Genomic DNA, 72,089 nt, shown 5'->3' with positions numbered 1-72,089 from the left:
GTAGCACTGTTCGCCAATTCTCCATTCTCCACTTTTTTCGGAGCCCCATGAATTTATTGCCTAGCGCTTTTCATGCATCCTCTACCAACGAGTCTGGAGCCCCGCGAAGTTATTGCATAGCATTGTTCGCCAATTCTTCATTCTCCACTTTTTTTTGGAGCCCCATGAATTTATTGCCTAGCGCTGTTCATGCATCCTCCACCAACGAGTCTGGAGCCCTGCGAAGTTATTGCGTAGCGCTGTTCGCCAATTCTCCATTCTCCACTTTTATCGGAGCCCCATGAATTTATTGCCTAGCGCTGTTCATGCATCCTCCACCAACGAGTCCGGAGTCCCGCGAAGTTATTGCGTAGCACTGTTCGCCAATTCTCCATCCTCCACTTTTTTCGGAGCCCCAAGAATTTATTGCCTTGCGCTGTTCATGTGTCTTCCACCTTCGATTCTGGAGCCCCGCGAAGTTATTGCGTAGCGCGGTTCGCCAATTCTCCATTCTCCACTTTTTTCGGAGCCCCAAGAATTTATTGCCTAGCGCTAATCATGTGTCCTCCACCTTCGAGTCTGAAGCCCCGCGAAGTTATTGCATAGCGCTGTTCGCCAATTCTTCATTCTCCACTTTTTTTTTGGAGCCCCATGAATTTATTGCCTAGCGCTGTTCATGCATCCTCCACCAACGAGTCTGGGGTCCCGCGAAGTTATTGCGTAGCGCTGTTCGCCAATTCTCCATTCTCCACTTTTTTCGGAGCCCCATGAATTTATTGCCTAGCGCTTTTCATGCATCCTCCACCAACGAGTCTGGAGCCCCGCGAAGTTATTGCGTAGCGCTGTTCGCCAATTCTCCATTCTCCACTTTTTTCGGAGCCCCATGAATTTATTGCCTAGCGTTGTTCATGCATCCTCCACCAACGAGTCTGGAGTCCCGCGAAGTTATTGCGTAGCACTGTTCGCCAATTCTCCATTCTCCACTTTTTTCGGAGCCCCATGAATTTATTGCCTAGCGCTGTTCATGCATCCTCCACCAACGAGTCTGGAGTCCCGCGAAGTTATTGCGTAGCACTGTTCGCCAATTCTCCATTCTCCACTTTTTTCGGAGCCCCATGAATTTATTGCCTAGCGCTTTTCATGCATCCTCCACCAACGAGTCTGGAGCCCCGCGAAGTTATTGCGTAGCGCTGTTCGCCAATTCTCCATTCTCCACTTTTTTCGGAGCCCCATGAATTTATTGCCTAGCGCTTTTCATGCATCCTCCACCAACGAGTCTGGAGCCCCGCGAAGTTATTGCGTAGCGCTGTTCGCCAATTCTCCATTCTCCACTTTTTTCGGAGCCCCATGAATTTATTGCCTAGAGCTGTTCATGTGTCCTCCACCTTCGAGTCTGGAGCCCCGCGAAGTTATTGCGTAGCGCTGTTCGCCAATTCTCCATTCTCCACTTTTTTCGGAGCCCCATGAATTTATTGCCTAGCACTTTTCATGCATCCTCCACCAACGAGTCTGGAGCCCCGCGAAGTTATTGCGTAGCGCTGTTCGCCAATTCTCCATTCTCCACTTTTTTCGGAGCCCCATGAATTTATTGCCTAGCGCTGTTCATGCATCCTCCACGTTCGAGACTGGAGCCCCGCAAAGTTATTGCGTAGCGCTGTTCGCCAATTCTCCATTCTCCACTTTTTTCGGAGCCCCATGAATTTATTGCCTAGCGCTGTTCATGCATCCTCCACCAACGAGTCTGGAGTCCTGCGAAGTTATTGCGTAGCACTGTTCGCCAATTTTCCATTCTCCACTTTTTTCGGAGCCCCATGAATATATTGCCTAGCGCTTTTCATGCTTCCTCCACCAACGAGTCTGGAACCCCGCGAAGTTATTGCGTAGCGCTGTTCGCCAATTCTCCATTCTCCACTTTTTTCGGAGCCCCATGAATTTATTGCCTAGCGCTGTTCATGTGTCCTCCACCTTGGAGTCTGGAGCCCCGCGAAGTTATTGGGTAGTGCTATTCGCCAATTCTCCATTCTCCACTTTTTTCGGTGCCCCATGAATTGATTGCCTAGCGTTGTTCATGTGTCCTCGACCTTCGAGTCTGCAGCCCCGCGAAGTTATTGCATAGCGTTGTTCGCCAATTCTCCATTCTCCACTTTTTTTTCGGAGCCCCATGAATTCAATGCCTAGCACTGTTCATGTGTCCTCTGTTATCAAGCGCGGAGCCTCTGGTGACTAGGAAATATGTTTTTCTGTTATTTTCCGGATCGGTTTCTTCACCAAACATGTGTAAATGTTTATATGTATATTATATTCGTTGTTCTTGTTGTTGTTTGTATTTTGTTTTGTGTTGTGCAGAAAAAAAAAAAGAAGGAGTAGAGACAAGAGTCGTCGTCACAGAAAGGGCAGGACGGACGAAATCAATGTCTTATCTTTGCTTTCCTTTTATCTCCGATGAGAGGTAAGTAAAGAGGGGCAACTGTCATACCCTAATTTCGTCCGGGGATTATTATTTGATGATATACAACCTTTGATTGGCCGCTTCGAGATACTTGGATCCCTTTGTTGCACAATATGTGAAGTCCCGAGACGTGCCGAAAATCAAAAGGAAGCAGGCTTACGCGATCCGTGAAAATTCCGTAATGTGACGGAAATCGAAAGGAGGTGTTTTTCGCAATCCGTGAGTTTTCGTAACTTCTTCAAAAGCTAAAAAAGAGTAAATACATAATCTGTAAGGATTCGTAACCTTGCGGAAGGAAAATAAGTATCGTTATGAAATTCGTAAAGTTTCGTAACGTTACGGAAAAAGAGTTACCAAAAAAGGTAAAGGGGGTGAATTTAGTAAAAAGGGGGGTACAAATAGCAATCAGGCCCACTTGGGCCTTCCAGATTCTTCCTCCAGAAGGCTGTTGCTTCTGGAGGAAGCAACCTTGCTCGCCTGGGTGAGCTGGGTGGCAAGCTCCTCCCCTATTTTGCTATAAATAGGGGGAGGAATGAAGGGAGAAGGGGTTCAGCCTTCTTGGCACTTCTTATTCTCTCGAAATTGCTGAGGAAAATCGTTTCCGTGAAGAAAATCCAAGCCGAGGCGCTTCCGTAACGTTTCCGTAACGTTTCCGTGAGTAATTACACGAAGATTTTCAACCGTTCTTCGACATTCATCGTTTGTTCTTCGTTTTCTTCAGTCTTCAACTGGTAAGTACCCCAAACCGAGCTTTTCAATTCATTTTATGTACCCGTGGTGGTCCACATTTTGTTTCATGTATTTTTATTCTCGTTTTCATTCGCTTTCTATACCCCCTTTTGATGTGCTTCAGTCATTTATTTAATTCATTTCTCGCCTGATCAAAAAATAAAATAAATTTCCACCGATCATTTGAATTGTATCATCCGTTAATTTCGGTTAAAATGAATTCCGACCGTTCGGTCGTGCCGTAACCACGTTGGAAATCAAAAAAGAGGTAAAATAATAATATAATAATAAAAAATATCTTTTAGTAAAATGAAGCGAAAAAATAAATCGGACATTTTCTCTTTGGGATTTCTCATTCTTAATTGGATTGACTAATAACTAAAGTGAAACTAAGGCTAAAATCAACTCGCCTAGTCAAGCTCGTCCACAAAAAATAGGGTTTGAAAGTTTATCATTTCAGTTTCTTACCAAGTAAAAAGGATCATTTTTAAGGTCCAACGCCTTAAAAATGATCACAAATTCAAGTAAAAAGAATCGTTTGATTCACTCTTAAGAAAGAACTACATAGGTCTGATTTCCTCTCCAAAGGAGGGTACGTAGGAGCAAAAGCCCCGCTTTTGTCGACCTCAAGAAATAAAAAGAAATAAAAGTTAAGGTAATACAATTTCCACAATTCTAAAAAATAGGCAGTTGTCCTTTGAGACAAACGTGAGAGGTGCTAATACCTTCCTCAAACGTAAATACAACTCCCGAACTTAGAATTTTCATTTTGACCGGTTTCCTTCGGTTTTCCCGATGTTTTCCACAAATAAACGTTGGTGGCGACTCCGTGCATCTTTTCCCCCTTTGGAAAGCGCTCCCGTGAGCCTCGCCTCGCTCGCCCGCAAAAGGGCACGTTGCGACAAAGGGTGTTGCCCTTGCTCCTACGTATCCTCAAGTGCGATGAGGAATTCAGACCTACGTAGTTCTTTAAAAACCAGAAAGTTGTGTGTTGAATTGATTTTAAACTTTTGAAAGGTTCATTTTAACCAACAAAAACAATAGAGACCGTTAAGGCATTGGACCTTGAACGAATTCAAGCAACTTTTACAGATAAACACTCAATTACATGCTGATTTCATCTTGGTTTTACTTGTTAACTTTCAATCTCTTTGAAAGATGATTTGTGACGCAAATGATCGATCAAAATTCACTTTACAAGAAGAAAGAGATTATTGATGGTATAAGAATGAGATGAAGGTGTGCAAAGCAACAAATAGGACCCCTAACGGTGCATAGATTGTATCCAAATCCTTAAAACAAATATTAACCGGATGACGAACAAAGAACACCGAACGAAGAATAAGTTAGAAATTGATCACGGTCGCAATTCAGTAGCACCTTGGCCTCGTTTTCTTCTCTTCTTTCTTCTTTTTCTCATCAAATTTCACTGAATCCTCTCAATATTCAGATGTTGAGCCCTTCCTTCAGCCCCCTTCACGCCTATTTATAGGAAATGAGGGGGTTTGGCACTTTGGCAACTCGCCCAGGCGAGCTAGAGCTCACCCAGGTGAGCTGTTGCTTCAACTTGAAGTAACCTTGCTTGCCCAGGCGAGCTGGTTACTTCACCCCTAAGCTATCTGGGGGCCCAAGTGAGCCAGAGGCTAGCCTGGGCGAGCCAGGGTTCAAAAAAAGGCTTAAAATGACCCTTTTGCCCTCCTTTTTGGGTATTTTCTGTATTCTTTACCGAAGCGTTGAATGATCTTTCGTCTTGCACGGTAACTGGTGTCGAACATCTCAATTTGGCTAGCGAGAATCAAAATGTTAGCAAATGATAGTCCCTGGACGAAATTAGGGTCTGACAACAGGTAAGGCAAAGACATGGCTCCAATCACATCCAAACAAAAGCCTTAACACTTGGGAAGAAGTGAAGGAAAAATTCGTTGCAAGGTTCTTTCCTCCATTCAGATTGATCAGTACAAAATCAGCCATCGCTACTTTTTCCCAAGGGTCTGATGAGCCTCTCTGTCAAACATGGCAGAGATTCAAATCTTTGTTGCGGAGATGTCCAAACCATAGTTTTGATGAGGCTGCACAACTACATATTTTCTATAGTGTTTTGAAACCTTAGACAAAGATGATTTTTAATGCCTTAGCTAGAGGCACTATGACGTCTAAAAGCCCAGAGGAAGCAATTGTAATCATTGACTCCATAACAACTAGTGATTATCAGAGTCACCATGATAGAGCTTCGATACAAAAAAGGTCAGAATGCAATTCTGGCTTAAAACAAACTCCTGACTCAGCAAATAAAGGCCTTTACTAAGCAGATAAGCCAACTTCCTCAACAATATCAACAAGGTGGATCACAAAAAACACACCAAGCTCATCAAGTTCAACAAGTTATGAGATGTGACTTTTGTGGCGATAACCACCAGAATGGCCACTGTTCAACACCTGGTGATTGTCAACAAGAAGAGAAAGCCCATTATCTACAAAATCAAGCCAGACCTCAACAAAACTTCCAAGGGAACTACCAAGGCTACATAGGTGGCTCAGGTTCAAATCAGGCTTATGGCTGGAGACCACAAAATAATAATGCATATTCTGGTCCCACTAACACTTCTTTTGCAGGTCCTTCTAACAACTCTTATGCAGGTTCTTCAAATAGGGGTCCATAACAATCGCAAGCTTAGTCAGATAGAATCTCAAAGATGGAAGATACTCTAACACAGTTTATGCAGGTGTCCATCTCAAACCAGAAGAACATTGATGCTTCCATTAAAAATCTGGAAGTTCAAGTTGGACAACTAGCAAAACAATTGTCTGAGCATGGAAGTGGATCTTTCTCAGCAAACACACAGGTTAACCCAAAGAAATAATGTAATTTAATTACAACAAGGTAGGGTACTGTGGTTTGCTTAAAGGATAATGGTGAGAAAAAGAATAAAGAAGGAGTTGAAAAAGAAAAAGAGAAAAATGATGAAATGGTGACTAGTGAAAAAGTGGAAGAGAAAGTGGTAAAGTTGTAGTAAACCATCCACCAGTTGAGCATCTTCCTCATCTACATGCTCCATCAAAGAAAGATAAGGAGAGGCCGTATAAGCATTTCTTAGACATTTTCAAAAGAATGCAGATTAACATTCCTTTTTCTGAGGCATTGGAGCAAATGCCAACATATGATAAATTTGTGAGGGATTTTCTTACAAAGAATAAAAGAATTATGGATGATGAAACAATGGAGCCTAAGCCATAACAAGGACGTCCAACTCAAAAGATGCTAAAGAAGTGCTCTAGGGAGGCAACCCAATGTTTCTAAACTTTCTCTTAATTTGTGTTACTTTAATCTTATGCCCTAGATTTCTGAATTTTACTTTTGAGACTTTATTCACGAATTATGTTTTTGAATGTCTAATCTATTTTGTTGGAGCTATCATTGCATGGCCTGGGGATAGGCCTATTTTTCAGAAGGAGGATGAAGACATGGCAGATCCTGTTGATTATTTCAGTGGAGGAGACTGAGCTCCTTAACCATGATTTTCAAAAATTCATGAACTTGTCTTTATGTTCATTTATCGCTTTGTATTAAATTTTAAGTACTTTATTACCTTATTTACTATTTTTTATTTTTGTTTGGAAACTTATGCGAGTTTGTGTTTTTGACTGATTTACACGTGCTTTGATATATTTTGTTATGTTAGTATAGTTATAGGTTATATATAACTCTTTTTGGGACTTAATTTTTTTTCTTGGACATAACATGCTTTGGAAAGAATCAACAACCAGTGTTTTTGAAACTTACTTTTGATTAGATCAGAGCATAACAAAAGGATTTTTGGAAACATTGAGAATGAAAAACAATGAATGACTTTCCCAAATACCAAATGAATTTAGATGTTTTTGCATGGACTTGATAAAAGAACAACTTTCAAAACACTGATTTAATTTGAACATGGATACATGCCTTAAGCTTTAGTGACTGTGTACAACCATAGATTTTACATTGAGTGTCCTCATTGATAAGTTCTATAGTTGATTTTGCATGAATTTCTAATTATCATAACATATGATTCATGGATATGATTTAGGCCGTCTTTCTTTCTTTACATTTTAAGCCATTGGCCAAAAAGCTATCCCGATGTATATTGTTTTATCATTTGCAAACCCTTTGAGCCAAACACTTCATAATTTGTTGGAACACTAACCTAGGATAAGAATTTCCTACCTTACCTTAGGTTGAGAGCAAAGGTGTTTTGTTAAGGATTTCTATCATTTGGTGGCTAATGTGATGTAAATACTATTTTTAAATGTGGGTATTAAGGGAAATTAAATATTTAACAGAAAAAAGAAAAAAATAGAAAAGAAAAGAGAAAAGAAAAAGAAAATGGAAAACAAGTTCTTTATGGATAAATAAATGTTTGAATCATGTACATTTTATCCTAAACTATACGGAGTTGTTGTAAATATCTGAATAGAAAATAGTGATACTTTGGTTGAAAAGAAAAGGGATAGGAAGTGATCATTCATTTGAGTTGCTAGCTGATTTTTATGTCTGCTCTCCTATTCTCAAGGTATGTTTGAATATCCAGAAAAACCAAGATTTCCTTCAAAGTCAGGTCCAACCCTAAAAGTCCTAAAGATCCACGATAATTATGCAATTTATCTTTGATTTTATGGGAAATGATTAGAAAAATTGATTTATGACATATCAATGATTGGAATTGAGATGAAACACTTGTTTGTGTGAGAATTATACACTTTGAGAGGTTTTCCTCTGTTTGAGTGAATCAAGTGTTTTCTCTAATGTTCTTTAGAAAAAAATGCGAATTGATCTTAATCTCATTTGGTTCTGCAAAATTCATCTTTGTGCTTTCATTTCTCATTGTTGTGTTTTGAAAAATGTTGTTCTGATCAATTTGGAGATTAATTCTTTACAAAGCATGTTCATAGTTTTTTGAAGCATATTTATTTTATTTTTATTTGTAGTTTTCTATAGTTTTCTTGAGGACAAGCAAGATTCTAGGTTGGAGGGAGTTGATAATTGTCATATTTCAATTATTTTTGGTATTAAAATGTTAGCACTTATCTTTCTATTGTAATAGTTTTCTTATAAACTTCCCTTAAATCTATTTGTTTTATATATATTGTACATTCACTAATGTTTTTGTTTAAATATGGAAGATTCATCCATGATTCTGTAGGTTTTGATGGTTGTTTATTGGATCCAGAAACCAAGTTAAAAGGAAGGGCAAAATGACCATTTTTCCAAGATTTCAGACATCCATTCGCCCAGGCTAGCAACCAGCGCGCTTGGGCTAATCAAATTTCTTCAGGCATAAGTAATCAACTCGCTTGGGCGAGTGAGTGCCTTCAGAGCTAAGAACCAAATTTGCCAGGGCAAGTTTAGCTCACCTGGGCGAATTTGTCTGCACCTCTTGGCTCTTTTCTATAAGTAGCCATGCAAATGAAGAAGAAATATATATCAGAAAGCAGATAAAAAAAAACGTGAGAAACACCAGAAGGAAGTGGAAAGTGGAGCCCGAGCGCTGTAGAGTTGTGATCGTGGATCGCATTCTTCGTCATTTATCTTGTTGATCTTGTGCTCTATGCAATGATCGGTTAGTTTCTCCAAAGGATTGGATGTAATCTTTGTACCCTTATGTATCTCTTTTGATATTATATATGTATGAATCTTTTCTACTCATTATTGGTGATTTCATTCTGTTCGTAATGCTTGATTTTATTTTATCACTGGTTTCATGAAATTGGATTTTAAGTTTGACTGGAAAGTACTCTTAGAATTTTAACTAAATGAATTTACTCTTTACATCACATTGCTAGGAATAAAGCATAACATTTTGATTGCAAATAGCATGACATTATGATTGTAATGCTAGGGTATTTACTTCATATGTGAGGGATTGATATTCTGTAAATGTTCTTAGGATTCTCGAGTACAAGAGGTCGATTCGGGGCAATTTAATATGTGCATCAGTAATGTTAGAAAATTATTCATATATTTTAATCTTATTAGGATACTAAGGGTATGATCGATGAAATCCAATCCTACTTTTTTCTTGAATTAATTAAATTCGTTATTATTGTTTTTGTAATTTTACGTATTTCTGATACACTAAATTCTATTATTTTCGTTATTTTCACTATTCCATTACTTTAGTTATCTTTAGTTAGTTAGACAAACCCATGATATTTCGATTGAATTTGAACATAACTATTAAACTGATAACCTTTATCCGAAGGAATTGAGTAACTCAATTTCCTGTGAAGACGATCTCTTTTTATAAATTTATAACCTGCGACGACATTGGTATGCTTGTCAATAGTCTAATAGTTGTTGCAAATGAAGTTTTTGTTTCTATGGTTGTTGATAACCAAATGCTAGAGAATAAACTTACAGAATTGACATCCCTTGTGAGACAACTAGCCATTGGTCAACAATAGAATGTGATGGAAGCCAATCAACCAAAGTTATGTGGTATTTGTTGTGCACTTCATCATCCAACAGATACATGTCCCACTTTCCAAGAAATAGAACATGCTATTGATGTTTATGCCATGCAATCTAGACAGTCATTCAGACCTCAACAACAATAATATAATCCTTATTCCAACACCTATAATCCTAGTTGGAGAGATCATCTATCCTGAGGTATGGTCTTGGTCCTCAACAACAGTAGGCACAACAACAACAACCATTTAGACAACAACAATACCAACCCTCCACCAGCAAATACCAAGCTCCCTAATTCAGACAACAACAATAGTTCCAGAAGTCTACACCTATGTTAGACTATTGGCAAGCATACCAATGTCGTCGCAGGTTACAAATATATAAAAAGATATCGTCTTTACAGGGACTTGAGTTACTCAATTCCTTCGGATAAAGGTTATCAGTTTAATAGTTATGTACAAATTCAATCAAAATATCACGAGTTTGTCTAACTAACAAAAATTAACTAAAGTAATAGAATAACAGAAATAATGGAATTTAGTGCATCAGAAATACGTAAAATTACTGAAAAAATTAAAACAAATTTAATTAATTCAAGAAAAACGTAGGATTAGATTTCATTGTTCATACCCTTAGTACCCTTAATATGATTAAACATATTAATCATTTTCTAACATCACTGATGCACACATTAAATTACCCTAAATTGATCCCTCACACTCGAGAATCGTAAGAATATTTACCGAATATTGATCCCTCGCATATGAAATAAATATCCTAGCATTACAATCATAATCTCATGCTATTTGAAATCAAAATATTATGCTCTATTACTAGCAATGTAATGTAAAGAGTAAATTCATTTAGTTCAAATTCTAAGAGTACTTTCCAGTTAAACTTAGAATTCATTTTCATGAAACTAGTGATCAAATAGAATTCATTTCTTTTTTTGGATCACAATCCATATCAGCAACAAGTGAAGCATTGCAATCCTTAAGAACAATATTAGGACTTGCTTTTATAAAAAATAATAAGGACTTGGAATGATCTAAGATGACGTATGAAGTTGGCAGCAACCTGTTTGACAAATTTTAACAATTAATTCCTTACTATATCACATGTTTTAAAATAAAATTTGTGATTAACTAATTCAGATACAAATTGTAACTTGTAAGTACAATAGTTCAAAGTTAATTTCACATAATTATAAAATGGACAACCCTACATTATCTTGCTGAAGATTAGAGTCAGAAAAACATGTAGACATGTAGTACTGGCAATTGAAAAAAAAAGGCAACTTCTCTAAGCCATGTTGTCAAAAACAACATTAGACAAAGAATTAGTTTGAAAATTGCACAATAGTGATAAAAAGTTGGTTCAACATTATACTAGGCACAATCAATCATATAATGCCCTCTCTCTCCAGCCCTTCCACAAGTCATCTACAAACAGAGAAATTGCATGGACAACACAAATCTAGTACAAAAATTCTAAACAAATGACACCAAACATTTGAAATCATGATGAAATAACAAATGACTAAATAAAATGCTTAATACATTCAAAAACTTACCTCCTCCATTTCAGGTTCATAACAATACTCCATGACCTTCTTTGTCATAGGCTTCTTGTTTCTTCCTGAACTTGAAGATTTTGATGCCTTGCCATCCTCCACCTTTTCAATAGAAAATAAACTATCAATACAAGATCCACTAGAACTAATCAAAACTGCATACAGAACAATAAGAATACTTGGTCAAAATAAAAAAGTAAAATGCATACTCATGAACTTTTCCAACCTCAGTCATAAAATAATCATCCATGGAATGAATTCGAGGAGCATCACCACCATTTTCAACCTCAAGATCATGCAATATCTTTGCTAGGTAACTCTTACCACTACCTGTAAAAGACTCAAACAAGCAACAAAAATCTCAACAAAAAGGAAATAATTAAACTGCATGCAAAATTACCAACAAATTGCCCTTGCTGATGCAAACAAAAGAACTATAGAAGTCCTCTCTAGCCTATGCGCTAGTAAAAAAACATAAAACAGAGTAAACTAACACAACAAAAAACACTTAATCAGTATTCAACATAACAGACTTTCAATAATTTTGCACTAACAAAAGCACAGAACAAGAAATTAACAAAACTCGAACGAAAAGCACACCTGGGAGGCCTCAAAAGATGATGACAAAATGATCAGGTCATGAAGCTCGATGAGGATGGCGAAACACACCTTTTGATCTTCTGTCAGTTTCATAACATTTTTATCAACTTTCATTTGCTCTAAAGTAGCCATCTGAAGACAAATATTTTTTTATGCATTCTACAAAACTAATAAATGCCAACAGTGTTAAACAAGACCTCAACAAGCTTCGTAAGCAGATTATTATTTTAAATGATTTTAAAGACATAGAAAAAATAGATTATGTAAAAAAAAAAAAATTGATTTACAGTCCTTAAGCAAAATCCTTAATGAAAGTAAACAAAATCATGGCAAAACCTCTTATTTCCTTTCACTTTCGTTTTGTGAGATTACAGTTGTGACGATAACCTGGAGCTTCTCGCGAGACTTTCTCTCCATCGCGATTCTCTTTGGGCCTTTTTTCTCCTGCTTCATCGTGTGTTGGGTGGTTGTGCCGCCACTGCAGTCGGTGGTAGCGTCAGGCTCCAGGTCATCGTCGACAACGATAGTGAGGGTGATAGGGATTAGGTCTTGCATGGTAGAATCGTGATCTTGGTTAGGGTTGGGGGAATTATGATTAGGGAGGCTTAGGGTTTCAAAGAATTGGGGATCAATCTGTGGTGGCAGAAGTTCTTGTTGTGGGTAATGTTCGGTGGTGTAATTAGGGTTTACGGTTTCGTCGGGGATTTGAGTCTCAGGGATTATGTTAGTCATGGTGAGAGGGAAGACTTTTTCAAAAATATGAGAGACTGAGGTGACAGAGAACGAAGGCATGGATTTGGTATTTGGAAAAGAGAAACTCTTTGAACCTCCTTTGGAAGTTGGCAGCAACCATGGCCTTTACAAGGAAGAAGATGGACCGAGAGGGTTCATGAATGAAAATGAAGGTCAGAGTGAGAGGGAGAATAAAAAGAGTAGAGGGCACTTTCAACGAAGACGATTTTTACAAAACTACCTTATAATAATAACCTTATAAGATGGTTTTCACGAAACTGTCTTAGTCGAAAAATCTCTTATTTACAAAATTAACACTGCCTTACATACTAAGACGGTTTTCAACAACCATCATCGAAGGTGCGTCATAAAAAAAATGCTTTTCTAGTAGTAAATACAAATTGCACCACGTAACTTGTATATAGCTTCTTTCTAGAGTTTTCTGGGTAAATACTCCTATTATAAAAAGTGTGTTGTTTCTTTAAAGTAAGATGTAACTATAATTTTATTTATTGTGAAAATTAAAATCCAAGAAGAAAAGGCAGATAAATCCTCAGTTTACTAATTGCTTTTGGTGAAATTGCTATGTAGTGAGCTTTACAACTATGCTAGAAGATGATACTGTATTTGAGAAAAGAGGAATTGGTGAAACACAACCCTTGGAATTCATAATTGATGAGGGTGAGCTTATTCTTATCCTTCTTTAATTATGCTCTTTTGTATGTTTTTATTTCAAATATATGAAAATATCTTATCATAACTTGGAATGTATTAGGTTATGCTTTGGATTAATTTCTCTATTTCCTCATCATTTGTTAGTTTCAGTAACCATATTTCCTAATCTAATCATGATTTTTTTCCCTATTTAGTTACTATTATGATTAGTATAAATAACGGTTAGTGCTTTATTTTATGAACATATACTCATCAAGACATTGTAATAAATCTCAATTGATATTGATTCAGTGTTTCATTTTATTTTATCTCTCTTCCTCCATATACCCAAAACTTCATAATTCCATCATACACATTTTCCCCCTTGTTTGGTAATGAGCTGAGGATTATTGAGTATTTGTGACATCTAGGAAATAATGATAATAGTGTTTTTACTTTGTTGCCTATAGAACAAGTGATTACTAGTCTAGACCGAGCCATGGCAACAATGAAGAAGGGGGAGAGAGTGATAGTTAGCATAAATCATGATGATGCATTTGGAAATGTTAAAGTGAGAGAGCGATAGTTAGCATACAATGAAGAAGGATCCAAGTTGTTGTTGGATCATCAAATCATTGGTTCACCATAAGTTATTTTGAAGTTCACTAGTTACTTCATGTTGCATTTATTATATTAATATTATAGTGTCTTAGTTTTGTTCTTCATGGTCACGGTATTATGTTTTTTTTAAAAATGGATCAAGAAAATGGTTCTTGTGGAACAATATATATATATATATAATGTAGAAACTACATCGATTATGGCACCAACCGATATAGAAATTACCTTTACAACATTGGTTTTAGTAAAAACATTTTTTACATTGGTTCTAGTAAAAACCGATGTTGAAGCTTCTCACTATTAACATTGTTCGATTCAACATCGATTCTAAAACTATTGTTTAGAATTGATGTTAAATTCTTTTTTATCAATGAAAATGTAAAAAAATTCCAACTAATTATGTGGAAGCAAAGCTTTTCAAGTTTATTTTGATGATGCCAAAGACTCAAGTCAAGAATCAAGAGTCAAACAAGTTTCAAGAATCAAAGAGTCGTTCAATCAAGAATCAAGATTTAAGTGAAGATTCAAGAGAAGACTCAAGATATGCAAGAACTTCAAGAAAAACATCAAGATAAGTATAAAAAGATTTTTTCAAAAGAAAAGATTGAATAGCACAATTTGTCCAAAAGAATTTTTCAAAGAAAAATCTTTTACAAGAGTTTTTACTCTCTAGTAATCAATTACCAGAAGGCAGTAATCGATTACCAAAAGCCCAAACAGTTTTATAACTGTTTTACAAAGTAGTAATTGATTACCATGGGCATGTAATCAATTACCAATGTTTTTGAACATTGAGATTTCAAATTTCAAGAGTCACAACTTGTGATAAAACATTTTCAAACTTGTGTAATCGATTACACAATATATGTAATCGATTACCACTGTTTCTAAACGTTGGTTTTCAAATTTAAACATGAAGAGTCACATCTGTTGATGTGTAATCGATTACACTACAATGGTAATCGATTACCAGTGACTTATTTTGAAAATTAAATTACCAAAAGTCACAATTCTTAAAGTGACTAGTTTCTGAAGATTTTTTAAAGAGTCACAACTTTTAAAGTGACTAGTTTTAAAGAAATTGCCAAGAGTCACAAACTTTAACTTGAGTCATCAAATGACTATAAATATGTGACCATGACACGAATTTAAAAAAAAAAAGAGAATTTTCATATTCTTTTCATTCAAAGAGATATTCCTTTCATTCAAAGAGAAACTTTCTAATTCATTTCTCATCATCTTTCTAAGAGTTTTTGTTCAATACTTTCTTTGTCAAGAAAAGCTCATTGGCCAAAAACTTGTTCTATTCTTCTTCTTCTTTCCTTCTCCCTCTTGCCAAAAGAATTCAAAGAACTAACCGTCTGAGAATTCTTTTGATTCTTTCCTCCTCCCTCTATACAAAAAGATTTCAAAGGACTAACCGCCTGAGATATCTTTTGCTTTACCCTACAAAGATTTCAAAGGACTAACCGCCTGAGATATCTTTGTCTTAACTCATTGGAGCGTACATCCTTGGTGGTACAAGTAGAGTGGACATCTACTTGGGTTGTAATACTGAGAACAAGAGAGGGTACATCTCTTGTGGATTAGTTCAAGTGAAGCGTACATCCACTTGGTGTTACACTGAGCACAAAGGAGGGGACATCCTTTGGGGCTCATTGCTTGTAAAGGATTTTAAAAGGTTAAAGAAAATCTCAAGAATCGGTGGTTGCTTGGGGACTGGATGTAGGCACGGGTTGTTGCCGAACCAGTATAAAAACTTGTGTTTGTTTTCTTCTTCCCTACACTCTTTTCTTTTCCGCTATGTACTTTTTATTTCCACTTTACTTTGTCTAAGTTATTATTTTCGTTCTTTACTTTCTCATAACTTAGTAGTAAAGCCTAATTGAATCTAGTAATATTAAGAAGGATAAATTTTAATTAGTCAAGACACATTAATAATTAATTCAACCCCCCCTTCTTAATTATTCTGAGGCCACTTGATCCAACAAATTCTACCAGGTGTCGTTGTATATTTAATATGTTATTGTGCATGTCTTACAGAACATGCCCATCGGTGTTGCCCACAATTGTATCAGTTGTGGCTTGACTAAGTCAATTGATGTCAGCATTGGTATTCATTCTCTTACAACAACATTTGTATCTTTTTAAGATTTTATAATTATTCTTTATAATTGAACTTTCATGTCATGTACTTGGAGACCAAAGTGAAATGCTGCTGAAATTTTGTCAAATTTAACTTAAACTACTTAACTTGTACGTATGAATCAAGTAAAAAATTGTCTTCCCGAATGGGATAGGGCCACACTTTTTTATGAAAAAGATAGGTTTTCATGCATATTGGATAATGTACCACATATGACAGTACACCAAACATGGATCGAAGTTGGATGAAAGCAACACGCATCAGTACCAAGTATGAGAACGGGGTTGAAAAATACTTGTTATTTGTGCAACAAAATGCAGGAGAAATGGGTGGAAAGTATCTGTGTCCATGTGTTAAATGTCTGAACATGAGACTACAGTCATTGAATGACATTAGAGCACATCTTATATGTGACAGTATCAGTCCTACTTATACAAAATGGATATGGCATGGTGAGTTACCACAGACAACAACAGTCCCTCCGACTGAGGCAGTTCATGTCCAAGTGCGAGACCGTACAGAAGACATACTACGCGATCTTGGGCAAGAGGGTTTTAGACAAGCACATGCACCTTATTATGAAAAATTAGAAATTGATTCTAAGAAGCCATTGTATATGGGATGCACAACCTTCACACGATTATCGAGGGTGTTAGCTTTGGTGAACTTGAAGGCAAGATTTGGTTGTAGTGACATAAGCTTCACTAAATTGCTTTTGTTATTGAAGAATATGCTTCCTGACGATAACACGTTACCCAAGAATTATTACGAGGCGAAGAAGATATTATGTCTTGTGGGTATGGAATACCAAAAAATACATGCATGCCCTAATGATTGTATTTTGTATAGAAATCAGTTTGTCGAAATTCGCAACTACCCTACATGTGGGCTCTCAAGCTACAAGGTCAAGTATGACGAATGCAGTGATGATGCTGCCACTAACAACCATTGTCCAAAAAAAGTGTGTTGGTATCTTCCAATAATACCAAGGTTTAAGTGATTGTTTGCTAATGCAGATGACACAAAAAAACCTAACATGGCATGCAGATGGTAAGAAAAATGATGGATTTCTCCGTCATCCTGCTGATTCTCCTCAATGGAAGACAATTGATCAGTTGTATCTGGATTTTGGATAGGATCCTATAAACCTAAGGCTTGGTCTTGCTTCCAACGGAATGAATCCTTTTGGTAACTTGAGCTTTAGCCATAGTTCATTGCCTATTTTGCTAATGATTTACAACCTTCCTCCTTGGTTGTGCATCAAGCAAAAATACATTCTGTTGTGTATGATGATAGCCAATCCAAGACAGCCAGGAAATGACATTGATGTGTATCTTGCTCCCTTGATTGAAGACCTGACCAAATTATGGGTAGAAGGGGTTGATGTGTACGATGCGAATCTTCATCACAGCTTCAGGTTGCGTGCAATGATATTTTGCACCATTAACGACTTTCCAACTTATGGGAATTTGAGTGGATATAGTGTCAAAGGACACCACACATGTCCTATATGTGAGAAAGACACAAGTTACATCCAACTAAAGCATGGAAAGAAGACTGTGTATACAAGGCATCGAAGATTTCTAAAACCTTATCACCCGTATCGGCGAATGAAGAAGGCATTTAATGGGACATTAAAGATTGACAATGCACCGAAACTGCTGTCTGGACATGAAGTTTTTGATCAAGTGAAGGATATCATAACTATTTTTGTGAAGACACAAAAAAAGGATGGGACCGAGAAGAACATTTGGAAAAAAAGATCAATATTCTTTTATCTTCCTCACTGGTGCGATCTACATGTGCGACATTCTGTAGATGTAATGCATGTCGAGAAAAATGTGTGTGATAATTTAATTGGCACCCTTCTGAACATTAAAGGCAAGACAAAAGATGGTTTGAAATGCCATCAAGATTTGGTAGACATGGGTATACGACAACAATTGCATCCAGTATCACAAGGTCATTGAACGTATTTGCCCCCATCAAGTCACACCATGTCGACGAAAGAGAAAAAAAGTTTTTTTCATTTTCTAAAAAATGTTAAAGTCCCACAAGGATACTCTTCAAATATCAAGAGCCTTGTATCCGTTAAAGATCTGAGGTTGGTTGGGTTGAAGTCTCATGATTGTCAGTTTTAATGCAACAATTGTTGCCTGTAGCCATTCGCGGTATTTTGCCTGACAAAGTTAGGGTTGCCATAACTCGATTGTGTTTTTTCTTCAATGCGATTTGTAGCAAAGTCATTGACCCTCAACAATTGGATGATTTGGAAAATGAGGCTTCCATTATCATCTATCAGTCGGAGATGTATTTTTCACTATCATTTTTTGACATTATGATTCACTTAGTTGTGCATCTTGTACGAGAGATACGGTTGTGTGGGCCCGTCTTTCTACGGTGGATGTATCCGATTGAGTGGTACATGAAGGTCTTGAAAATTTATACGAAGAATCAATATCGACCCGAAGCAAGCATTGTCGAAAGGTACGTTGCAGAAGAAGCCATTAAGTTTTGTTCTAACTATATAGAAACTGGTACACATGTCGGCCTTCCTCAAAGTCGTCATGAGTGCACACCGCAAGGTAGGGGAACACGGGGATTTAATGTTGTAACCATAGATTGACAACAGGTATCACAAGCCCATCTATATGTACTAAACAACACATCAGAGGTAATCCCGTACATAGATGCTCACAAACAAAATGTGGCAGCTACTCACCCAAAGATGAACATGATGAGGGTGTTGCAAGAGCACAACAGGACTTTCATTAACTGGTTTAGAAAAACTATCTTCACCGATGACAGTGCTTCTAAAACATTAAGACTGTTAGCTGTTGGGCCAAATCTCAATGTCCTCACTTGGCAGCTACTCACCCAAAGATGAACATGATGAGGGTGCTGCAAGAGCACAACGGGACTTTCATTAACTGGTTTAGAAAACTATCTTTGCTAATGACAGTGCTTCTAAAACATTAAGACTGTTAGCTGTTGGGCCAAATCTCAATGTCCTCACTTGGAAAGGATATGATATCAACAACTATTCTTTCTACATAGAGTCACAAGATGATAAAAGTACCGTGCAGAACAGTGGGGTGACCGTTGATGCTCATTCAAATCACTTTAGCAGTGCATCAGATAACAATCCAATGTGAGCGTCCATGCCTTATTTTGGAGTGATTCAAGAAATGTGGGAGCTTGACTATGGTGAATTTAGAGTCCCTGTCTTCAAGTGCAAGTGGGTTAATGGAAATATGGGTGTCTGTCAAGACAAAATGGGGTTTACTTTGGTTAACCTTCAAAAGGTTGGTTACATGGATGAGCCTTTCATCATGGCAACACAAGCTAGACAGGTGTTTTATGTCCAAGATCCAAGTGACCCAAGATGGTCAGTTTTTCTACAGGGGGAAACAAGTGGTATCCCTTACCATATGTATGCTTCAACACTTGATGTTAACGATATGCCCACCTTCTCCCCACACATGCCTTCCATAAATGCTAAAAGTGAGGAGGATGATATACATGCAAGTCATAATGATCATGATGAAGGTTTATGGGAGAATATGGCTATTTAACTGCGGTATATACCCAAATAATGTTTAACTCAAAATATTAACTATTTTACATTTTACAATTCTGCTTATTTACAATTTGATACTTACATGTTGTTGCAATTACTTTGTGTTTCCTAATTCTTATTTTAATTTTGGACAAGACCCATGGCAACACCCCCATCAAGTTCCCCTCCACCTTCAGATGCTCCTTCGGGAACTACGTCAAGGAAGACTAGACAAAGTACCCTGCTTAAAAGATTGACTGGCAGAAGCTTGGACTAGCCACGACCTATTGTCAATGTGAACCCTACAGCTGGTAGAGGATCAGGCCCCCATAAAGAAAAGTTCCATAGTTACCTGGCGGTAGTAGCGCGGGAAAAAATCCCAATTGTACATTCCAGTTGGAAAGTTGTCCCGGAATCTCTAAAGAACCTAATATGGGATGACATTATGGTAAGTGCAGTTAACTAACCCTTTCAGTTTCTTTTTGTTTGATTAAGTTGCATATGTTGTCAACGCAGCAGAGGTTTGAATACTATTTTTTTTTGTAGGGTAAATTTGACATCCCTGAAGGATCAACTTCCAAGAAGAAGGTGATGTCAATGGTTGCCATATGATGGAGGCAATTTAAGTCTTCCCTCACCACTAAATATGTATATGTTGACAATGAGGGTAAAGATAAACTTCATCCTTCTGTTAAGTATGGGCTGGATCCAGAAACTTGGGAACAATTTGCGAAGAGTCGGCAAACTTCTAATTTGAAGGTTTGATGTAACTCGTTTATAATTATTACATCTGATTTATGTTAACTTTGTTAAAGTAATTATTTAGTGGATACTGTTTATACTTGATGACAGGGAATACAGAAAAAAGCACAAGAAATTCAAAAATTCAATGACTGCCCCCACTTACTGTCTCGTGGGGGTTACGATCTTCTAGAAAAAAAAACTGATAGACTAGAAAATGAAGACAAAATTGCAGCAAGCTAAGTTTACGGAAAATTCAGCAATGATTGATGACCCTCCATCCCCGATTGCAAGACATGTCAAGTGGAAAATGGCCCGTACAAAGCGATATGGGCAGACAACATCTACAGCGGCACAACAAATCTCTGACAAAATTGTGAGTTCATGTTATGAGTTCATTTGAATTAATAGTAATGTAATGGAAACCATTTACTGATTTCATAGTATAACATATCTTTTGTGGTTGTCACAGGATGATTTACAGGAACAAACCACGCAGGGAAGCTTTATTCCTGATGGTCGTGAGGACATATTGAATACTGCGCTTGGCTGACCGGAGCATCCTGGTCATGTTCATGTAGCTGGCCATGGTGCGACCATCAGTCAGTACTTTGGATAGACATTGTGTGCCTCCAACACTTCTTCAGCCATAATAACCCTAGATCAATTGGCAGAAATCATAGGAAATATTAAGGAAGAGTGGAAGAGAGAGGTGGAAGAGGAAAATAGATGCAGTTTGGAGATAATGAAAAAGGAGTTGAAGGAGGCTGTCGCAAACTACCCTTCGGCGAGAGGGCGATGCGGGGCTCACGGGTGCGTCTTCCAAAGGAGGAAGGCGCGCGGAGTCGCCACCAACGTTTATTTGAGGAAAACGTCGAAAAAACCGGAAAGGTGTGGTCTACGAACTTTAATCGTGAAAGGTTCAGGAGTTGTTTTTACGCACGGGGAAGATATTAGCACCGCACGCGTCCATCACAAGGGACAACAGCCTTTAATCAAGTGTGTAAATATGACTTCAAAATGTTTTATTTTCCCTTTTTATGTCTTTTTGTGTTTTTATGCTTTTTATGTTTTTAATTTTGGTGTGATCGACAAGGGTGTTTCCCTCGCTCCTACGTATCCTCATTTGCGATAAGGAAATCAGACCTACGTAGTTCTTCCAGAACTAAACGTTGGTTAAGTTGTTTTTATCTTTTTCCGCAAGATCAATTTTAACTGAACAAAGGTCATTTAAGGCGTTGGACCATTAAACGATCTTTTGATTTTGAAAGGGGAGAAACGTTAAGGCGTTGGACCATTAACAATCTCTTGTTTTTGAAAAGAGAGAAACGTTAAGGCGTTGAACCATTAACGATCTCTTGTTTTTGAAAGGAGTGAAACGTTAAGGCATTGGACCATTAACGATCTCTTGGGGTGGTCGACAAAAGCGGAGCTTTTGCTCCTACGCATCCTCAATTGCGATGAGTAAATCAGACCTACGTAGTTCTTGCAAAAGCGGTAAAGTTACATGTTGATTTTATGATTTTTAAAGGTTCATGTTAACCGATAAAAGCAAAGAGGAACGTTTAAGGCGTTGAACCTTAAAATGGTTTTTAGTGATTTTTGCGAACAAAGCTTAATTTGTGAGTTGATTTTAGCTTTAGTTTCACTTTGATTATTAATCTATTCATTCAAGGAAACTTCCAAAGAAAAACGTCCGATTAATTTTTTTGATTATTTTATTCAAAGATATTTTGATTATTTTATTATTATTTTTCAAGATACTTTGATTATTTTATTATTATTTTATCTTTTTTGGTTTAACCATGGTTATAGTGTGAACGATCGGTTAGATTTTGCTTTAACAGTGATTAAATGAGATTACAACGCAAATGATCGGTTGAAATTCATTTTATCATTTATTAGACGAGATAACGGCTTACATGATTGGTTAAAACTCGTTAAAAACGGAAGAAAAGAAAATCGAAAGTGAACGAAATGAAGATGAAAGCTAACAAAACAAGAAATGAATTGAAAGTCTCATATTCGAAAACTTACCGGTTGAAGAACGAAAAACGGATGAAGAACGGCAAAAAACCTTCACAGATTTGCTCACGGAAACGTCTCGAAAGCGTTACGGAAGCACCTCGGCTTGGATTTTCTTAACGGAAACAATTTTTCTCACCTAAAATAGCTGAAATGCATAGCCAAGGGGGTTCGAGACCCCTTGGAACAGCCTTCCTTTGCCTATTTATAGGAAAAAGGGGGAGGAGGTTGCTGCCCAACTCGTCCAGGCGAGCTGGGTTACTTCCTCCTTAAGTAACACAGCTTCCAAAATGTCTGGAAAGTCGAAAATTTGAAAATTTCTATTTGCACCCCCATCTTGATAAGTACACCCCCCTTTTTCGTAATTTACATAACAGTTATGGAAGCATATAGGACATGATTTTCTTCTTTTTCCTCTTCCCTTTCACCAATATCAAGTGAAATACGCTTACCCAAGGTTTTCAGAAATTTTACGGAAGCATTACGAAAGTCCTGGAAGCCCCGGAAGCCATTTTTAACAAAACGGGGGAGGTGGTTGCCTCCCAACTCGCCCAGGCGAGCTAGGTTGCTTCCACCTTAAGCAAGGAAATGCCTAAGATCCTCTAGAAGGACCCAGATTTGATCATTGCTATTTGCATCCCCCCATTTTACGAAATACACCCCTTTTGTGTTTTTATATCGATTTCTTTCTGAAACATTACGGAACTTCATGGATTATGCAACGATACTCTTTTTGCCCTCCGGAATGTTGCGGGACTTTACAGATTACGCAACAATGCTCTTTTTGACTTTCGGAATGTTGCGGAACTTTACGGATTGCGCAACAATGCTTGTTTTGACTTCCGGAATGTTGCGAGACTTTACAGATTACACAACGATGGGTGTTAAACATTTTGAGGTGGTCAAGCGAAGGTCGCATGCCAAAAAATAATGGTCCCCAGACGAAATTAGGGTATGGCAGAGGCGATTAAAATAGAGTTATCCCAAATAGCCTCGCCACACTCACCCCCGATAGACGTGCCGGACCCTCAGGTATTAGGTGCACATGTTAGCACCAAAGGAAGCTGTGTTGAAGCTGCTGCAAATGCTCTTCCTGAAGAGCCTCCTGCTATTGATGTGACAACTATGGGCTTGTACATAGTTGGTAAGGACTGTACACGGCTAGTGGCCTTGGGTAAGGAGTTTTATAATGCCGCCACAATACACAATGTCCCTTACACAGATGATGTCGTAAGGGTCAGTGTTGTAACAGTTTACGACACTGATGCTCGAGTCCCATTTTGAACGTCAGAGATTCAATATGTGAAGGAGGCGGTTAACACATTCATTGGATGGTCGACGCATCTTGTCAAATTATATCTGATGTAAGTAAATTGATTTTCCCTATGCTTGTTTTCATTAAAATTCATATTGTTAATACCTATAGCCTAATAACTGTAGTTGTCATATGTCATTAACCATATAGGATTCACACAATAATGTGTCGAAATCGGTTGGACGTGTTGAGAGGTGCAATATAGGTGATGGAGAGGATCCATTGGGAGAATTGATGAAGATCTTGTATGCCATTTACCAAAAGCCAGTTCAACTACCATAGGATGGGACGAAATATGGGCTTCCAAATGTGGAAGCATCCTTTTTCATCACACATGCAAATCTAACTAAAATAATATCAAGTGACAAGTGTTTGAACATATTTGTACTACAGCTGTGGATGACGTAAGTAAATTGAATTACAAGGCTTCATTTTTAATACCTCATAATGAATTTTATTTCAATGTAATCGGTTTAACAATAGTTATGTCAAATGTTCACAATAGGTTTATGGATGACTACAGTACAAGCAAATGTAATGGTTCAGTGTATGGTTTCCTTGAGCCTCAGTGTATACACAATTCTAAGGATAAACATCAACAATGTCAACATTATATTGAAACATGGGTGAAGGAGTCGCAAAGACAACTGTACTTAGGGGCTTACTTGAATCAGTAAGTTAAATTGTTGTAGTACATTCTAAAAATATTTGCATTATCAAGTACCTAATTATAATTGTCTGCTTTAGGGCACATTGGCAACTCTTTCTTCTATGTCTAAGGGATAACATTGTTGTTTGGTTTTGTTCCTTGCAGAAGAAGCCTGATGTTAACATAAAAGTTGCAATTAACAGGTTTTCTTAAAATATTTAATTGATTTAGTGTATAATTGTTGTACAATATATGAAAAGGATTTTAATGTTGTATATGTTTTTATTATTTTTGTAACAAGTTCAATGAAGACAATAACCAATACTTTCGAAGGTATGTCTGATCAACCTGCACCTCAGTGGATTGAACCAAAGGTTAGTAATTATTTAATCAATAGGTGTTTGCAATGAAGACATTTCTAACTTTGTATTATTTGAGTGTTAAATATATTTTGTATGTTGAATTTAGAGTCATGTTCAAATCGAAGGCTACGAGTGTGGATATTATGTGATGCATTGGATGTGGTGCATAGTTACTACCGGTTTGAAGGATGAATGAAACAGGGTATATTTACTAACACAAATTTTAATTGTTATTATGGTTAATATTTGTTAATTAATGTTAGCGGTCGTTACTAATAATGTCATGGCTTGTCAATTTTGTAGTGGTTTTCTGATGCAACAGCGTTAGATGTGGAGGCCATCAAAACACTTCGCATTAAATGGGCAGCATATTTTTTAGCTTGTAAAAACATGTGATGTTAAATATTATTTACATGATATAGGACAAATTGTCATTGAGATGATATATGAACAACTTTGGTTAACAATTTACTTTGATTTCAGCAGTAATTTGTATTGAGACTGTCATTTGTAATTGCTACATTTGTGGACTTTAAATTGGCAGATGATTTTTATATTTCAAATGTTTTACGTTTGTAACGATATAGGCAGGAATGTTATCAAAGACAAGTTCGGCAGGTGACAGTGTTTGTTTGGACAACCTACTTGATCGTTTCGTAAGCATAAAATAGCTGAAAGCCAAAAGATTTATTACATTTGTTTATGCTGAAATTTGTTTTTGTTCCAGGCACAACAATGAATTAACCTACTACTGGCAACGTCAACCCTGACCAATGGTGTTATTGCTAACCGAGACTTAGTTTTGATTTCTTAGACTCTGTCTTTAGGTTTTAACAGAAACCTTGTGTTATTTATGATAACATTTGTTGGTCATTTTTTGTTTTATTATCCTCACGGGCATTTCATGGTCTACAAAGGACAACATTCAACAACCCAATTACTTTGAGTCCTTTACGCAAGCCTAAGCTATCCGAGTTGGATCGTTCCAGGGAGACGAAATCTATGCCCTATTCAACAGGCTGCTTCCAATGGTATCATCATTATTGCAGAAATTTATCATCTTTTATCATATTCATTACTGTCGATTGAATTTTTTGATACATGCCTAGAAATAAATATGTTGGCAGTGACTTAGGTTTTGTATCTTCAACCCACAAGCCTAGCCTTGTTGATTGAAGATACTTTTGACCTATCATGGTCTAATCATCCCAAAAGCTTAATCCAATGGGGGAAATTATGTGATAGGTTTTGTATCTAAACATCCCTAGACATGAGAAGCTGTTGGACTTAAGGCGAGGACAATATAAATGCCTATATCACCGTATGCTGAAATTTAACTTTTAATTTGAACAATCTGCAAGAAGGATTAAACTCTAAAACTCATTTCCGTAGAGGCTCTAATACCATGTCTGGAATCAACTACCCCAAAAACTTAAGCTATAGGGTGAAAGCACATGAACGGTTATATCTAAAATGTCAGTGTAATATGTTCTTGAATAATGGCATGCTTCATCTAGGGCTAGGTACTGGGGGTGCTTCTCTTCTTCATATGAAAGGGAACCAACAACATTTCAGAATCATTTGTGAGGAATGATGGGGTTTATTTTCCCAGTGAGAAGTAAGGAGACTTCATGTAGTTGCATTAAGTGTTAGAATTATACTTTTTTCTAGCTTGATAGCTATAGAAAATTAGAAATTGACTTCTGTATTGAGTTTAAAACCACTCATAACTATTGTTTCTTGTTTGTTATCATAAGTATGAGCTCTTTCATTGGAAATGGGAGGGGCGGGAAATAAGAATTAAGGTTCAGAGGGTCTGTGTGAGAGTATGGGAGATTTGCAGATAAAATGAGTGTCAAATAAGGAGCAGTGAACATTATCTGTGGTTAGTTTTCTAATTTTAATGGGTTTTAGGGAAGCTTAAGGAAAGGAACTATTGTTTGATGAGTTGGATTTTTACTGCTGTCTACCATAGAAAATGTTAGTGTTGTAGAGAAAATTAAAGAAATCATAAAATAGCAGAAATCTAGGCTTCATTCCTTGGGTCTATTGTGTATCAAGATTGGGTTTCATTGCATGACGAAGAAGACCATAATTCATAAACCTAATGTTCTCCCTAAATAAATGTTACAACTTACAACCATTTAAATAGACCTTCAAACTTCCATTTCTCTCTACTACTTGTATACCGATTAGGGAAATTTGGACAATAGAACAAAACCCATTTCAATAGACCATCAAACTTATATTTCTCTCTACTATTGTTGTTGCTGGATGTTAAAGCTTTCTGGTACTGAAAGTTTTGTTTTGCAAGTGAGAAATTCTGTTGTTAGGACACTGTTCCAAACTTTAGGAATGCATGGACAAAAGCTTTCAAAGAGCATGTGGGAAGATTGCCTTTGTAATTACGTATTTCCTACATTGGATCGTGCTTCTCATATGGTATGGATGAAACTACTAGAAGTTGAAATGAGATATTATTTTCATCATAAGCTGATGTAGTTTGAATTTGATTTTTGATAAGTAGGTTGCTACATCATCAAAAGATGAATGGCAAGGGAAAGAACTTGGAACTCGAGGAGGAAAAGCAGTTCACATGCTCATATTGACATTGAGCCTGTATTATGTATTTTGTTTATTTGTAGCCTCAGTGATGTGATATATTTGTTTGAGAAAATGGGGAGAATGAAAGGTGGAGAAAAAAATAAGCTTTAGCAACTACATGAAGTTCCTAATCTAGAAAAAATATGGTGGAAAAAATATTAACTAAAAATAGTCTCGAACAGTGTGCATAATGTTGATCCCTGAAGTTCCTAATCTTGTATTTTCTAATTATACCACACTTCTTGTTTTCCATAATGAAATTGAAAAGAAATAAATTATACTGATGATGATATAATAATATGACTAAATTATGGCACTTGTACCCCATGGCCCATAGTTTGGGTGCACGGAAGACTATTTAGTAGTTGTAGTAGAATTTTCATTAGGTCACTGGTGGGGCACGATTTTTGTTATTCCTATGTCAAGATCTAGATACCATGTTAAAATAGGAGAAAACAGAGAAATTGAGTAAAAACCGTCTATCAGAGTACACGGTGGATCGTGTTTATCTAGGTTAATAGAGGATACTCTGTTTCCTCCAAATTAAAGATAATGTTCCTATAAACCGCTATTATTATAATATTAATTCTGGTTTTCAGCAATAAGCTTTCAGCTTCTTTGGAATAAAGTCAATAAACCGAACCTGACAAATTAAAGATTTAAACTCTGCCCAAAACAAAGAATCATGACTTGCAATTAACAAATCTACTTGTTGGAGCTTCAAGAACAATTAGCAATAAACTAACAAACGTAGCAAAGAACTTGTAGAGATCAAAGAATGTCAACTTAACAGTCCACAAATTGCAATGAAATCAATGGATAATGGTTCATGTGTTAAATCATGAGAATGTGAATATGTAATATGATTTTTTGATCCACAAAACCAGCATAGAAACTGAGGGAGGAGGGTAAATAGTTCTAATAAAATGTTGAGGTATAGGGAGACTGAAAAGTTAGGGTAGGATTGAAAAACTCAGAAATAGTGTGTATAATACTGACTTCTAGCTTGTGTCTATGCTGATACCATGACTGCATAAACCTTTTACTATAGGTGCACTGTAGTTAACTACTTCAGTAATCTCATAACATTTTCCAAAATCACTTGATATATGTGTGCATTCTAATGAATTTTGCAGTCGTAACATGGCTCAGAAGCAGTGGGATGAAACTCTTGTGCTTGTTTTGGGTGGAATTGCACGTATATTACGGTTGTTCTTTCCTTTTTTCTCGAGCTTAAGTAACTTCTGGTCTGATGGGTTCACTATTAAAAGATCATGTATCTGGTATTTTTATTTGGTGTAATTTATAAGTAGTCCTGATTTAATTTTGTTCTGTGTAGGCTGGGAATCATTGCTTCAATTTGTTGAGAATAGCATTTTAAATGGTAGTAAAGAGGTAGCACTTGCAGCAATACATTGTTTGCAGACAACTGTTAACTCTCATTCGTCTAAGGTAGGGATAATGGTCTGAATTGGAGCTGATCTTCTGTTTGTAGATGAAGAATAGATAGCTGAATTGATTTCTCGGCCATCTTTGACAATAGCCATGTTGGCTTTTAATCAATTAACAAATATAGGAATCAAGAAAGCAGAACTGGTTGAAATATACTCATTTAAGTACTGACAGAAGTTTTGGAATTAGGGAAATATGCCAATGCCTTATCTTAAATCTTGAATTTATGTTTACGAGCTTGTTCTGAGAAAGCCTTCTAGTTACCGTGCCAATGCTGCTGATAAAGTGATGCAGGAGATTTTGCATGGTCTTGGTAATATATTGATTTTCATTTAATTAAGATTTTATTTTTCTGTATAGATTGCTTATGGATTAACAATTGTTCCTTTGTTTGTACCTTATGACCATAGTCAAGTAGCTTTAGATAGTGTTATTTAAATTTCATGAGATTGATTTACTTAATATTTTGATCATCTATCAGGAGAGCTTTACGTGCAGGCTCAAGGATTGTTCAATGATGTTGTATACACACAACTGATAGCAATCATAGATTTGGCTGTGAAGCAAGCCATGTTAACTAATGATAACTTTGAAATGGAATTTGTAAGTCCACTTTCTAATAACTTTATCAATATTTCTTAATTATTTTTTTCTTATTCTCTTGTAAATTGGAACTTCAAACCGTTATTATTATGTTCATTAGTTTTTCCAACAATACCGGGGAATAAGAAGCAAGCAAATATTCTTTACATAACATGAAAAAATATATATTAATCCACAACACATTACAAATATCACATATATGCTTTACAGAGTACATGCTATTTCAACTTTGTGAACCAAACCTATTATGTGCTTGGAAAATAAATTAAATTAACTATGCAATCAAATGTTTTTGTCACTAAATTGTAACTGTTATGGTATTCATACAGATTAAAATTTTATACATAGTTACCAATAAGTTGTGAACTTATCCTATTATGTACTTGTGATTTCTTAGTTGTACATTCAAAAAAAAATTCCTTTAACTTTATTGGCATCCTTAATAATTCTTTATACTAACTTAGCCACAGTTTTTTTTTATTGGCAAATTTTAGTTGTTAGTTTTTTTTTTTTGGTAATAATCAAATTAGTAAAAAAATTAAAAAAAATCCTTATTCATTAGGTGAATATTCCTTCTCAATTTTATCCTTATTATTTTATTTGCAATTTTTTTACCCTTTTATTCAATTTAAAAACCCTTTTATCTTTTTTTTGTTGTCTGGAAAAACCCTTGTATCTAATTTTACATTCTTACACGAACATGACACACACGAGTATCAATTTGTTAATTATCTTCATTACACCATTCCTTAAGATTGAAAATTCTTTGAATTAAATCAACTGAATTGTTTTTGTTTTTTTTTAAATTATATGTCCTAATTTGTTTCCTTGCTTGATTTTATTTTATCGATTCAATTTGTAAAAGCAAAAATATGTCTTATTTTTTAAGATGGTAAGTTATTAAAAACATAAATATTAAACATGTCATTTTATGTCATTTGACATTTATCAGCTAGTTTTACCAAATACTTTTAATAAAATTGACTAGCTTATAAGTTTTTAATTTTTCAACTCCTAACTTATAGTTTATTAGGGGTGAGAATAGGTTTGGCCACCCGATAGGAATCTATGGTCTGACCTATTTAAAACCTGGTCTAGTCTGGCTCATTTAATTAAAAGACTAGACTTTGACTTTTAAAAAAGCATATTTAGTTAAATAGGCTAAGGTTGGACTTGTGAAAAAGTCTATTAAGCTTGATAGATCGGTCTGTTTATTCATTTAAAATATAATAATAAATTAATATACTCAATACACATGTATATTTAATTTAATATTTTGATAAGTTAATAATCTCATCATAAATAAAAAAAATCTTGAAAATGAAAAACTAATTATTATTCAAAACTAATACTTTGAATTTTCTGTTTGATATATTTAAAATTAGACATGATGTCCTTTTTAACATGTCGGCTTATTAATGTTTGGTTTAAAATATAATAAGTGGGGTTATTTAATATTTATAAATCTTAATATAAAATAGGTTAATAGGTGAAGTTAGACTTTTAGAAAGATGAGATCAGATTTAAAAAAAAAATCTTTTGATAAATAATTCGTCAAACTTAGACCTTAATTTTATAAAATAAATTAAGCTTATAAACTTTCAACTAACTTATAAGTGAATTTTACTAAACATAACTGACAAATAAGTCAACAAGGGTACATGCATTCTAGAAATCAAATCTTTACTTTTCCTCCTACATCCTATGGGTGTATAGAGAATGGAGAAATGAAGAAACGATGGATAAGTAAAGAGAGACAGAAGTTGGAGAGGATTCAAATAAACGATGATAAGTAGAGACAGAAGTTGGAGAGGATTCAAATCCTACATCCTGTGGAAGTAAAGAAAACTCTATTCTTAGAGTGATTCTCTTTTTAATTCTGTTAGATGATTGTATCTCATTTAGGATTTAGGCAACTAGCTCCTGTGTATTTTAGGCTACCATCCTTCTCGTTGGGATTACAATTTTTTAATATTATTATATTATTTTTTATTTGCACAACCGTATCCTTCGTATCAAGTATTGAGTATGTGGTTACACAAAATCAACAAATTATGGATGATATGTGGTTAAGTAACAATGTAAAAATCTTGACACTATCACAAATCTAATTGAATTAAAACAATTGGTTTACATATCATTCTATCTATTTTATTCGTTCTCAAACATGTTACCTTCTTTTCTACATGATTCTCTTTGACAATTTGACTCTCCCTCGATTCCTCCCATTCTTCACATTTTTTCTTCTTCACTCTGTCAAATCTCGATTCCTCTCTGTTTTGCGTAGTATGGATCTCTTGTGCCGCTAAACTATAGTTTTGTCATTCGATTATATTAAGTTACTTTTAATTAAAGTGAATAAAAATTCAAAATGAATTCCCCACTTTCATTCTTTTAAATTTTACTCAAATATGTTTTTTATTCTTAATAAATATTTAAATTTTGTATTTGTTCATTAATAAATTTTTATTTTACATTAAATTTCTAATAAAATTATATTTTTTTTTATCTTTGACACTTTTTTTAGTCATTGATAAATTAATAAATATTTTATTTGCTCTCTGTTTTTTTTATATTTGTTATTAGTCGAGATTAAAATAAAATTTACTAATTTGTCAGGGAATAAACATAAAATTTTTTAATTTTTTAATTTATGAAGAACTAAAACAAAATATTAAGAAAAATAAAATAAAATTAGTATTTTATTAAGAAATCAATGAAAACAAAAATGTATGAGTGAACAAACGTAAAAGTCACGTATATATGAAGGATAAAAACATATTAAGCCTTTAAGTTTTGACCAAAAAATATATAATACAAAGCAAGTAAAACCCAACATGAATAAAATCAAGAAAAAATTGCAAACTCTTAAACAAATTGTACTGGTTGGTTTAAAAGCTTTAATAGACGTAGTTGAGAAACAATGATAAATTTAAATGGTGATGTAGTCACATGGTATTGCGAGTACCTTTTGTACTGAATCCAATTATATATATTTTTTACTCAAAATTTTTTGTGCATACACTACGTATGTTTTCATTACTAAATTCTGTTTTTGTCTTCGCCACCTTAAATTTCTTCTAGCTCTGCCCTGGATTTTATCCCTAGAAAGAACTGTAATCCATAAATTGTCAGTCAAATTTTGAATTTTGCAAAATATGTTATAACCATCATCCCTATCTAATCAACAAACCATTAAAAAATTATAGGAGATGAAGATAATAGAATGTATAAGATGTAGCTAGGGTGAGCAAATGAATAAGATGAACATAATAAAGCATAAACAGAAAGCTATCTGAATTCTAATTTACAATTCTGTTTCAGCAAAAAACAGAGATAAAATATACTGTTGCTTCTGAAAAGGGAAAAAAGAAAGAAGTTTTCCAATATCTGTTTTTGAAATGTGAGCACCTTGAAGACCTTCTATATAGCCAAAAAAAATATGAAAAGAAGGATTATGAATGTCACATATACGCTTTACTGTTCAGGGTCTCTATCTGTCTATTCATCTGAATCCGCCAGCAACATGCAGGAAGCTGCAGCCAAAAACAAGAACTGCAGAAGATGGCCAAACATAATGTCATAGATTTCCTAGCAATTTCAATATAAAGGAATTAAACAGCGGAAAAATTATATTTCCTCGCTCCCATTTTTTTTATAAAAAACAAGTTATACTATATTTTTATAAGGAATAAATTATAATATAAAATACATTATAATTTATTTCTTATTAAAAAGATCAGAAATAGTATCACTCTTTTGAAATATACAATTAAATAGCAGCTTAAATAGCAATTTCAATATATAGGAAAAAACTTGTACCATTTTTTAGGTGCTGTTTGTATTATTTTTTAATTAAAATTGAAGTTTTACTTAGATAATTTATATAATCCTCTAATGCAAACTTTTATTATAAAGATTACCAAGATAAAACTGATAGGAGTAAAACAACATCTATAGAACTGTTTCTAACTTTTGTTTATATATGTTACCCACTCAGTGATATAGCAATTTCAGACATGTTTATCCTTTAAATAAATAGAAATTAAAGAATACTGTGTTTTCCAATTACATAGTTAAAATCAATTCAACATTATCTGTCTCATGATGCATGCTTTTGCTTTTTTCTCTTCTTTTTTTTTTCTTCTATTCACATAATTAAGTTTTACATTTAGTATATTTGAATGCAGTAAAAAAAAGAAAAATTGAATCCATCAAAACTGTGCACATCTGTCATCAACAAACATCCTTCTACTGGCCAAAGCCTTTTTCTATGAAAGAAAACATAAACGTATTTGAAAGAGAAAATTTTATGCTAAATCAAGATTATAGGAGTAGTGTCTTATAACTGTATGAGTTTCATTAAATACAGAAAAGGAGTGTACATATGTTGGGAGTCGAATTTATGGATGCCACAACAGCCTAAATTTGTCGAACCGACATTGAATATTGCATTTTATCCTAACTTTCGATTGTCACGTCGTTTTTCCCAAATTCTCTCTGATACAACTCAAAACGTAGTAATTTCATTTGGTGAATGAGGACGATCATATCACAATAATTGACGCTAATAGTATTAATAAAAAATAAAAACTGAAATTCGAGTTTAATCCTCTCCTCTTTTATCATAAGAAAATTTAGCAGCACTCTTGTAAATAAGTGTTTTAAGAATACCAGTTACAAGTTAATAAATGAAACGTTTTCATTGAAGTTCACTGTAAGTGATTGGTGACACACGCATTAATATTATTTTATACTAGTTAGTATTGCCTAAAGTGTATTATAACTTACTAAAATATGACTTATGAGTTACAAGTAAGTCGATCTCTTATTTCATAAGCGCTGATAAATTTCAATTATTAATAAACAATCTATTAAAAAAACCGTTTACCAGCTAGCTTTGCCAGAATATATTCTCCTTGGCGTAAAAACTGAGGTGTGAAAGGAAAGTGCAGGCAAAGAAAATGTAAAAATAGTACGAAAAAGATTGATGTACACCAATGGGGTTTAAACATAGAAAGAGATAAGTAGAATAAAATGTTAAGTTATTAATATGATTAGTAATATAATGCCATAAAAGGAGAAAATTAAAACACGGAGAAGGGATCGATTTAAAATATGGGAGCTAGTTGCCATATATAGTATAAGAGAAATCTAAGAATTTTAATGAAGTTATTTTTTACCAATGGTTAAAAAGGATACAACTTACATATAATTTTGTAGGAGTTGTATGTATTGTTGTCCTATTATGATTAGAATTAAAATTTCAATTCTAATTGAAGAATATATTAATTGCACACACATCTATAGAACTGTATGTAATCTTTGTCATACTTATAAAGAGGGAGAGAAAGAACTTGTTAAATGCAAACCTATACGGTAACGTGAGAGATATATAAACTACAAGTCTATAGAAGAAACCATGTACCTTTTTGAATAGTGTTAAACGCAAGAAAGCGAGAAATGGACATCATAGCTACTTGATTGAGAAATCAAGCAGGAACAACATTCCTCCCATCCTCACTTGCACACTGTTGTTGCTGATGTTGTCCTTGTGACTCTTGCTGTGGCGAGAGGAGCAACTGCGCCTCAATGGGATGATGTTGTTCCCCTTGCTGTTGCATCTGGTAAGACTCAACATTCTCGAAATTTCCAAGAGCCAAGGAAGGAGACAAGAACTCCTCCGCTTGGTTCCCAAACCCTCCACCAACACTAGGCTCAAACACACCATTATTAAACTTCATAAACTCTTGCTGTTCGTAGCTCCGAAGCATAACATGTTGTTGTTGCTGTTGCTGCTGATGTTGATGATCCCTATTTGCGAGAAACATTTGCTGAGTTTCTAGAAACTCCTGCTGTCCAACGTTCTGTCCAACCATCTGGTTGGACAGAGCGTTGAACACTGGTTGATGTAAATGAGGCACAACAATACCACCATGTTGCAACATCCCTGGATTGGCTAAAAGAACCTGCATGGCCTGGGGGCTAGGGTACCTTGCCAACTCCTTCTTCGCGTTGTGGAGCTCCGTCTGGATTTGACGGAGGTGCTGCTGCAGGAGCGAGATGAAGCCCACGCAACCGTAGACGGGGTCGCGCAGACACGCCTCCGCCTCGTACGCCAGCGACTTGACGGCGTCGTCCCGCTGCGCCACGCTGAGCTCGCTCAGCAGCTTTGACACGTTGCTCGCGCCGAACACGCGGTGCACGCACGCGAACCGCTGTGGGTTGTCCGGCGGAAAGTACGGCGCGAACACGCACTCCTGTGTGCACTTCCGCCGCAGGAGCTTGCACCCCGCACACGGCGAATTCGAGGACGACGACATCTTCTTCTTCCACAGTCTCTCCCTTCACTTACTGAATAAAATAAATCAAGTCGATTCGTAATTAATGATTATCCATTTCATAATGATGATAATAATATTAATTGCCATGATTGTTATTAATTGTTTCTTAAAATAGGCGATCCGATTGATGATTATTCAATTCATCTTAAATTCTCAACTGCGTATGAGAGAAATCAAATCACGAAAGTTTATGGAAATAAGCAATCGATAACAGGAATTATAGGTTATCAAATTAACGATAATGCATGTAAATTGATTAACCACAGCAATAAACGATGATGAATGATGATATTTCGGATCTAAGAAATGAGAGGAGTGATTAAAATAATCCAGGTTATTGCATCATGATATTTCGGATTTGAAACATTCTCCTTTGGTTCATGGGAAGTTGCACCAGTGGATCTGGATATATACGACACCATTTACGCAGGGATGAATAATGAAGAAGACGATAGAGAGATTAAGAATGCTGGAACTGAGAGGAACCTTACCGAGGTGTGAAATTCGAGGCTACAGCGTGTAGAATGAAATTTTCAGGGCTGAGAACGAGAAATGTGATGAAAATGAGAGAGGATGAGGAGACGATTCTAGTTTCTTCAATTTTCAGCGCTACTACCACAAGCAACCCTTCTTTGATGTTGCTATATTGTTCTTCCTGTTGTCATTATTTTGTTTATATATACTGATTGTGATGGAAAGATTTCTAGGTGTGTATGGTACGAAACTATTTTCAAAAACCATTCATATTATTTATTAATTTGATACAGATTCGAAAAGTAAGCATTTATTAACTTCAAATATAAACAAAATTGTTCTGGACCTTATGAGGACTCATTTTGGCCTACTAGAAAAAAAAAACCAAGAGACTTTCTATATCCACTCCCTTTCTTTAGGTATTCACTTCCTTTTTCAATTTATTTTCTAAAAATGCCCTCTTTTAAAAAATATAGTCCCCTCTTAACAATTTCGAGAAAATCACCCACCCTTCAACTAGGACATTGGCATCGTCCCTGCCCTCACTAGCTCCGACCTGTCCTCTTTTCCCACTACCTCCAGCTTGATCAGTTCATCCACATTGACCGCTTCTCTTCCATGCCAATCCCACATTCATAGCCTCGATGATCGCCGCAGCGTTATCCACAAAGCGCCAAGTCAAGAAGCACTGCTACAATATTCCCTTGTATCACGGCACAGAGTATTGGGTGTGGACCATCTACTTCTACGGCAAAGTTAACATCGCTCACCACCCCTCGCCACCGGTCTTCGACCATATCCTCAATGAGACCCTCTAGAGTGTTGTTTACTAAATATTTATTTTATAATTTAAAATTTATAAAAATATGTTATTCATATTAATTTTATTTTTATAAAATAAATTATTTGTTTTAGAATCTATTAAGTAGAATTAGATTTTCTATTTTTTCTAAGATTTTACTTTAATGGGTCAATGCAATTTGTTAGATACTTGTTATGTTTGTTTTGATATTTGTAAGTTGGTTTCCAACATTTTTGTTGTTGCATAAGGAGGTCTATATCTATGTATATATTTTTTCTCCTCTCTAGAAAACACACAAGCAGAATAAACAATTTGCTTTCTTGAGCAAGAGTATGGCTGTTCAGAAGGTTTGAGGATCCTTTCGATGCACACAATCGAAACCAACGAATTATTGTATCTTGGGAGAGGAGCGCAATCAGATTTTCTTACCAGTGCAGTGAGAGTGTTTTCTCTCTAAGGATAACGTTTGCGCGCTTCAACCTAGGCTAACAAAATTTCTCCCTTGAATTATTTTCCTTTATACTTATTGTATGATATAGTGCATTGTTGATTCATTTTCTGAAGTTATTTTGCTACTGTTGGTTTGTTATTTAGTTTAAGACTTTGCATTTTGTTCTCTTTTATTTCTTTTAGTTTGTCTTAATTTTCTAACAGTCTTAGAGAAAAAAATCTACTTTCTTCTTGTATAGTCTTTTCTGCAGTAGTATTTTGTCTTATCAAAATGTTTGTCATAGATATGATTAAGTCTTTTACTAGTAAGCCTAAATAATTTACAGGTGAAAACACAATGCATTATGTTCCATTAAAAATGTTTTTATTATATTATTTCATTTTCTTAAATTTTAAATTAGTGGGAGATTGCTGAAAAGTATTTTCTTATAATTTGAAGTTTAAAATTAAAATATATTTTCCTTATCAATTATGTTTTTTTAAGATAAAATGCTTTTAGAATTAGTTTCTGTGAAAAACTAAAAGTATTCCACTACTTCCATTCCTATATGTTAGGAAGTTATCTTTTATTTGGTCAATTTCCTTTGTGGACGTTACAAGTATTTAATGTTAGAAAGTTTGTTTGATTTTTATTTTCTGTTATTACGTTATTGCTGCAAGTATTTTGTTGCTACGCGTTGGTGGTTGCCCCTATATATGTAGCTCCTTGCTAAAAATAATAATAAACATTGTGAAAATACAACACACAAAGCAATAAGATAAACACTTGGGTGAACCTTTATATTCTACATGTCATATTCTTAATAGAGTACTTTATAAAATTTTTGGAAAAACCTCTTATGAGCTATGAAGAAAAAAAGAATCAAATCTGAAATATCTTAAAGTGTGGGAGTGTCTAGCAAAGGTTAACATCCCTATTAATAAGAAAAGGAAAATTTAACCAAAAAATGTTGATTGTGTTTTTGTTGGATATCATTTGCATAGTACTACTTATAGATTTGTGGTTGTTAATTCAGAAGTATCTGTAATTTCTAATGATATTATTATGGAATCTAGAGATGTCACTTTTTTGAAAATATTTTTTCTTTGAAAAATAAATTGTCTAAATTTGTTTATGATAATTCTTGGTCTAATTTATCATCTTGTAGTAATGTTAATAAGGACATTGTTTTTGAACCTAGGAGGAGTAAAAGATCTAAAAAAAGTTAAGGATTTAGGTTCTGAATTTTGTTCTTTTCTACTTGAAGATGATCCTAAAACTTATGGTGAGGTCATGGGATCTATTGATGCACCTTTTTGGAAAGAAGTTATTAATGATGAAAATAGTTCTCTTAAAACTAATAAAACTTGGTTTTTTACTGATATTCCCCCTAGTTGTAAAATTATATGTTGTAAGTGGATTTTTTGAAAGAAATTAAGAACTGATGGGTCTATAGAAAAATTTAAGGCAAGACTTGTTGTGATTGGTTGTAAACAAATAGGTGTAGATTTCTTTGATACATATTATGTTGTTTCTAAAGTTACTACTATTAGGGTTCTAATTGCACTTGCTTGTGTTTTTAATTTAGAAATTCATCAAATAGATGTAAAAATTGCCTTTTTAAATGGCGAATTAGAAGAAGAAATTTATATGAGTCAACCTGAAGGCTTTGTAGAATCGATAATTGAGGGGTTTAGTGATGCAAATTGGATTCTGATTCCGATGAAACAAAATCGACAAGTGGTTATGTCTTTACTTTAGCTGGTGGTGCAGTATCATGGAAATCTGCTAAACAAACTATTATTTCATGTTCTACCATGAAAGAAAAAATTATTGCTTTAGATACTGCTACTAGTGAGGTTGAGTTTCTTAAAAATTTGTTATGTGAGTGATTTGCCATTGTTGAATAAGCCTATACCTCTGATTCCAATGCATTGTGATAATCAAGTTGCTATATCTAAAGTTACTAGCAAAAATTTTAATGAAAAAAGAAGACACTTAAGAGTGAGACATAAGTCTATCAAAAATTTGATTTCTCATGGTGTCATTTCTCTTGACTTTGTCATATCAGAAAACAATATTGTGGATCCGCTTACAAAAGGGCTGACGCGCCAACAAGTACTTGAGTCGTCGAGGGGAATGAGACTAGAACCCATTACTTAGTTACAACAATGGACACCCGTCTCCGTGTGATTGGTGATCCCATGAATGGAGTTCAATGGGTAACAACGAAATTGCTTGTTGACTAAAGTACACCAAAATAAAATTTTGCAGAGACGTTCTGTTTCTCATTCCTATGACGAGGTGTATTATAAATTGTGGCAATATTAAAGTTGAGGTATTTATATATATGTATTTTTGGTATAAAAAAATACCTCTTAATGAATCCGATGACAATTATTGTAGGGGTGGGGGTCACAAACCACTCTTTAAAGATTCACCTAGTGAGTTTGGTGGTGGGGCCGCCACTGTGAGATATGGGCTAATCTCTAAGTGACACTCAGGAAACAAGATACATGCGCAAGGCCATGTAACGCGCTACCACTGATTAGAACCTAAATAAACGCCAATATTGTAGGGGTTATGTACTAAAGTCCGGTTAAAGAATGTGTGGTTCAAGACAATTAAGTCACTATATTTTTCTTGGGCGGAAGTTCATAAACACTAGGTATAAAGCTCAAACCCGGAAGGTTCCTTATACCGAAATACAATATCACATGTTCTTTCTTTTACGTTTCTATACAAATTATTTTTAAAAAAATAATATTTGTTTTATAATTTAAAATTTATAAAAATATGTTACTCATATTAATTTTGTTTTTATAAAATAAACTATTTGTTTTAGAATCTGTTACGTAAAATTAGATTTCCTATCTTTTCTAAGATTTTGCTTTAATGGGTCAATGCAATTTGTTACGTAATTGTTACATTTGTTTTGATATTTGTAAGTTGGTTTCCAAGGTTCAGATTTTTGTTGTTGCATGAGGGGGTCCATGCCTATATATATATGTTTCCTCCTCTCTAGAAAACACACAAGCATAATAAACAATTTACTTTCTTTCTCTCTAAATTTTGTCTTTTCCTTTCTTATAAAAAAAATATTTTTGAGAGCAAGAGCATTGGTGTTCAGAAGGTTTGGGGATCCTTTCGATGCACACAATCGGAACCAACAGGTTGTATCTTGGGAGAAGAGCGCAATCAAATTTTCCTACCAGTGTAGTGGGGGCATTTTCTCTCTAAGGATAGCGTTTGCGCGCTTCAACCCAGGCTAACAAAATTTCTCCCTTGAATTATTTTCCTTTATGCTTATGATATAGTGCATTGTTGATTCATGTTCTGAAGTTATTTTGCTACTGTTGTTTTGTTATTTAGTTTAAGACTTTGCATTTTCTTCTCATTTATTTATTTTATTTTATTTTTATTTTCTAACAGTCAACACCACCCAAGATTACGCTAATGGAAACTCTTTTTTCTATGTAGGGGTTTTCTTGGCTCAGGGCAAGATCCATGCATGCCCTCGCCATGTCGCCCTCTGAGGAAACAATCTCCATCATCGTCGCGGTCGGGCATGGCTCCCACCGCCGCCATCAATGCACTCATGGACTGCTTCCACACCACATGCATCGCCATCGTAGCACTCAAATGCCTCTACACGCTCCACAATGTCATCGTAAAAGAACCTTTCATATTGAAAGACCAACACTTTATTACCCTTCCTATGATGGCCATAATTTCTTGAACCTCTCCACCTTCCATGACGACTTATACTTGGAATCACTCGAACTTAGTTTGTGGGTGCGTTGGTACGTTGACGTGTTGGAACAAAGCTTTACCATTTCAAGAATCTTAGGTTATTACTTGAACGACTCTTATGAATCCCAAGAAAAGAAGAAGACTTTGGTTTTGAAAACTTTGGTTTCAAATGCGTCGAATGCGGATTTGTTTTACAAGCTAGGGGTTGATGATTTTTCTAGAACTATCATGGGATTGTATTTTTTGAAAGAGAATATTTTTGGAAAATAAATTGAAAAGGATAGTAGATAAGGAAAGAAAGGGAATAGATATAGCAATTGTGAAAACCAAACATATTGACCCAAATATATTGACCCAAATATATGTTATTAAGCCCAATGCTTCACTCGGGTTTAGAACTTGGCAATTACTTAACGCACTACTACCAATGTGTGATCACCACCTCCTCCCTAAACCTGCGGCCACCACCACTCATCCCCTCTTTTCTCCGTGTGTGTTGCCACACCGCTACCACCCAAACGCATCTCACTCATGATCATATCCACTAGAAAGAGTCTTCAAGTGAAGTGTTCAAATATGAGCGTGAGGAGACACAAGAAAGTGAGACGAGTGAACTGTGCATCAGTGCGACGCTAAGTTTTGGTCAAGAAGATGAAGATCAAGAAAGAAAAAATAAGTGTGATGTTGAGTTTTGATACTTTGATCCCATTAGGAAAAAAAGTACCTCTCACATTGGATCACATGAGAAACACCACTTTGACATGTATATTATAAATATTATAAAAAAGCATAAGAACACACTCTAATATTATACATTTTATTCTCTTAAACGAACGCATATAAGTACCATACAAGAGCCATTACTTTGAGATGAAGATTTTGAACATGAGAATTGAGACAGGCTTTTGAATATTTTTTTATGTTAAGATCAAGGTGGTTCTTTCCATATACGAAAGTAACTTTTAGTAATTATGTATTGTTTATATATACAAACTAGTATATGTACCCACGTGACCTACAAGCATGATATTTAATTTGGAAAATTTCATTTGTCTGGTGCACAAAGAATATATGACATCTCTTTCCCAAACTTAACTTATATTTAGAAATCAATAATTGATATTTAAATAATCACTTAAATAATCTAACAAATAAAGTAATAGGAATAACATAATCAAAATATTGAACAATTACATTCAATGCAACTACATATTTAAATTATTAGAAAAAAAATCAATTGTTACATAATTCATAATAGAATACAAAGTACGCACATGATTATTTTTTCCATGAGCATTGCATGAAGTTTTGAAAAAAAATACTTTGTTGATTAATAGCTTGCATGATTGTATTTCCATGTCTTAATTCATTGCTAGAAAATAATCAATTCCATTCAACTAAGTTACGTTGTTCTTCTGGAACTTCTTAACTTTAAAACAAAAACAAATTTTCGTCAAGCACTACCTTCGATGATCACCTTTGCTTAGGATTTGATAATCGTTCGATAGAAAAAAAAAATTCAAAAAACAAGTTTTAAAGGCCATCACAGCCTGGATTAGGATTTTGTGAATTGACCACAAGTAGGGATAAACCCTCTCAGTATATATAACGAATCCACCAAACTAATGCAGACCAAAAAAAAAATCCACCCAACTAATACTAATTTGAGTGCTGAATCAAGCAATGACAAATCAATAATAAAGCCCTCGATGAGACTCCTACTAATCTTCAACCTTGCACAGACTTAGGTATAGTCCCAATACTTTGTGAAGTGTTAGTGAAAGAAGATAAAGGAAATTAAATTAAATAAATAGGCAAAATAAAAACAATATTTACGATAATATTTATTAAAATAGAAATAAAATTAATGAATAATTAAACAAAGAGTAAGAGGGCAGAACAAATAGATTAGAGGTTGCTTAACAAATTTTAATAATAAAAGAAGTTAAATAAACTATTTGTTATTGGTATCAATAAATAATTTTAAATGCTTCAATTTTTTTAAAGGTTTAATTACCTATTTAGGCCATATAATTTCTAAATTTATCTCTTTTAATCTTTATAATTAATAAATGGATTTTTTAGTACCTAAAATTTGATAAGTAGATTTTTTAGTACATAAAATTTACATTTTAATTTTTAAAAGGTCCTTGCTGTTGAAATTTTTTAACTAACAGGGTTAAAAAATTGTAATGAAAATAACCTTTTAGGAATTAAAATATAAACTTCATAGATTAAAAAATTCATTAACTATAGAGACAAAAATGAATAAGTTTGGAAACTATATAAATTAAATAGATAATTAAATTTTTTTTTATAAAATATATTTCATTTAAATAACGATGATTTGAAGCATTTTATACTATTTTGGAAATTCGAGGCCTCAATCACATGGAATATATGTAAAATACAATATTTTAAATAAGTCATAGATACATATAGAATTTATAATTTTGTGAGAAGTTGAAAGTCCTCTAGACAACTTAGAGGGAAATCTTTCATATTTTTCAAGATCCTTTCTATAATTCGGGACCAAATGTCTAAAATAGGCCGTTGTAAAATCTATAACAAAAAATAGTCGACTCCTTTCACGTCTTCATCTCATGGCGAGGTACAACAAAAGAAATAACGGTAAAATCTAATCCAAATTTCCATAATCAATTAGTTAATATGTTTATCTGATTATGTTTTCCCCGTGTTACTTGTGTGCTCCCGGGATTTTTGTCCAAATTCAGTTATCAAAAACCGTGCCTCACACACTCAATGTCACCTGACCCTAAAAAAAAGTTAAAAAAAAAACTTACGGTGGTCCTAAACGAAACTAAGGCCCAGATCCATTTAATCCACAAGTTAAAATAAAAGTCCACCAATCAGGTCCAGACCAGAACCTAAAACCCCTAACCTCAAAACCCCCACTTCGCGTTACAGGGAGGGACAGGCTAAAACAATCATGGCGGCGCAGTGGTGGCGCTCCGCCGCCGGCCACCTTCGAACGGTGGCGGCGGGCCGTGGTTCCTTGTCGGGATTCCAGCGCAGCACTTATCACACGATCCAAGCCATCCCAAGGGAGTGCAGCGGCAGCAAAGTCTCGGCGAGAGACCGAACGCAAGGTCGAATACCTTGCGTCGTTTTCCTCCAGAACCTTCTGGAAAAAAACCCCGACGCGCGTTCGGAATCGAAGAAGCACTTGCTCACCGTCGAGAAGAAGCAGATTAAGGCCATTCTCGACTCCGCCGACGCGCCTTTCTTCTGTTCCACGCGCTTCCCTCTCCAGATCCGCGCCGGTTCCGGATCCTCGCATTTGCTCGAATCGGGAACCGTTTTACCTATCAAGGTTTTCCCTTTTCTTCATTTCTTTTAATAATGATTTATTTACTCGTTTGGCCCGTTGTACAGATTTGGTTGTTATACTTAAAAATCATCTAGTTTATACATGCCATTTTTATTTCATTTTAGTCCTTATGAATTTAGACGATAGTAACTAAAAGGGATAAAAATATATATGTATACGTACTAAAATGGATTTAAAAATTGTATGTGTGGTGTGAGACTAAAAGGGATAAAAATGATATATGTGTAGATACTAATATAGATTAAAAATTCTGTGTGGAGATTAAAACGGATGATTTTTAAGTATAGGAAACTATAGAAGATAAAGTTTGTACAACTATAGGGATTGTCTGAATAATTAAACATTTTTTATATATGATTTAAGTTATTGAGTTGTGGTTTTCGGTTATGTAGATTCATAGGGATGAAGAGAGTGGGAAGATTTTGAATTTGGTGTTTGTTTGGGCTGAGGATGGAATGAAATTGAAGGTGGATGTGCCTGTTGTTTTCGAAGGGGAAGATGCCTGTCCTGGTGTTCAGAAAGGTAACTCGCTTGATTTGATTTTTCTGGAATTTGATGTTTAGGCATTAGACTGTGTTTGTTTGGGTTTAGGAGTTAATGAAATGAAATATGCAATGCATGAAAAAATGTTCCTTTGTGGATCACTCTAAACTTTCAATAATCAATATTAATAATCTTTTGTTTGCCTTATTTAGAGATTTCTTAGTAGAGTGACTCTGGCTTTACTGAAATATTTTGTTTTTAAGTTTAATTTTCATCCATTATCAGTATAATTTTTTTTATAATGTGAACTAATTAGAAACTAAAAATCACTATAAGTATGAATTTTAAATTAGTTACTAGAAAAGTCATCAATCTTACTATATATTAGAGATAAATATACAGTCAGTCAAGTATGCAATTAGTTCAACTGCAGTTAGTTAGTTAGAGTTAGCTTAACTGTTTATTTTTGGTTAGTTTGTTAGAGTTAGTTGAGATGCTAACAACAGTGTAACTATCTATCTAGAGACAAATGTGCTATCTTATTGAGTGAGCAATGATAATTAATTTTCACTCAAATCTTTTGCTCCTCTTTTCTCTCAAACATATCTCAAACTCTAATATGGTATCCAGAGCTTAGTTTTGATCCAAAGCTTCATCAATGGCAGAAAATAATTCTTCTGCGCCCTCCTTTTCTCATCATTTGCATCAATCCTTTCCCTCAATCTCAAAAAAGCTTGATGATTCCAACTATCTGTTCTGGCAACAAGTAGAACCAGTGATAAAATCTTACAAACTTCATCTATTTGTGGCAAACCCTACAATTCCGATGCAGTTTCTCACTGAAAATGATCGTGATGCAGGAATTGAAAATCCTGACTATGAAATTTGGGAACAGCAAGATCATGTTCTGTTAACCTGGCTTCAGTCTACATTATCGAAGACAATTCTATCGCTGGTGCTTCCATGCACTCATTCCTATCAAGTCTGGGAGAAAATTCTTGAGTACTTCCATTTGCAAACACGAGCTCGAGCTCAGCAATTGCGCAGAGAACTGCGTCGCACAATGCTTGATGATAAGACGATGAAAGAGTTTCTTCTGAGAATCAAAGCGATCTGTGATTCGCTTAATGGTGTCAGAGATCCGGTGTCACATCACGAACACGTCGGCATCATCCTTGAAGGCCTTCCGACGGAGTATGGTCCTGTAATTGCAGTAGTTGAAAGCAAGTTTGAGTCTCCTCTGATTGCTGATGCTGAAGCGCTTTACTAGCATGTGAGTCACGTATTCTGAAGTTGTGAAAGAGGATGATTGAATCTTCTCCTTCGATTAATTACACTCAAGCTCCTTCTTTGAATCGTAAATCTTACCAGAACTATAATTTTTCTTCTGATTCATATTCTGTGCCAAACAAGTCCTATGTATTTGATTCAACTAGTTCAGCAACTTACCTCCAAACTTAATGCTACATTCTCTCTCAAACAGCTTGGACATTTGGATTATTTTCTGGGTATTGAGGTTAAATATCTTCTTGATGGTTCTATTATTCTCTCTCAAAGTAAATACATTAGAAATCTTTTGCAAAAGACAAAAATGACTGAAGCTCAGCCTATTTCCTCTCCTATGGCAACAAGTTGTGAGCTAACCAAGACGGGGTCAGATTGCTTTTCTGATCCCATTTTGTATAGATCAGTTGTGGAAGCCTTGCAATATTCCACTATCGTCCGTCCTGAACTAAGCTACGCAGTTAATAAAGTGTGTCAATTCATGTCACACCCTCTTGAAGCTCATTGGACAGCTATCAAAAGGATATTGAGATACCTAAAAGGTACTCTTCATCATGGACTACATGATCAGCAATGTCCACTGATTCTATTCCTATTAAAGGCCTATGTGATGCTGATTGGGCTTCAGATCCAGAAGATCGCATATCCACATCAGGTGCAGCCATTTATTTTGCTACAAACTTAGTCTCTTGGTGGTCCAAAAAGCAGCAAATAGTAGCAAGGTCAAGTACAGAAGCTGAGTATAGGAGTTTAGCACAAGCTACTGCAGAAGTGTCTTGGATTCAAACTCTTTTGACAGAGTTGAATGTTTCCTTTCCTACACGAATTATTTTCTGTGATAATGAAAGTGTTGTTTCCTTATCTCACAATCCAGTGGTTCATTCTCGAACTAAGCATATGGAAATTGATGTGTTCTCTGTTCCTGAGAGAGTTCTAGCAAAGCAACTTCTGGTTTGCCACATTCCAGCTATTGATCAATGGGTAGATGCTTCGACAAAGCCTTTGGCACCTTCTAGGTTTATGTTTCTAAGACAAATTCACTGTGGCTGAGTTCCAATATGGAAATCATCCACCTTGAGTTTGAGGGGGGTATTAGAGATAAATGTGCAGTCAGTTAAGTATGCAGTTAGTTGGAGTTAGCTTAACTGTTTATTTTCTGTTAGTTTGTTAGAGTTAGTTGAGATGCTAACAACTGTGTAACTACCTATATATAGACAGATGTGCTATCTTGTTGAGAGTGAGCAATCATAATCAGTTTTCACTCAAATCTTTTGCTTCTTCTCTTTTCTCTCAAACCTATCTCAAACTCTAATACTATACATGGTGACAAGTGATTGGATGATAGTGAATCCATTAGAATGTCTTTGTATTTAAATTTAATTATTGTCTTTCCTCAAAAACATGTGGCAATCAAGGGAGAAAAATATGGTCAAACATGAAACAGTCCGTCAGTGTGAATTTATACTGATACAACAACTACAATAACCCCGAGGCCTTTCTTTATTTTAGCCATCCCACTCGTATTCTGTGTGTAATATTCTTATTGTTCATCATTTTGTATGATCGATTCCAAATATTTAAACTTAGAAACCTATGGTTGTCTCTTACTAAAAGTGCAATGCATATACTCTTTCTTACTCCTACTTAAGCGAAAACCCTTTTGTTCCTAAGTTCAAGCTTAATATTAATTGCTTCCTTCGATTCCTTAATGAAGACTATATCATCCGCTAAAAGCATGCAATTAGGAATAATCTTTTGTATGTCTATGATAAGCACGTCCAAAACTAGATTAAACAAGTAACAACTTAAGGCTAAGCCTTGATGTAACCCTATCTCAATATGAAAGACCTTATTTTTGCCTCTTGTAGTTTGTGCACTAGTAGTTACCCCTTCATACATGTCTTGTATAACCCGATATAAGACATGCACACACCTTTTTTCTCAAAAGTCTTTTACAACACTTCTCTTGACACAAAATCATAAGCTTTTTCCAAGTTAATAAAAATAACATGCAAGTCACTTTCCTTTCTTTTGTGCCTTTCCATCAACCTCCGTAAAAGATAAATGGCTTATGTTGTAAACCTTGTTGACATAAAACCAAATTGATTGTCAACAGTCCTTGTTTCTTCTCTTAATCTATGCTCAATCACCTTTTCCCATAAAACCAAATTTATACTGGTGTTTACAGTTAATCAATTGCAACGAATTATTTCTGTTTGAGATTCTATAGCTGGAAGTTTGGTGCTCAATCTCATTCTTATCAAATCATCAAATAAATCGTGAATTCGAAAATTATTATGCAACAGAGATTGCTTTGATTTCTTTAAAAGTCTGTAACCTTTTATTTCTTTGAAAATTTGGCTTCAAAAGCAAATAGAAAACTAGGGATCCTTCTGGATTTTCTCAGTCCGCTTCAATAAATTCCAAATGCTTGCCTTTTGGAATTAACTTTCCAAGTCAAGCATTTCAAAGGTCTTTGTGTTAGCTTGCTTCTAAGTAAAAATAGGGGAAAAATAGATATAACTGGTTGACATTGCTTAATATTTCTGACATCTATAACCATACATGGTGCTGGTTTGTTATAATTTTTTAGATTGCATGGAATGTTTCTGGGGAATATCTGGTTGATAGATTTTCATTGCTTCTACTCTCTTGCAGTTACAGGGCAATTATATTGCTAATTGTTTTTGTTGTTTGTGGACATTACTGTCTTCTCAAACATTGTTGTTGTAGGTCATTCATCATTCTCAAAACATTTCTGATTAAAATATAGTAGTATGCTGTCCTATGAAGTGTGTATATGTTTTATTAACGTTTTTTTCCCTTTTGTTTTCATGCTCTTCCGTTTTTCCTGTGGTAGGCTGAGTAAAAGTAATAACCTTGAGGCTATGTAATACTATAGATTAGACACTGTTTCATCAGCATTTAATGTTTCCTCATTGAATGGTCAACCTTTCCAGAGAAATAATGTCAATTTTGAAAACAAGGAAAAACTGGAGGAAGGATGGTCAAGACCAGTGTAAATTGAGGCATTTGACATATTTAATGTCAATTTTGAAAACAAGGAAAAATTGAGGCATTTTGACTATGCAAACTCACTATTAATTACAACTCTTTGTAAAGTATATTTTTGACAGTATATGTTTAAGATCAGTGTTCAGCCTTCCGACTTTCAATGGTTGATGACTTTAGCTTGTTATGCCTTGGGAAGACTGCTGTTATGTTGGGTCAATTGACTTACATTCCATGCTTTGCTAAAATATGCCGTTGTCTAACTTCTGACATCAACATTCATAGTTCATGAATGCTCTGAATATCATTATTTTTGGAGGGGGGCGGTTGCCAATTGTTGCAAATTCAATTTAATATAATATCATGGGGAATTTTTTTGTGGTTCTAATGTTCTGTTCTAATGCTAATATGGTTGAAACTTTTATGCCATTGCAGGAGGAATTTTGAATAAGATCAGACCTAGTCTAAAATTTCTCTGTCCATCTGAGCACATTCCTTCAAAAATTGTTGTGGATGTGAGCAATCTAGATATTGAAGATAGAATATTCATGCGTGATATCGAGGTTCATCCATCCTTGAAGCTTCTGAGTAAGAATGAAAGCATGCCCATATGTAAAATAGTTCCAACAAGTTTGGGAAACAAAGAACCTATTGAGGCGTGATCACGGAAACAACAAAAGTTTGGAGGCAGACATGCAATTTCCAAATAAGCTGGGGGCTAACACCTTAATTTGGTGATGTTTTGCAGCATTAATGAGTACAAGCACCTAAGATGTTACAACTGTTTTTTGTGTTAAGAATTATTTGACTTTCAATACAGGTGACCGTTGATTTTTAATGGATTATTGATTTCCTACATGTACGAGTTAGAAATTTAAGTTATTGAACTTGACTAGGGATACAGTAATATAAACACTTATCGAAGGCACCATTTGAAAGGGGCATGTCTCTTGGGATAATATTTTGAAAGGACAAACGTAGATTCACTGAATTTGCTTTATAAGTTTTTCTATCTTTAATAATCTCATAAGTTACTTAGAGTAATTTTAGTGGTAGATTTTAAATTGGAATTTTAGATTACTTTTTTGGTGGATTTTATAGCGTCACACGTAAGATTGAAGATTTTTCATATTTTTTTCTTTTAGTAATATATCTCATTTTTAGGATCTTAAAAAACTTGGTAGATTTTTCATATTTTTTTCTTTTAGTAATATATCTCATTTTAGGATCTTAAAAAACTTAGTAGGTATTGGACGGACTTTACTTTTAAATATTTAATTTAAATTTTTATTAAATTAATTAAGTAATTAACTTTAACTAATAAAACATGTAAGAAAAAATTATAAATATTAAGAAATAAGAAAATGAGCATAAGTTTAATTTTTATTTATGACTAAATGTTAAACAAATGAAAATACATAAATTTGATGATAAAAAATGTAACACATTAATGCCAAAGAAAAATTAAATTTCATTATTGTTGTGATTATAACGTTCTTAAGCATGCTTCACGATGTCTACTTGAAGTTGTTGAAGAATTCTTGTATGTAACGCGTCTTATTTGCAAGTGTGTAACAAAGTTAGGAGAAACACCACGAAATACTTCAACATTTGAAATGTCATTGTCTACGTGATCATAATCAACATCAACATTACCACTGAATGTGTCTCATTCGTCTTTGACAATCATGTTATGCAATATAGTGCATGTCAACATTATATCATTCCTTGTATCCATGTTCCAGGCATGCGATGGACCACATATAATTGTGAATTGAGATTTGAGTACACCAAATGCTCGTTCCACATCCTTTTTTCTGCTTCTTGATATTTTACAAATAATTTTCTTTTGGAACCTTGTGACATAGGAATGATCTTCACAAATGTGGCCTAGTCAGGATAAATACCACTCGCAAGATAGTACCCTATATTATATGGAATTTCATTAATTGTAAATTGTATTGAAGGAGCTCGACCTTGCAAAACATCATCAAACATAGGCAATTTGTTTATCGCATTGATGTCATTGTTTGAACCTGCAATTCCAAAATATGCATGTCAAATCCACAAGTCTTGTGAAGCAATGACTTCAAGTATTATTGTAGGTTTGCAATGATTACTTTTGTGATATTGGCCTTGCCATGCAACTAGACAATTTTTCCACTCTTAATGCATGCAATCAATAGAACCTAACATACCTAGAAACCCTCGTGCATCTCTAATTTGTAGTAGGCGATTGATGTCATTGTTGTTGGGCCTTCTCAAGTACTCTTGTCCAAATATCTCATTAACATCCCTTACAAATTATTGTAAGCATTGAGTTGTAGTGCATTTGCCAATTCTAGCGTACTCATCCACACAATCGGTAGGTGATTCGTATGCTAGCATACGAATAGCTACAGTGAACTTTTGTAATGGTGAGAGACCCATTATACCAACAACATTAGGTCTCATTTGGAAATATTCATCATGATTATTAAGAGCGTTGCCAATTCGAATGAACAATTATCGCCCCATTCGAAACCTGCGACGAAATTGAGTTTCTGTGTATACCGAATTTTTTGAGAAGTAGTCATTCATCAATCGTAGATGTCCATCTTCAAGATTGCAATTAATCACTCTTCTAGGCCTTTTTTGTTGACTGTTGTTGCATCACACGTAAGTAGCTCATGATTTATTCATCACTATCGTTGTCAAGTGTTTCATAAACAATTTATTTCCAAACTCTTTCGAAGTCATTATTTGGATCCATTGTATGAATGATCGATTGCATAAATATGTGAAAGAAGAAAATTGTTTGAAGAAGACGTACAAGAATGAATGAGAATTGAACAATTAAATAACAAATTATCCAACGGCTAGTTTTGTAACAACTAGTTTTATAATGACTACTTATAAAACAACTAGTTTCATAACAGTTCATTATATAACTGCTACTTATGCAACGACTAGTTTCATAACATGATTACAAATTTTAAATTTGAACAAATAAAATTACGGTTACAATTTTTTTAAAAAAAGACAAATCAAACACGATTCCTAAAAATACAAATTAAAGATAGTTACAACAAATTAAAGCTACCTAACAAATTAATATTAAATACCTAGTTTACGTCTAATTATTTTACAAAAGGCCTGATGGTCTTGGAGTTGACTTTCAGACATTGTAGATGTGTCCTTCATTAGAATGTCATAGTACTCTTTTTCCAATTCTTTCTCCCTTAGGATTGTTAGTATGTCATTGAGAACATTTTTTCCCTCATTGCTTCCTCTACACCAGTCAAGTCCATAGGATTGGTAGATGTTCCTACTCCTTTCCCCTTGTTCTTCCTTTTGGCTGCCTTTTGACCCATTGGACGGACAATTGGAGACAGTGTGTCAGCTTTATAATCTTTTACCGGTGTTTTTGGATTAGATGACAATGAATATGCCCCAGATGTGGAATTCTTTGTCCTTTTGCACACCCAGATTATTTTTTTGCCATCGTGATTTCAGTTGATTCACTGTTCTTTCGCGTAGTTCCCCTTGAAAGTTGTTGTAATTTGTTGTTACTTAGCCAAAAACGGTCTCTTGCTTGACCATCACCAACAATTGGATCCATTGAGACATTTAGCCATGAACCAATAACATGTGTATCCTATTTAATAGAAAAGAAAACTCATGACTTTTTTTTAGAATACTCTCATTGTTCCAATGTGATATTTTAGCCCAATTTGAGTAGAAAATATTGGAAATTGCATTTCAACGTCATCGTTGGAAGGAGTTTGTGGACCACTGGAACTATTGGAAGGCTTACGAGAATTGTTTTGTGGCATTAAAGGGAAAGCTTGAGAACTTTGATGTTGGATCAAGTGGCCTCAGAATAATTAAAAGGGGGAGGGGGGGATTGAATTAATTATTAATGTACCTTGAATAATTAAAACTTATCCTTCTTAATGTTACTAGATTCAATTAGGCTTTACTACTAAGTTATGTAACTTAAACAAAAGTAAAGCGTAAAAGTAAAGTACACAGCGGAAATTAAAAAGTGTAGGGAAGAAGAAGACAAACACAAGAATTTTATATTGGTTCGATAACAACCCATGCCTACATCTAGTCCCCAAGCAACCACCGGTTCTTGAGATTTCTTTCAACCTTATAAAATCCTTTACAAGCCAAAGATCCACAAGGGATGTACCCTCCCTTGTTCTCTTTGAAAACCCAAGTGGATGTATCCTCCACTTGAACTGATTCACAAGAGATGTACCCTCTACTTGTACCACAAAGGATGTACCCTCCAATGTGTTGGAACAAAGAATTCTCAGACAGTTAGTCCTTTGAATCTTTGTAAAGGGGAAACAAAAAATATCTCAGGCGGTTAGTCCTTCGAAATCTTTTGCTTAAGGGAAAGGGAAGAATCAAAAGAATTCTCAGGTGGGGTCATTTGAATTCTCTTGGAAAGGGAGAAGGGATACACAAAAGAATTCAAGCGGTTAGTCCTTCGTTCTTTTGGCAAAGGGAGAATAGAATGAAAAGATATAGCACACTTTTATTTTCTGCAGAATTTTCACTTGCAGAAGAACAAGGTTTAAAAAAGAAACTTAGAAAGCTTTTTGGCAAAGGAAGAAGAAGAAGAAAGATGAGTAGGAAAGAATTGTAAAGGAAGTAAAGGTTTAAAGGTTTCTCAAAAGTTGTTCAAGAAAGATGTTGTGAATGCAAGTCAAGGTCTTGCTTTTATAGACTCTTCATGTATGGTCAAGAAAACCATTGGAAGAGTTATAACCTTGAGAAAATCATGTCAAGAGTTACATCTCTTGACCTTTTATTCAAAACTTGTCACTGGTAATCGATTACCATAATCATGTAATCGATTACACAATGCATTTTATGAAAAGATGTGACTCTTCACAATTGAATTTGAATTTCAACGTTCAGATACACTGGTAATCGATTACCCATATATTGTAATCGATTACACCATTTAAAAATCATTTGGAACGTTGCAAATTTAGTTAAAAACTTTTTGAAATCAAATTTTATCACTGGTAATCGATTACAGGAAACTGGTAATCAATTACCAGAGAGTAAATACTCTGGCAACTTAGAAAAATTTGAGAAAACTCTTTTGTAAAACAAAACTGTGCTATGTTTGATTTTTGAAAAATTCTTTTCAATACTTCCCTTGTGAAGTCTTGACTTGTTGCTTCTTGATTTCTTCTCTTGAATCTTGATTCTTCTTGATTTCTTCTAATGAATCTTGAAATTAATCTTGATCTTGAACTAGTTGACTTAATCTTGAAATCATTCTTTTGGGATTTTTGTCATCATCAAAACTACTTGATTCATCATCATGAAGCTTGCTTCTACAATCTCTCCCTTTTTGATGATGACAACCCTGAAATCAAGAAACACATACACATTCTTTTTCCTAGTCGATCACTCACTTAATTCTCCATATTCTCCCCCTTTGTTTTTGAGTTTAAGCTTCACTTGAAATTAAGTTATTTAATTATATGAGTTCTTGATTTAATCCCTATTTTCTCTCCCCCCTTTGGCATCAACAAAAAGCCAAAGTGCGTAAGAAATATAAAACCATACATAAATGATTAATCATACAAGAGAATAGAAAACAATCAAACAAGATAACTTAACCATTCATCAAACTAGAAAGATAATACTTCATAGAATGTCATATAATCCAGAAAGTCATTCATAATAACCAAATAAAACTACTAATGCAGGAAGAAAAAATGCTAGTAAGTGTTTTTAAGACATAGCCAAATACACGGCTTGAAATTAAAGTACTAATAATACTAAAAATTAATAAAATCTAAGATGATGGTGGTGGTGGTGGTGGTAGATCAAAGCATGTGCGGATGAAAGTGACATTTCCTTCAACCTTGGTGATCCTTGAGTCCATCTCGTCGAATCACATGTCTACTTGTTGTTCCAAAGCATCAAACCTTTCACCAACATAGGTTTGAAGTCCATCAAACCTGTCCAAAATACTCTGAAGGAGAGAATAATCCTCTCCTACTGGTAAGTGTCCTTCATCATCATTGGGTTTAGCACCCTTTTTTACCTAAGAGTCATCACGCTCTTTGCGGTAACCAAAAGATGCAACCACAAAAGCACCGATCAAGAAGGATCTCTTGATTGGAACATAAGGTTTAGAATCAAGAGGGATGTTAAAGTGTTGAAGGAAAAGAGTGACTAGATGTGGATATGGTAAAGGAGCATTTAATCGCAATGCCTTATGCATGCGATATCGGACTAAGTGTGCCCAATCAATTTTTCGGCCGGTATGAAAAGCCCACATGACAATAAGATCTTCTTCAGAAACCTGTGCAAGGTTTGAAGATCTTGGAAGTAAAATATGCATAATAGGATAGTGAAGGATGTGGCTTTCAAGAGCCAATGAACCGGCAAGCAGCCTTCCGGTCATATCCGCTTGGTTGGTGCAAACCAACCGGCGGGCATCATGCACAGAAAAATCAAATTTCCAATCATCATTCAGTGCACCTTCAAATGGGACACCTTCATTAGATAATTGGGTAAGTCATAGAATAGGGATTGGTTAAAATAATTATCCCAAAAACCTCATAAATCAAAGTGCTTTCTTGAATTTCGAGGTTAGAATAAAAAACTTTAACTAATTCAGAATAAACATGCAATTTCAAAGACATAAAAGGAATGAGATTTGAGTTCTGAAATGCCTGAATGCATTCAAAACTCTTTGGAAAAGAAATCCATGTCTATGAATTTAGGATCGATAATGGAACAAGAGGAGAAAAGGTTTGTGTACCGTATCCGTTGTTCTTATGATGAGAACAACAAGGAAGAGGAAATGGAGGAGGGAATTTGTGTTTCCTGTTCTGCCATTTGAGGGAGTTATTTGAAATTTCAATCGGTTGAAGTGAAATAGAATGAAAAAAGAAGAATTTTGGGATTTGTGGGACTTGATTTGGACAAGAAATGAGCAAGATATGGCAGAAATATGAATTGGGAACGAGGGTTCACGAGAGGAATGAAGAGTTGCAGATTTCTGATTTTGAAATCTGAATTTATAGGAGCAGGGACGCGTTGTAATCGATTACAGCATTTGGTAATCGATTACGCTCTTCCTAACTGTCTGTAATTGATTACACTATTGTAGTAATCGATTACGAGAGAGCATTTTAGCCAAACTAAAAGCTGAATGACTTTTAAGGGAAAATGGATTTGAATGAAAATCAAAATACTTTAAAAAATATATATATAACATTAAATTTTTTAAAACACTTTATGAAAGAACCTTAATCAAGTAATTCACATATCACATTCAAAATCATGCATAATCATTTTAAAAAAAATTAGTCATTGTATATATTCAATTATATCAAAATAATCAACACAAGTATTAAAGAATAAAGATCATAGACATTATCTAATATTTAAAAAGAAATTTCATGTTTTGAGAAAGAAAATTAACCCAATCAAAACATATAAACACATACTCACAATTTCAATCAATCAAGACAAACAAATAAAATTTTGTTAGTCATCATATAACAAGTTAATTGAAAGGAAAGTTTCAACCAAATTAATTTTAAAAGAGAATGGTTTTGATGTTACCTTTTTCATGATTTAAGTGCCTAGATCTTCAAAGATGGAAGTCATACTTTTGCTTTTTGCTTAATCTTCTTGAGAGATGTTCACATCGCTCTCATAGTCCTTGGTTAGAAGGTTGATCTCCTTCTCTGAACCATCGGATGAGTCATTGTCATCCCATGCAATGTAAGCCTTCTTGGTCCTTCTTTCTTCATACCTTTTCTTATCACTCTTTTCAGGCCATTCCTCATTTGAGGGACAATTTGCTTTGATGTGACTAAGTTGGTTGCATTTGTAGCATCTAAGAATTTGAGAATCTTCTTGAGATCTTTTTCCATTGTTGAAGTTTTGACGCCTCTCGATTCTTTTCTTCTTGACAAATTTTTGAAACTTCTTTACGAAGAGTGAGAAGTCTTCTTCATCTTCTGATTCTTCATCTTCATTTTTCTCTTGCATTGATGAGGAGGCTTTAAGTTCTATGCTTCTTTTCTTTTTGTCGGTTTCTTCATTTTGATTAAGTCGTTGAAGTTCCATTTCATGTTCCTGCAATTTGCCAAACAAAGTGGCAAGAGACATATAAGAAAGATCTTTACTTTCAGAAATGGCAGTTACCTTGGGCTGCCATTCCCTACTTAAGCATCTCAAAACTTTATTAATTAAATCTTCATTAGGAAAGGTTTTTCCTAAGGAGGCAAGATGATTGACTATATGTGTGAATCTTTTCTGCATACTTTGGATGTTCTCATTAGGGTTCATCCTAAATAATTCATATTCATGTGTAAGGGTATTGACTCTAGATCTTTTCACATTAGTGGTGCCTTCATGAGTAAGTTGTAGTGTATCCCACATCTCCTTGGCATTTGAACAATTTGACACTCTAAAATATTCATCTATTCCTAGGGCAGAAGTGATAATGTTTTTGGCCTTAAGATTATATTGGATTCTTCTTCTATCCTCATCAGTCCACTTATCTCTAGGTTTTTGTGTTATAGTGCTAGTGCTTACATCAACTATGGTGGGTATGTAAGGTCCTATTTCTATTGCTTCCCAAATGTTTAAATCTATGGCTTCAATAAAGATTTCATTTAGGTTTTCCAATAGTGGTAACCCTCACCATTAAAGATGGGTGGCCTATGGATGGAGTTTCCTTCCGGAAACAGAAAATTTGAGGAGGCCATGAATCTAGAAGTTGTGAAACTTTCTACAAGATACCTGCTCTGATACCACTTGTCGGATCAAGTGGCCTCGAAATAATTAAGAAGGGGGGGGGGGGGGGTTGAATTAATTATTAATGTACCATGACTAATTAAAACCTATCCTTCTTAATGTTACTAGATTCAATTAGGCTTTACTACTAAGTTATGTAACTTAAATAAAACTAAAGCGTAAAAGTAAAGTACACAGCGAAAATTAAAAAGTGTAGGGAAGAAGAAGACAAACACAAGAATTTTATACTGGTTCGGCAACAACCCATGCCTACATCTAGTCCGCAAGCAACCACCGGTTCTTGAGATTTCTTTCAACCTTGTAAAATCCTTTACAAGCCAAAGATCCACAAGGGATGTACCCTCCCTTGTTCTCTTTGAAAACCTAAGTGGAAGTACCCTCCACTTGAACTGATCCACAAGAGATGTACCCTCTCTTGTTCTTAGAATAACAATCCCCAAGTAGATGTACCCTCTACTTGTACCACAAAGGATGTACCCTCCAATGTGTTGGGACAAAGAATTCTCAGGCGGTTAGTCCTTTGAATCTTTGTAAAGGGGAAAAAAAAGATATCTTAGGCAGTTAGTCCTTCGAAATCTTTTGCTTAAGGGAAAGGGAAGAATCAAAAGAATTCTCAGGCGGGGTCCTTTGAATTCTCTTGGAAAGGGAGAAGGGAGACACAAAAGAATTTAGGCGGTTAGTCCTTCGTTCTTTTGGCAAAGGGAGAAGAGAGACACAAAAGAATTCAGGCAGCTAGTCCTTCGTTCTTCTGGCAAAGGGAGAAGAGAATGAAAAGATATACCACACTTTTGTTTTCTGCAGAATTTTCACTTGCATAAGAACAAGGTTTAAAAAAGAAACTTAGAAAGCTTTTTGGCAAAGGAAGAAGAAGAAGAAAGATGAGTAGGAAAGAATTGTAAAGGAAGTAAAGGTTTAAAGGTTTCTCAAAAGTTGTTCAAGAAAGATGTTGTGAATGCAAGTCAAGGTCTTGCTTTTATAGACTCTTCATGTATGGTCAAGAAAACCATTGGAAGAGTTATAACCTTGAGAAAATCATGTCAAGAGTTACATCTCTTGACCTTTTATTCAAAACTTGTCACTGGTAATCGATTACCATAATCATGTAATCGATTACACAATGCATTTTATGAAAAGATGTGACTCTTCACAATTGAATTTGAATTTCAACGTTCAGATACACTGGTAATCGATTACCCATATATTGTAATCGATTACACCATTTAAAAATCATTTGGAATGTTGAAAATTCACTTAAAAACTTTTTGAAATCAAATTTTATCACTGGTAATCGATTACAAGAAACTGGTAATCGATTACCAGAGAGTAAATACTCTGGTAACTTAGAAAAATTTGAGAAAACTCTTTTGTAAAACAAAACTGTGCTATGTTTGGTTTTTGAAAAATTCTTTTTGATACTTCCCTTGTGAAGTCTTGACTTGTTGCTTCTTGATTTCTTCTCTTGAATCTTGAATTCATCTTCTCTTGAATCTTGATTCTTCTTGATTTCTTCTAATGAATCTTGAAATTAATCTTGATCTTGAACTTGTTGACTTAATCTTGAAATCATTCTTTTGGGATTTTTGTCATCATCAAAACCACCTGATTCATCATCATGAAGCTTGCTTCTACATTTGAGAATTTTCAGTGGGAGGGATTTGATTATTTTGTATAAAAATCATTGGTGGTGGTGGTGGCAAGTAGGAAAAAAACGGAGGAGGATTTTGAGAATTTTCGATGGAAGGGATTTCATTATTTTTCATAAAATTCATTGGTGGTGGTGGTGACAAGTAGGGAAAAATGAAGCAAGATTTTGAGAATTTCTGTTTGAATGAGGAAGTTGATAATTTTGCAAAAACATTGTAATAAGCTTGTCAATTGTACTGATTTAGATCCATTAAGAATGAAACTAAAGCAAGAGATTGAGGAATAAAGAATGATAAGGAGAATTGGTGTGCAAAATATGAACAAAATGTGCTCAATTTATAAGTTGAAAATATTTATTTTTTTTAAAAAACAGTCTACTGTAAATAGACTGAAAGGCAATGACAATTTTTTTGAATGCCAATGTTCAGTGCTCCAATGTTCATTTCAACGTTCAATTTTAATTTTTTATTTTTTATTCTTCACCCTCACCCTTACCTTTTTCTCCCAATCAGACCGTTGGCTTCCCCTCTGCCCTTCCTTTTTTTTTTCTCTTTCTCATTTTTCTCTTCTCTTCTCTTGGTGACCCTTCTTCTTCCTTTTTCCCTTTCTTCTTTTTTCTCTTAATCTCTCCGTAGATCGTTCCTCTTCCCCTTTCCCCTTCCTTTTTTTCCTCTTCCTCTCTCCACGGACCATTCTTTTTCCCCTCTCCCCTTCCTTCCTTTTCTCTTCCTCTTTTTCCTTTTCCCCTCTTCGTATGATTGTTCCCCTTCCCCTCTCCCCTTCCTTTTTTTTCTCTTTCCCTTTCCCCTTTCTCGTTCGTTTGTGCCTCACCTTCCTCTTCCTTAGGGTGAAGCATGATGCGACAGTGCCACCAAATCGACGCACCTTCGCCGGCACGACAAAGCCATATACTGAAGAAGGTCATCCTTTCTAGTGGTTCCTCAAATTGTGGCATGCAACCCATTTTGTGTATTTTTTCTGTTGTTTTATTTATTATTTTGATTCAATCTTGTTGGATGAACTAATCTTTTTTTTTTGAGTGGATTTTATCTGTTGTTCTTGTTTTATGCTGATTCATTATGATGCTTTATTCTTCCTTTGCATCTTTTCCTTGTTGCTTCCCTCCTAAATCCGTTAAGCAAGTCACATATTTTGGGATCTTGAGGGTTCTTGTGCAAGACCTATTGTTTAACCGTGGAGATCCTACCTCTCTCTCTACTATTGGATCTTGATAAAAATGGATCATGCACTAAAGTTGCTCTTAGTAATATTGTAAACACTTTTCGAAGGCACCATTTGAAAGTGGAATGTCTCTTGGGATAATATTTTGGAAGTACAAACTTAGATTCATTGAATTTGCCTTCATAAGTACTATTCGGTCTAGATACCAGTTTGTGTCGAGGCGGTTTAGATAAAGCATGAATCCTTGAATATTAGTAATATTCGGTCTACATGAGAATTGGTCTTGTTAAATTCTGACATATCTCTGTTTCATTTGAGGATTCATCTGTGTTCTTGAAGAGTTGATTATGTTTTTTTTGTCTTTACTCTTCACCTTTTAGTCTGCAATGGAAATTGTTCTCATCAGCTGCATAACTCCTTAAAACACTAGGCTGATGTTAGTGACAGTTGGCATTGGACATCACCACTAGTCTTTGATAAGGTACAAGATAAAATTGACAAAGTCTTGGAGGAAATCTTTAATTTAGAAGGAAGGAAGTGAAAAGGGAAAAAAGTAGAAAGTGAAATGTTTTTTTTTAAAGTTAATTGGTATGAAAATAATGAAAGAAAATATATTTTTTTCATTTTTCATTTTTATGTTTATCTTGTCTAATTATGTAACAAGTGAAAAAAATATGTATCCTAAATGATATAAATACTTTATAAGTTTAAATTTTTTTAATGCTCAAATTTTGGATAAATTTAAATTTTATCCTTCAAATTTAAAATTGATCTTTTTAGTTATTTAAGGGAACTAATTTTAGTCTCTATGTTCAAACATTCTTTATCTAAATGAATGCTTTCAAAGAAAAACACACATGGCTATTAGTTACGGAAGTGGATTGTCATGTAAATGATTTGTAATTTATTAGTTATGAAAGAAAAATCTCTAATTAAATTTGGACTGAACAACTAAAATAAGTTTTTTTTTCATATTAAATGACTACAAAGATCAATTTTAAATATAGGAGACTAAAAACAAACTTATCCCAAATTTTAAGAGTCTACCTCACTACTACAAAAATAGTTTTTTACGAGGCTCCTTCTAAGACGGTTCTCATAAAACCGTCTTAGAATGTCAGGCGGTGACAATTTTGTACATAACAAGAAATGTACGACGACGATTTTATAAAAACCGTCTTAGAAATTGAGTGTTCAAAGACGATTTTGTTAAAACTGTCTTAGAAATCATGTATTCAAAGATGGTTTTCTTGAAACCATCTTTGAAATTAGTCTCAACCTGACGCTCAGTTCTCCTCACATACACCATTTTTATTTGTGCCCTAGCCTCACTCAAAATATATCCTTCCACCGTTTCCATCTTCTCCTTCCACAAGTAATAGCGACAGCGACGAGCTCCTCTACAGCGGCAGTGAAATGTCATCACTCCCATTTCCTAAACCTCAGGTTGGTTGCTCTTCTTCATGCTCCCATTTTTCACTTTCTCTCTCTCTTTCTTTCAATCTCAAACCGCAACTATGATCATTTTTTGCGGAATAAAGAGCCCTTGAATCTTGAGAAGAAAACATGTGCTTCCTTAAGTATTCGAAAGTAAGCAAAATGGGATCCAAAATTCTTCCAAAATGGGCATCGAAGCCTTACGTAATGGGAATCGACAAAGCTGGAAGAGGCCCCATTTTAGGTTCATTCCCTTTTCCATTCTCCACTTTCCCCCTTTTTTCTTCCTTTAAACATATTTCCATCATTGTTTCTGGGCTTATGGTCTACGGTTGCTTATACTGTGCTCAGTCCTATTTGAGGACCCTTTCCATGTTGAGTTTTGCAGGTACCATACCACCTCAACTTCTTTTTACTATTTTTTTTTGTTCTGAACTTTTTTTTGGGTTCTTTGATTAGGGTTAATGAGGCTTTTGACACAAAGTAAATGGAGGCAGTGATGTAAGTTCTTAATTATGGAAGCTTATATACGAGTTTGTGGTTGTTATATTTATAACCTCAATTTCTTTAATGATAGGAATGGTATGCATGTTCATGTTTTTGGGCATTTGAAAAGCTTTCAAGGTGTTAAGCAACTTGTTTCCTTCTTTGTCAGGCATGTGCACTAGACCTATTTTGTGTTATGTCGTATCAATTGTGCAATGGGTGTTCATTTACTAATTTTAGTCTATTAGTTTGTTTCTAGAGAAATGTGATTTTCTTGAATCTTCAATGAGATACATTACTAAATAAGCACATGTTCAATTCAGTTATGTCATTAGTCATTACCTTAGTTATCTAATTTTAACTTGAAATGAAGTTCTAGAATGTGTCTGGAGATTTTGGAGTTGTGTTCTGTTCAGAGCATCAAGGTGACACATGTATGTTAGTTATGTGTGTACATACATACTTATACTCCTTTATCATTTTGGACTTTAAAATCTCAAAATATGAATAACTATAGATAATGTTAAGGGCATTGGATATTGAATAACAGGGATGCTGTTAGGGTTGTTACTATGGTTTGTCAGGTTCACCAATGTTGAGCCACTAAAAGATGCTAGATTCAACAGATGTAATATATCCAGACTTGTAAAGATGCTATTGGGTCTGCTCTGGTGCAACAATATCCACCTTTTTGGTGTCTTGTTCCTAGGGTGAGGTGTTTCAATCAAGACACAATTGAAACTGTTAAAATTAGAGAATAGTTCTTTTGACATGAATATTGAAACAATATTTAATATTCCTATTTCTGTTGATTGAAAATCAAAGGAGGAATGGCTCTTACAACTTTTTGTATATTATGAAATTAAAGGGGAAATCTTGGGGATTAGGTTTACCTTTTTGTTTTACTATGAAATGTTGTATACATTTTTCTGCCCTTTCTTTATTGTCTTTGGAGTATTTAAATTTATTTCTGATAATCAATATATTATATTGTAAGTTTTATGCTAATTTTGTATTTATACTCCTTATTTCTTACCCAGATGTAGCACTAGTCACATCTTTGAGGGATGGAATGAATCTTGTCAGCTATGAATTTATGGCCTACCAGGACAAAAAGAAAGGGGTTCTCATTCTTAGTGAAGTAATTATGGAAACTTGCTAGTGTATATGTTTTATTTCAATTTGTCAATTCAGGCTATGTTAAGGTTGAATTATTGCATAATAAGGGAATAGATTCAAAAATTGGAAAAGTTGCTCTTGATAAAACTGTCTACAATGATCCATTTTAGAGATATAAGACTAATGCTCAGTCTTAACAGTTTGAGCTTTCAGGGGAGTAAGTTAGTTCTTGACATGGTATGGGTGCCACTATGACTAAGTGCAAGCGAATTTTATTAAATTAGGTGAGGGAGATTGCATGCATAATATTTTTTAACTGCTGCTACTTCTAATTATTTTCCTTCTCAATGTGTTGTACCTTTAGGGTGGCAAGTGTGGCGTCCCCAAAATAATGACTGGCTTAATAGTAATGATTTAATTAACAAAAACCATGGTAAATTTTTTTTTTCTTTTTCTTTTTGATTTCTTTCTCTTTTCACCATAACTAGGTTTAGAAGGAAAATTCTCACTATAGAGTCCTGAATGGCCAGTTCACAACTCTATTCGGAGTCATTTCTTTCTTACCGCTCATAATCTCTAAACTATTTTGCTGTCTCAAAAGGAAGAATGTACCAGTCATTACTTTAGGTCGTCACGTGAAAATAAAAGAATAAAATACGGTCGATAAACTCTTTTACAAATAAATTTGCTAATGCTTTCTTTTCTAATAACAAGATTGATCATAAATGCATTCATCATTTAAAGCTTTCCAAAATATGGGAGTTTTACAAAATACATAGTGTCATCCAGAGCAAAGGTGTCCACAGTGATGGCTTCAGCCACATGTATACAATCATCAAATTCCTATACAACAGGTCAACCCATACAAAAACAAAAGAGTAAACCTAACAGTCAGTCCTAGATACACCCACCCTCAAAAAGTATATAAAACTAGTCCATGGAACTGTCCACTATGATGAAGAGCCTCCACTGGTCGCCATCTCTCTCGGGCCACTATCCTCCGTAGAGTCTGCCTCAGATGCCGACATGACTTCCTCGGGAGAATCCACCTCAGGAAGTGGGTCCTCTAGAAAATCAAGAGCATCCACAGCAGGCTCAGGAGGTAGCTCCTCGGGATCCTCCTCAGGGTCTTCCTCGGATGACGTCACCTCGATCACTTGGACTGGCTCCACTAGACGGTATGGTGTAGGCGTGGGTAGTATCCACTCCACAGTGCGCTGAAGCGTGCGCACGGGCTCATCTGGATGCACCAAAGAAGTCGTCGTAAATCGAATAATGCCCCGAAATCGGCACCTCGTATTGCCTTCGAGGGTCTCCCAGGCTCCCTCTAGGCACTCCATCTCTACACGATCATGGATTAGCTGCACCGCCATCACGATCTACAAGAAAGAGAAGAAAGGGGTAGACTCTTTCACAAGAATCTAACTATGCCGCAACACAATGCTTCTCATAACCATTACATGCAAGTAAGAGGGGTATCTTTAGGCTTTTCATCTCTGGTAATCGATTACACAGCCTTGGTAATCGATTACCAGAGGCCAAACTTGAATCACACAGCTTCAGAACATGAAAACCTGAAATAGACACTGTGTAATCGATTACACATACCTGGTAATCGATTACCAGTGACCCATTCCTCTGTGTAATCGATTACACAGACTGGTAATCGATTACCAGAGGCCTCTACAACCTGTTGCCTTCAATTCTAAGCCTGGTAATCGATTACACCCCCTTGGTAATCGATTACCAAAAGCCCTCAAAGCTTCCTGACCTCGTTTTCCAGCCTGGTAATCGATTACACCCCTTTGGTAATCGATTACCAGAGACCATCTCAGTCTCCTGTCTTCATTTTTAAGCCTTGTAATCGATTACCCACCCTTGGTAATCGATTACCAAAGGCCACAACCCATATATCACACAAAATTCACAGTTGGCCAGCCTCCACAAGCCTCCCTGCTTTGTGGTCTTTGTTCCTTTTATCTATTGACTGCCAGGAGCTCGCTTGTTTAGGTACATCACAGGTTCTCACTGACTGACTATGCCCGGGTTGGGTCGGGATTGGTCAAGCTTGGTTTTGGGCAATAGCACCCTACCTGACGTCCCCAAGGTCTCCTGACCCCCGCGACATATCTCCAGGTACCACTCTGTGGTCAACGAGTAAAAGCAGGAAGTTTCACCCTTCTACACTTCCTCATCTCAAGCTTGTAGGATTATGGGGTACCCATCACATGTGGTACTAGGTGGCGGTCGGGCGATGGTGCACAACAAGTTTTCCACATCCACAATGCGCGCATAAACCCATCATCCCCTGTTGCCCACCTCCAACTGAGCTCACGTACTCCCATGTAGCCCATATCCTCGTTTCTCTCAACACCGGGTCTCCATTAATCCTCCCAAGCTTCCCCAACATCAAAGTAATACAACATTCAAACAACACAAGCTATCACAGCCAAGCAAAACAGGGCAAAGGCAGAAAACTCTGCCCAAAACACCAACCAAATCACATCTTTTCTCACTTAAAGACCCCAGTAACAATCCCTTCGTCCCACACGTAGAGACGCGCTTCACGACTCCGGAAATGCCCTCCTTTTGCGATTTGGAGCGGAAATGGGCACCAAAGGTTGAAGCTTTGTTGGGCAACAATGGTGGAGGAAGAAAAGAAGAAGAAGGCTGCGTGAGAGAGAGGGAGAGCTTCTGAATTTTTCTGTTTTGCTGAGTGAGGAGAGAGAGAGAGAGGTGAGAGAGAGAGGTGCTTTTTGGTTTTAAAAAGGGTTTTCTCTTTTTTTTCTATTATTTTATTTAAGCTATGTCACATGTCTCCATTTGAGTGGAGCAAAAAGGGCCCACTTTCTCTTTTGATGGTGACCCATACTCGGCCACAAAAAGTGAGAAAAATCTGACCTTTGAAACGCTAAAATCCTGTCTCGGTTTGCATGCCGTTTTTCTGGTTCCAGTTCCTCGTATTTCTCTGCGTCCGTCGGGGCCAGTTTTCGAAAGTAACCAATATATATATCAAAACGCTCAGAATAAAACCCCGAGCGTGGTCCAGAGGTTGGTTTCATTAAATTTTAAGTCGCACGCAAAACGATGATTTTTAAACTAATTAATTAAGAATTAACCCATAACCTCCCAGTTATGGATTTCTCTTCCTTAATTAGTCTAACCCGCATATCTTGCCCCCGCTATTCCTACTTCTACCAAGAACATATATGGATATACACTGAATAATACTTATCTATGTATATAATCATTCAAAATACATCGTTTTCAAAAATTCCGGGTAGAAATTTCCAGGATCTTACAGCAAGCTTGTCAAGCCAAATGTTATATCCATAAAAATTACCAAGTTGTATGCAAATTCTTTCATTTGGAAGGTAACTTACTTTACACCATGTATGTTTTAAGTTCAGTTTTTATGTCTTGCTACTTATTTTGTATTAAAATTTTCCTTTTTTGTATTATTTTATTAGAGTTGATATAGAAATTTTGTTATTAACATTTTCTATTATTTTATTAAATTTTTTCTTTTCTATTATTTTATTAGAATTTTTAAGTTTTTTTAAAAAAACACACTCTAAGATGGTTTTTTTGAAAAACCGTCTTAGAAAATGTACATCCTAAGATGATTATTTGAAAAATTATCTTAGAATTCTCAATTTTTTTAAAAAAGAAACGAGGATTCTAAGTCGATTTTTCAAAGAACCGTCTTAGAAAATAAACTTTCTAAGACGATTTTTTGAAAACCATATTAGAATTCTCATTTTTTTGTTTTTTTTAAAACACATTTTAAGACGTTTTAAACATAAAACCGTCTTATAAGAGTATCATTCTAAGACAGTTATTTGTCTAAAAATCGTCTTAAAAGGTAATTTTTTTAAGACGGTTTTTTAGGAACCATTGTAGAAAATCTTGACTTTCCACTCAAAGACGATTCAAAACTGTCTTTGAATGTGTCAGAAAACTATTGTTGAATGTGTTTTTTCTGGTCTCTTAAACAATAAAAAAGAATGAAAAAAAGAATAGGAATGCTTTTTGGCTTTGTTTAAAAGAAGAATAAAAAGTTCCTTTTTTTTCATCCAAATTTAGACGGATAGTAGTTCGTGAGATCCACTTGGAAAACTCTTCTCCTTTCCTTTGATAAACTTATCCAATTGAAGTTGTTCATTCTTTCCCTTTCCAACCCTCCATGATTAATCCATCGTTTATCCACATAACATCCGTCCCTCCATGATTATCCATGTAACAAGCAAAACATTAACAATTATTTTTATTTTTAAAAATTTTCATGCTTCCCAAATTTAAAAGGTAAAAAAAACACCCATGAAACCAGTTGGATAAACCTACACTCTTGGAGTAAAACTTTGATATTATCAACTAATTAGAAATTATCTTTTTTTTTTCATAAAGAAGAATCAAAGTTTGATACTAGAGAATTTACAACAATTTGAGTATTGTTCAACTAAGTTAGAATTCATTGATATTTATAAATTATATTTTGCATTATGTTTAAGGTAATTATTATAAAAGTTATCAAACTTGTTATATGTAGCAATTTGTTATTGGATGATATAATGAAAAATCTTTATATTGTCTATCTATATATTATTTATTTATAAAAACATATGTTGTCATGTTCTATTTTATTTTAAATAAGACAATAAAATTCAATATCATTTGATAATTTTTTTAAAATATCTTTAAAGTATTAGTTATAAATAGAAATTTTTATAAAACATATTATTAATGTATTTTATCATAATTTTCAATATATTTTTTTGTCGTGATCTATAAGAAATATTTTTATTTATTAATTTAGAACTCTCTTACTAGAATATTTGTGAGCATGAGTTCATGGCCTTTTTTCATTTTATCTTCAGTTGTTTCATTCATCTAGCCAATTAATCCAAACACCCAAAACCAAAACCATGAAAAGGTAGATAGATACATTAAAGCGTTCAGCTAGTTGTACGAAAAGAAGTAAAGAAATGAGAAGAAAATATTAAAATTTGATATAAATTTCATATTTTTATATTGTATTTTAATTCGAAATTTTTACCTCAATTTTATATCGAACTGTATCTAAAATTTAAAAGGTTCGTCAAATTGAGGACGGAAGTAGGATATTGTCAAGCTGGGTGACTTTTGACCAAGTCATGCTTGGACACGTTTCTACTTCGAGTAATTGAGATGTTAATTTGTCTGTCATGGCTTATACTGCTTCATCCTCTTTTTTTTTTCTCGTGCTTGAATTATGAAAAAGCTAATATGCTAACTTTAAGGAGTGTTGTTGTAGCAATCATGTCTTTTGACCATTTTAGTTGACATGGTGGCCCAATAATAGTCAAAAGCAATGTTTTATAACTTCAAAAAGAAATAAAGAACTAAAACACATAACAAATATGTAATTCTAAAAAAATATTCGAAAGAAATAATCTATTGTTTTGTTTGAATTTTTCAAAGAACGAAAGTAGATTTCTAGAACCTTTAAAAGATTATTCCACACAACAAAATATATTTTACTCACCTAAATAGTTACTTATTCCATTCCAATAAATAATAGATTATTTGTAACAAGATAATACATTTAAAAATATTACAAATGAACCAATAAATTGTTGGCTTAATTACAAAATTCGTCATCCTATTTTACCTATTAAACTAAATTTGTCCCCTTATTTTCTAATTCATTATTTGAGTCTCATATAACGGTTGACTAACCATAGTCTTTAAAGTAAGAATTACACTCTTTTATCATTATATTCAACTTTTTTACCACTACACTCAAGTGTTTATTTGAATATCTAGTGCAAAATATAGTATTAATATAAGTTTTATACATTTTTTTATAATCTTATATATTTTATTTTAAAATATATATATTATTAAATTCTATTTTCACATAAATTAGAATATGTATACTTATATAGGCTTTATTTTTATTTTATATATTATATTTAAAAAGATAAATATAAAATATAAAAAAATAAAACTTATATAAATATAAATATTTTAATTTAAGTGAAAATAGAATTTAATCTTATATATTATATTTTAAAAAATCATATATAAGATTATAAAAATATAATAAATTTAAAAAGAATAAAATTTGAATTTCGAACTATTTTCGTATAAAACTTATATTAATACTATATTTTGCACCAAATATTAAAATGAGCACTTGGGTGTAGTTGTAAAAGAGTGTGTTTCTTACATTCAAGACCGTGGTTCTAGTTTCTTCTAAAGCATTTTTATAAGTTCTTATTTTTAAGAAAATCTTGATTAACTTTCTAGTCTAGTTAACATTTAAAATTTAATGGTCAACGGTTAAAATAAGCTCTGGGGCTAGGATAGTGTATTTTGAAATATACGAGGACTCAAATAGTGAATTAAAAAATAAGGGGACCAATTTAGTGTTATAGGTAAAATAGGGAGACAAATTTTGCAATTAAGCCTAAATTATTCAAAGGAAATAATAATTTCTGAAACCAAAAACTTGAACTTATAATCAGATAATATACAAATTACTTCAAATCAATTCCAACACTTTTAAAATATATTAGAAGATTGAGCTTTTGATTGGTAATTAACACGAAGAAAAATATGGTGAGTTCTACTAGAATTTACAAAATCAATGAGGCAGCCTCATCTCGTGAAGAGAAGGATCTCCTCCATTGAAGTACAAAGAAGACAAAGGAAGGTATGGGGGCTTTTCCAGAAGAAGCGTATTTTGTAGACAAACTTCTCAAATTGGTGGGAGGTACATCTGATGTCATAATGGAGATGGAAGGTGTGACGTCCCTAAATAATGACTGGTTTAATAGTAATAAATTAAATAGCATAAATCATGAGAATTTTTTTTCTTATTCTTTTCTCTCTCTTTTTCTTTCACTCTGTTATTCATTTCACGGTAATTAAATTCAGAAGGAAAATTATCACTATAGAGTCCTGAATGGCCAGTTCACAACTCTATTCGGATTCATTTTTTTCTGATCACTCATAACCTCTAAACTATTTTTCTCTTTCAAAAATATACCAGCCATCATTTTAGGTCGTCACGTGAGAAATAATAAGATGCGGTCGGTAAACTCTTTTTAAATAAAGTTCGTTAATATTTCCTTTTCAAATAACATGATAAAACATAATTGTTTCCATCATCTAAAACTTTCCAAAATATGGGAGTTTGCAAAATAGTACAGTGATATCCAGAGCAAAGGTAACAACTGTGGTGGCTTCAGCCACAATATATACAATCATCAAAATTTCTATACAATAGGTCTACCCACCCAAAAATCAAAAGAGTAAACCTAACAGTCTGAACTAGATACACCCACCCACAAAAAGTATGTACGTCTAGTCTAAGGAGCCGTCTGCTACGATGAAGGGTCGTCACTATTCGCTATCCCTCCAGGATCACTCTCCTCTGTAGAGTCTGCCTTAGATGCTGACATAATATCCTCTGGAGAATCAACATCCGGGAGTGGGTCTTTATCATCCTCAGGTAAGTCAAGGGCGTCCATAGCAGGTTCAGGAGGTAACTCCTCTGGGTCCTCTTCAAGATCCTCCTCAGAGGATGACACCTTTATCACTTGAACCAACTCAACTAGTCGATATGGAGTAGGTGTAGGTAGTATCCACTCCACAGGCTGCTGAAGTGTGCGTGCGGGTTCTTCCGAATGTACTAATGAAGTAGCAGTGAGTCGAATTGTGTCATAGAATCGGCACCTCTCATTGCCTTCGAGGGTCTCCCAAACACCCTCTAGGCACTCCATCACAACGCGATCATGGATCAACAGCGCTGCCATCGCGATCTACAAGAGATGAAAGAAAGAGGGTAGACTCTTTCACAAGAAATCTAACTACACAGGTAACAATACAATGCGTCCCATAACGGCTACGCATAGTCAGAATGTCTTTTTCAAGGGATTTCCTCTCTGGTAATCGATTACCAAAGTATGTAATCGATTACCAGTGCCCAAAAATGAATTACACAGCCTTTGCACATTGGAAACTAAAAATTACACTGTGTAATCGATTACACATAAATGGTAATCGATTACCAGTAGTAGGTAGCGCTATGTAATCGATTACACCCAACTGGTAATCGATTACCAGTGCCCTATCACCCTGTGTAATCGATTACACCAAATTGGTAATCGATTACCAAAAGCCATTTAACATCCTGTCTCCATTTTTAACCCCTGTAATCGATTACCCACGAATGGTAATCGATTACCAGAGGCTAATTTC

At 34.8% G+C, this 72,089-nt stretch overlaps 2 protein-coding genes and 1 long non-coding RNA gene across 5 annotated transcripts; 2 read left to right on the top strand and 1 right to left on the bottom strand.

The window, feature by feature from the left end:
- The first annotated feature begins 25,236 nt into the window (after positions 1–25,236).
- LOC114412373 lies at positions 25,237–29,392 on the top strand. Of its 3 annotated transcripts, none has more exons than XR_003666701.1 (4): positions 25,237–27,027; positions 27,113–28,641; positions 28,831–28,954; positions 29,123–29,392. It is a non-coding gene; the product is annotated as an uncharacterized LOC114412373 (long non-coding RNA). The 3 variants fall into 3 exon arrangements; XR_003666700.1 differs by having other exon boundaries at positions 25,239–25,616; positions 26,900–27,027; positions 27,113–28,954; positions 29,123–29,387; XR_003666699.1 differs by having other exon boundaries at positions 25,239–27,027; positions 27,113–28,954; positions 29,123–29,389.
- Positions 29,393–34,736: 5,344 nt separating this feature from the next.
- On the bottom strand, positions 34,737–35,567 carry LOC114411176 (LOB domain-containing protein 36-like). Its single transcript, XM_028374932.1, has one exon. The coding sequence runs from the start codon at positions 35,565–35,567 to the stop codon at positions 34,737–34,739; it is 831 nt and encodes a 276-aa protein (XP_028230733.1).
- An 8,353-nt stretch (positions 35,568–43,920) lies between these two features.
- On the top strand, positions 43,921–50,169 carry LOC114412371 (50S ribosomal protein L25-like). Its single transcript, XM_028376227.1, has 3 exons — positions 43,921–44,381; positions 44,792–44,921; positions 49,614–50,169. The coding sequence occupies exons 1-3, from the start codon at positions 43,998–44,000 to the stop codon at positions 49,838–49,840; spliced, it is 741 nt and encodes a 246-aa protein (XP_028232028.1). The 5' UTR covers positions 43,921–43,997; the 3' UTR covers positions 49,841–50,169.
- The last annotated feature ends 21,920 nt before the right edge of the window (positions 50,170–72,089 follow it).

This window comes from Glycine soja, chromosome 5 (assembly GCF_004193775.1).
Source record: "Glycine soja cultivar W05 chromosome 5, ASM419377v2, whole genome shotgun sequence".
In the NCBI taxonomy this organism is placed as follows: domain Eukaryota; kingdom Viridiplantae; phylum Streptophyta; class Magnoliopsida; order Fabales; family Fabaceae; genus Glycine; species Glycine soja.
Note: the sequence above shows the minus strand (reverse complement) of the source record. Positions and strands in the feature narration are given on the sequence as shown.

What these genes read in the sequence shown, in the direction of transcription:
- LOC114411176 (XM_028374932.1), bottom strand. Translation starts at nt 35,567, where the DNA reads ATGTCGTCGTCCTCGAATTCGCCGTGTGCGGGGTGCAAGCTCCTGCGG.
- LOC114412371 (XM_028376227.1), top strand. Translation starts at nt 43,998, where the DNA reads ATGGCGGCGCAGTGGTGGCGCTCCGCCGCCGGCCACCTTCGAACGGTG. An exon ending in GAACCGTTTTACCTATCAAG is followed by an intron (nt 44,382 to 44,791) that starts GTTTTCCCTTTT and finishes TCGGTTATGTAG; the next exon opens with ATTCATAGGGATGAAGAGAG. An exon ending in CTGTCCTGGTGTTCAGAAAG is followed by an intron (nt 44,922 to 49,613) that starts GTAACTCGCTTG and finishes ATGCCATTGCAG; the next exon opens with GAGGAATTTTGAATAAGATC.